The sequence below is a fragment of the Stomoxys calcitrans genome, chromosome 2 (assembly GCF_963082655.1).
Source record: "Stomoxys calcitrans chromosome 2, idStoCalc2.1, whole genome shotgun sequence".
Taxonomy (NCBI): Eukaryota; Metazoa; Arthropoda; class Insecta; order Diptera; family Muscidae; genus Stomoxys; species Stomoxys calcitrans.
Genome location: NC_081553.1, coordinates 115,399,126 through 115,471,214, shown reverse-complemented (window position 1 = coordinate 115,471,214; position 72,089 = coordinate 115,399,126). Strand labels below are relative to the sequence as shown.

The 72,089-nt window shown below is 39.8% G+C and overlaps 1 protein-coding gene across 1 annotated transcript; it reads right to left on the bottom strand.

Annotated features, from left to right (window-relative positions):
* Window positions 1–26,310: 26,310 nt before the first annotated feature.
* On the bottom strand, window positions 26,311–31,822 carry LOC131994738 (uncharacterized). Its single transcript, XM_059361604.1, has 2 exons — window positions 31,270–31,822; window positions 26,311–26,390 (listed from the first exon to the last, which is right to left on the bottom strand). Exons 1-2 carry the CDS (start codon window positions 31,820–31,822, stop codon window positions 26,311–26,313), a joined length of 633 nt encoding a protein of 210 aa, XP_059217587.1.
* Between the last annotated feature and the right edge of the window lie 40,267 nt (window positions 31,823–72,089).

Below are 72,089 nucleotides of genomic sequence, written 5' to 3'. Positions count from 1 at the left end.
TTGTGAATTTTGGCAATTGTGTCTTTTGCAGCTCCACCATTCTAGTGGCATACAATTATGAAACTGCGGAAACGGATATGTTATGGCAGTAAAGTAAATGGACAGACATAACGTACATGTTGAGACTGGCAAATAAACCGTGGGTTTTTGGATGGCAAAATTAAATATCTGCATGCACGCCTTTAAATCGCCATATAACAAATAATGCGCTATAAGTTGTGTTTTTATACCCTCCACCATAAGATGGGGGGTATACTAATTTTGTCATTCTGTTTGTAACTACTCGAAATATTCGTCTGAGACCCCATAAAGTATATATATTCTTGATCGTCGTGAAATTTTATGTCGATCTAGCCATGTCCGTCCGTCCGTCCGTCCGTCCGTCCGTCCGTCCGTCCGTCCGTCCGTCCGTCTGTCTGTCGAAAGCACGCTAACTTCCGAAGGAGTAAAGCTAGCCGCTTGAAATTTTGTACAAATACTTCTTATTAGTGTAGGTCGGTTGGTATTGTAAATGGGCCATATCGGTCCATGTTTTGATATAGCTGCCATATAAACCGATCTTGGGTCTTGACTTCTTGAGCCTCTAGAGTGCGCAATTCTTATCCGATTGGAATGAAATTTTGCACGACGTGTTTTGTTATGATATCCAACAACTGCGCCAAGTATAGTTCAAATCGGTCCATAACCTGATATAGCTGCCATATAAACCGATCTTGGGTCTTGATTTCTTGAGCCTCTAGCGTGCGCAATTCTCATCCGATTGAAATGAACTTTTGCACGACGTGTTTTGTTATGATATCCAACAACTGTGCCAAGTATGGTTCAAATCGGTCCATAACCTGATATAGCTGTCATATAAACAGATCTGAGGATTTGACTTCTTGAGCTTTTAGAGGCCGCAATTCCTATCCGATTTGGCTGAAATTTTGCATGACGTATTTTATTTTTACTTTCAATAACTGTGTCAAATAAGGTTCAAATCGGTTTATAACCTGATATAGCTGCCATATAAACCGATCTGGGATCTTGACTTCTTGACCCCTAGAGGTCGCAATTATTATCCGATATGCCTGAAATTTTGTATGACGGATCCTCTCATGACCATCAACAAACGTGTTTATTATGGTCTGAATCGGTCTATAGCCCGATACAGATCCCATATAAATCGTTCTCTCTATTTTACTTCGTAAGCCCCAATGGGCCCAATTCTTATACGAATTGGCTGAAATTTTACACAGGTCTCCAACATATAATTTAATTGTGGCCCGAACCGAACCATATCTTGATATCGTTTTAATAGCAGAGCAACTCTTTTCTTATATCCTTTTTTGCCTAAGAAGAGATGCCGGGAAAAGAACTCGACAAATGCGATCCACGGTGGAGGGTATATAAGATTCGGCCCGGCCGAACTAAGCACGCTTTTACTTGTTTTCTTTTACTATGGTTTACAGATCGGCTTAGTCAGAGAGAAAATACCATATGTGGTGGAACACCAAAAAGTGTTGGATAATTCTATCAATCAATTTATATATAACAACTTATAGTCCGATTCGGACCATAAATGTATGCGGAACTTTGTAGAAGTCATTGTGTAACATTTTAGTTCATTTGGATAAGAATTGCGCCTTGTAGGGGCTCAAGAAGCAAAATCGGGAGAAATTTTTATATGGGAGCTGTACCAAGCTATTGATCGATTCAGACCATATTAGACACATATGTTGAAGGTCATGAGAGAAGCCGTTGTACAAAATTTCTTCCAAATCTGATGAGAATTGGGCCCTCTAGAGGCTCAAGAAGTCAAGATCCCAGATCGGTTTATATGGCAGCTATATCAGGTTATATACCGATTTGCGCCTTACTTAGCACAGTTATTGGAAGTCAAAACAAACAAAAAAACGAGCAAACTTTCAGTCAAATCGGACGAAGATTGCGCCCTCTAGAGGCTCAAGAAGTCAAGACCCAAGATCGGTTTATATGGCAGCTATATCAAAACATGGACCGATTTGGCCCATTTACAATCCCAACTGACCTACACTAATATAAAGTATTTGTGCAAAATTTCAAGCGGCTAGCATTACTCCTTCGAAAGTTAGCGTGCTTTCGACAGACAGATGGACGGACGGACGGACATGGCCACATGGACTTAAAATGACATGACGATCAAGAATATACATACTTTATGGCGTCTCAGACGCATATTTTTAGGTGTTACAAACAGGATGACAAAATTAGTATAACCCTATCCCATGGTGGAGGGTATAAAAATCAATTTTGTGTTTGTTTGTTTGTGGGTTCCTTATAGACTTAGAAACGGCTGAGCCGATTTTCTTGAAATGTTCGCTGATGGAATAAAGGAATGATCCCCTGGTGAAAATAAATAAATGTTTTTTGATATGTGAGGGGGAGCGGACGCTCCCCCTTACCTTAATTTTCATAAACGTCAGTTCCGGAGATGAGTGGTGCGATTTAAGCGAAATTTTGTGTGCTCTCTTATAGTAACCTACAAACAAAAATTGAGTATTCAAATTTCGGTTTGGGTACCTAGAGGGGCGCCCCACCCCAAAACCTACCAAATATATATATGCACCAATCACGACAATATGGGACTCAAATGAAAGGTATTTAGGATAAGAAAACGTATCTAATATCCAATTATCGGACCAAGTGTTTGGGGGACCACCCCAAGCCCCAAAACACCCCCAAATCGGACATATTTACCGACCATGGGAATATGGGACACAAATAAAAGGTATTTGCGACTAAATTACGAATTTGATATCCAAATTTGGGACAACGTTTCTGGGGTCAACCCTTTTCCCAAAACACCCTCAAACAGGACTTATTTACTGACCATGGCAGTATGGGGTTTAATTAAAATTTTTTTGAGTGTAGAATACAAATCTGATATCCGGGTATGGGACCAAGTGTTTGGGGAGCCGCCCATCCTCGAGAATATACCCCAAAGAAGAAAAATTTACGACCTTATCAATATGGAACTCAAATGAAAGGTCTTTGGAAGTAAAGCCTGAATCTGATATCAATGTTCGGGGAAAGTGTCTATGGGGCCACCCCAACCCCATAACATCACCCAAATAGGAAGTATTTACTGACTATTGCAATATGAGGCTCAAAAAATTTTCAAGGCCAACTCACTGAGTGGCCGCCCACACCCCAAAACACCCCCAAGCCGGTCATGTTTACCGACTATGGAAATATGGGGCTCAAATTAATGGCATTTGGGAGTAGACCACGTACCTGATATCCCCACTGGGGAACAACTATCTAGGGGACGTCCCACCACCATAACAACCCCCAAATAGGACGCATTTGCCCACCAAGACAATTTGGGTCTTAAAGAGAGTGGAACTAAATATTCATAGTTTTTAGGGCCAATACCCCAAACCGGACACATGTGCTGACTTTTGCAATAAGTAGTTTTAATGAGATTAGATAACGAATTTGATACCCAATTTTAAGGCCAACGGGGTTCAAACAAATGATATATAGATATATGAGAATAGAGCACGTTGCTGATATATTTTCAGGGCATGGGAATTTTTCAACCTCCAAAACACCCCAAACTCGGACATATTTACCGACCATATCAATGTGGAGCTTAAATAAAAGGTATTGGGCGGTAGAGCAAAAATTGATACCCACTTTCGGGACCAATTTTCTGGGGGTCTACCCCATTCCCAAAATACCACACAAACAGCAATTTTTTACTGACGATCGCAATATGGGGCTCAAATAAAGCGGGGGGAGTAGAATACAAATTAGATATCCAAATGTAGGACCATGTATTTAGGGCATCACTCCTTCCCCAAAACACACCCCAAAAGGAATGGTATTTGAGATTAGAAAACGAATTTGATAACCTATTTTGGGGCCATGTGTTTGGGGCCATGTGTTTGGGGCCATGTGTTTGGGGCCATGTGTTTGGGGGACGCCTCACGGTGTAAACTCCCCTAAACCAAAGACAATATGGGCTTTAAATAAATGGTTTTAAAAAAAAGCAGGATGCTGATATTTTTCGGAAAAAACCTCAGTGATACGAGAAAAGATTCTTAATGAAACATTCGCTACAGCAAATTTGGCCGTAGCGAGAGCAAGTTTTTAAAATTTAACTTAATTATGAGAAAAGGTTTTTTTATGTTAAGTTTAAGTCAAACCTTTAGCGAAAAGCCCCTTTAATATTTATTGTAATGTGGCCCAGCCTAAGAAATCTCAACCACACACATATTCATACATATCCATATACGCACACTTAAGCTTACCTACGTATTTATGCGTATGAGTTATGCGTGTTTGCATTGAGACCCGGACAAGATAAATGCATTAAACAAAACAAATACGACTACGAATACAAAACCCATGTAAACGTTGATAAAGTAAACAGACACCAAACGAATTCTTCTTGCATGTATTTAGCATTTGCTCCAGTGTTACCGTTTCTTTTTTAATATGAATAACATATGATACGACGGTTGGACCAATTTCATTCTAGGTAATTGGTAACGATCTGCACGCCGCTTGCTCTGCAGTATTGGTATTATCTAAAGAGTGAGGTGGCTTGGTAGGGAGCACATTCTTCTGATTAACGTTTGTTGCCCCGACGCACAGTGGAAAAGAACCGAAAAAAAACTAGTGAAAAATATGGCGATTGGGCCTCAGAATGAGGTCCAAGTAGCAGTAACCCGACTAAAGAACAACAAGACAGCAGGAGCCGATGGTTTACTCGCTGTACTATTTAAGACCGCAGGCGACACGCTGATAACGCGTATGCATTCGCTTATTTGCGCAATCTGGCTAGAAGAACGCATACCCGATGATTGGAACCTTTGAAATTTGGAATGGTTAGAGCTGAGGATGCGTAGATAAGCTTTTACTGAAATTGGGACAAGATATGTCAACTTAAATGAGTGCTAATATGCACTCCCAAAAAGACAATTTTTTTTTAAAAAACCACCTCGAGTTCTCAAATTCCACAACCCAGATCGCATACACCTAAGACCGTAATCGGCTTGTTGTGTGCTCCAAATACTAACAACCAAAAGCGTGCTAAGTTCGGCCATACCGAATGGGAACCCATCACCATGGATTATGCTAAAAAATTTTTATACAAACTAAATTTTGTTGAAAGGCATCTAGGAACAGGGATAATCGAGAGACCGGTTTATATGGGAGATATATCAGGTTGTAGACTTATTTTGTCAGTACTTGACACAGTTGTTTGAAGCCATAACAAAACACTATGTGCAAAGTCAAGAAGTCAAATCGATCTCCCGGTTTGTATAGTAGCTATTGAGTTGCCCAAAAAGTAATTGCGGATTTTTCATGTAGTCGGCGTTGACAAATTTTTTCACAGCTTGTGACTCAATCAGCTGTTACTTTTAGCTTGCTTTAGAAAAAAAGTGTAAAAAAGTATATTTGATTAAAGTTCATTCTAAGTTTTATAAAAAATGCATTGACTTTCTTTTATAAAATCCGCAATTACTTTTTGGGCAACCAATATATCAGGTTATGATCATCGCCCAGTTGTTATTAGTCATAAGAGAATACTACGTGCACAATTTCAGCCAGTTGTTGGAAACCATAACAGAACACTTCATGCAAAATTACAGCCAAATCGGACAAATATTTCGGCTTCCAAGGGCTCAAGAAGTGAAATCGGGATATCGGTTTATATGGGAGCTATATCCAAATTCGGACCGATATGGTCATAATAAAATTTGGGCCCAAGTGCCTAGAGGCCACCCCAACCCCAAAACCCCTTAAAATAGGTTTATTTGACGATCATGACAATATCGGCCTCAAATAAAAGGTATTCGGTAGTAAATTACGAATATGGTCACGAAGTAGGAATAGGCTTTCTAATTTGTTAATAACGAAAGGGGGCGGACCCTCCCCGTTATCCCAAAAAAAACACCACCTATAATCAAAAGTGAACCGATAAGGACAATGTGGTTATGAAATGAAAAGTATGCGGAAGTAGATAACAAATCTGGCATACAAATTCATGTCGAAGTATAGGCGATCACAAAAACGCACAAAATGGTACATTAGCCAATCACGGATATAGGGGACTCGGTTTGTTTGATCCGTATAGACTGAAAAACGGCAAAACCGATTTTCTCGAAATTTTCGCATATTGTATAGGTGGGTCTGGAAGAAAACATAGGCTATATAATTTTTCGGTAACAGAAGTGGGACGGACCCCCCCTTCTTATGCCAAAAACACAACCCAAATACAAAAGTGGACCGATCGAGACAATATTGGTAACAAATGAAAGGTATTGGGGAGTAGAATACGAGTATGGTATTAAAATTTGAGTCTAAGTACCCATTGGGCCGGCCCAACCCCAAAACTCCCCAAACAGACATATTGGACGTTCACTTCAATATGGGGCTCAAATTAAAGGTATTCGGTAGTAGATTTCGAATCTGGCATACAAAATCAGATCGAAGTATAGGGGGTCACGCCACCCCTCAAAAACGCCATTAGACCCATTATGACTATATGATACTTGGCTGAAGCGATTTTCTTAAAATTTTCACAGATTGTGTACGTTTGTCTGGACGGAAACATAGGCTATATAATCGGGTGGAGGCGGACCCTCCCCTTACCCCAAAAACGCCACCCATATCCTAAAGTGGTCCGATGGGCACAACAAGAGTATCATATGAAAGGCATTGGAGACCAGAAAACGAATATGGTATTAAAATTTGGGTCCAAGTACTTAGCGGGCCCCCCAAAACTCATCTAAACAGATATACTCGAAGTTCATATCAATATGGGACTCAAACGAGATGTATTAGGCAGTAGATTACAAATATGGAATATAACATTAGGTCCAAGTAACGGGAGGTCGCCCACCCCCAAATACCACCCAATGGGCATAGTAGCCGGCCATGGCTATATGGGACTCAAATGAAAGGTATTTGGGAGTAGATTACGAATATGGCATTTAAATTTGCGTTCAGTTCTAGATGGCGCTTTTCTTCCTAAAAATACGTTAAATGGGTTATTTGGCCCATTATGGGCATCAAATGAAAGGTATTTGAGAGTAGAAAACGATTTTGGTAAACAATTTTGGAGCCAAGTGTTTTGGGGTACGCCCTAAAGCACCCCCTAAACTGAACTTCATTTCCGTTGGGAATATAGAACGAATTTTATATCTATTTCAGTGGAAAGTGCCAGTGGCAACCCCAGCCCCAAAACACCCTCCAAACGGTTCATATTTACCGGACATGGCAATATGGGGCTCAAATTAAAGGAATTTGGAAGTACAGTACGAATTTGATATCCATATTTGAGTCGAAATGTCTGAGGTGCCATCCCATTACCCTAATTCTTAAAAAAAAACACTAGAAACCGCGCAGGGGGAAACTTCTCACATATCAATGAGTGCTTACCGATTCAAGTATAAACTCAATGATAAGAGACCTTCTTTTAAAGCCGAGTCCGTGCGGCGTTCCGCTGTGCGACAGCTCTTTGGGGAAAATATTTTAATTGGCATGCATGGCATTGTACCTCGCAAATGTTGCCAACCACCGCTTTGTCAGATGTTCTTGCCAGGATTCGAACGCGTTCAGCGTCATAGGTTACAATGGTACGAATTCGATATCCGCGCTCAGGGCGAAGTATTCCCACCCTAAAAAGATATTAGAGAGTTAAAAAAGGCGCAGCGAAGCGGGCTCGGTTCGGCTAGTAGCTCCCATATAAACCGATCACCCGATATGACTTCCTAAGCTCTTACAAGCCGCAATTTTTGTCCGATTTGGCTGAAATTTAGCACATAGTGTTCTAATTTGACTTTCAACATTTGTACTTAGTACGGGTTAAATCTGTGTATAACCTGATATAGATCCCATATAAACAGTTCTCCCGATTTGACTTTGGCTGAAATTTTGTATATGGCGTTCAGTTATAACTTTCAACAATTGTGCCAAGTACGGTTCAAATCGGTCAAGAACATGCTATAGCTCCCATGTAAACCGATCCCCCAATTTGACTTCTTAAGCCTTTACAAGCCGAGATTTGTTACCGATTTGGCTGAAATTTTGCATATAGTGTTCTGTTATGTCTCTCAACAATTGCATCAAGTACGGTCCAATTCGGTCTACATCTAGATATAGCTCCCATATTTTAGCTGAATCCATGGTGGTGGGTTCTTGGCCGAACTTAGCACGCTTTTACTTGTTTTTACATAACATGCTCCCAAGATATAGCTGCCATATAAACCGATCTCTCAATTTGACTTCCTGAGCCTCTGGAGGGCTCAATTATTTCTCGATTTGCTTGAATTTTTGGGGATGCCCATGACAAGTACGGTCCATATTGGTCAATATCTTGATATAGCTCTTATATATTTGCAAAAGTCATTCAAAGAACTTGACAAATCCGACCCGTGGTGGAGGTCCGTTGCCGGCCGAACTTAGCATGCTTTTGCTGAGCAATCAGATTTGGACACTTTTTGCGACATAGTCATTTTAAATTTTGTTTTTAATCCAAATCATGCGTAAAATGAAAATCAAACCACAAATGCTTTCATTATTTGCAAAATACGAAGCAAGTCTCGGTCAAAATTGCAAAAAAAGCACTAAAGTCGAATATCCCTCGAACAAAACAAGATATTGTAGACTCAGCGGACTTTTTTGTAGGGAGTCTTGAGCACTATCGAAAAAAATTTTAGAAATTGAACGACAAACGAAGATTTGGCAACCCCAACAAATTTTCGAAATACCGAGGTGATCATCTTTAGTGCCCTGCCAAAAGGGCCTTAAAATTTTGCACACTATCTTGCTAATACCTCGACTCTATCTCAACCCGTTCTCATACGGCTTTTTGAAGTTGCACCCTTTTCTGACTCAATTGCCGGGCGTATGGACTTTTCATTTGCGGTCTTGTTGCGGAATGTAGCAGGGGGAGCAAAGATTTGCCGACACTTATTTTTATTATGAACTAGCTGACCCGGGCCCGCTCCGCTGCGCCTTCTTTTACTTTATATGGAACAAAAGTTTCCTTGGAATATTTATTATCGACAATTAAAAAGCTTTTAGTGAAATACCATGCTACTAATATAGTATATCGCTTGACTAATTGTTTAACAATATAAGTGCCTTTGTCCGAATGACATATGATCTTTATTAGTAAACTAATTTAAGTTTGGATGTAAGGTGTACTCCATTCTTAAAATACTTTATTTCAGCCCGCTACTCTCATGATATCTGATTTAGGGGTGTTTTCGGGGGTGAGGTGGTCCAACAGGCACTTGGCGCTGAGAAAATATCGGCATCGTGCTCTTCTTTCAAAAACCATTTATTTAAGCACCATATTGCCATTGGTTTAGGGGAGTTTAGACGATGAGGCGTCCTCCAAACACATGGCCCAAAATAGTTTATCAAATTCGTTCTCTAATCTTAAATACCACATATTGGCATGATCGAAAATTTGTTACCCTTTGCGGGGTGTTTTGGGGAAGGGGTTATTCCCTAAATACATGGTCCTACATTTGGATATCAAATTCGTATTCTACTTCCAAATACCTTTATTTGAGCTCCATTTTGCGATGGTCACTAAAAACTTGCTGCTTGTGGGGTATTTTGGGAAATTGGTTGACCCCCAGAAAATTGGCCCCGAAAGTGGGTATCAATTCTTGCTCTACCTTCCAATACCTTTCATTTAATCTCCACATTGACATGGTCGGTAAATATGGCTGATCTAGGGGTGTTTTGGGGATTGGGGTTGTCGCCCAAACACTTAGCACGGAAAATGTATCAGCACGTGCTCTATTCACATATATCTATATATCATTTATTTGAACCCCATATTTTGGGAAAGGGGTTGACCCCCAAAAAAATTGGTGCCGAAAGTGGGTATCAATTCTTGCTCTACCCCACAACGCCTTTCATTTCATCATATTAGTATTTAGTTCCACTCTCTTTACGACCCAAATTGTCTTGGTGAGCCAATACGTCCCATTTGGGGGTTGTTATGGTGGTGGGACGTCCCCTAGAAAGTTGGTCCCTAATGTTGATATCAGTTACGTGGTCTACTCCCAAATACCTTTAATTTGAACCCCATATTTCCATAGTCGGCAAACATGACCGACTTGGGAGGTGTTTTGGGGAATGGGCGGCCACTGAGTGTGTTGGCCTTGAAAATATATATCGGATTCGTTTTCCACTCTAAAAACCCTCTTATTTAGGCCTCATATTGTAATAGTCAGCAAATACTTACTATTTGGGTGGTGTTGTAGGGGTGGGGTGGCCCATAGACATTTTCCCGAAATTGATATCAAATTCGTGCTTTACATCCAAAGACCTTTCATTGGACCCCCTATTGCTATGGTCGTAAATTTGTCCCCTTAGGGGGATGTTCTTGGTGAGAGGCGGCCCCCCAAGCACTTGGTCCCATATTTGGACATCTGATTCGTATTCCACATTCAAATACCTTTTATATAAGCCCCATATTCCCATGGTCAGTAAATAGTCCTCTTTGGGAGGTGTTTTGGGGAGGGGTGAACCCCTCAGAAACTTGGTCCCACATTTGGATATCAGATTCGTGTTTTACTCGCATATACCTTTCATTTAAGTCCCATATTGCTATGGTCGGTAAACATGCCCGACTTAGGGGTGTTTTGGGGGTTGGGATGGTCCCCCTAGCACTTGGTTCGACAAATGGATATCAGTTACCTTTTTATCCTAAATACCTTTCATTTGAATCCCATATTGTCGTGATTGGTCTAAATATATGTTTGGTAGGTTTTAGGGTGGGGCGGCCCCCCTAGGTACCCCATTCGAAATTTGGATACAAATTTTTATTTTTTGGGTACTACATGAGAGCACACAAAATTTCGATTAAATCGCACCACCCATCTCCGAGATCTGGCGTTTCTGAAAATTAGGGTAAGGGGGAGGGTCCGCCCCCCCTTCAGATATCAAAAAATGTGGTACCCTATTTTCACCACGGGATCATTAAGCACCATCTGTGAAAATTTCAAGAAAATCGGTTCAGCCGTTTCTGAGTCTATAAGGAACACACACACATACAAACAAACAAACAAACAATTGATTTTTATATATAGGGTGATTTTTTTGAGGTTAGGATTTTCATGCATTAGTATTTGACAGATCACGTGGGATTTCAGACATGGTGTCAAAGAGAAAGATGCTCAGTATGCTTTGACATTTCATCATGAATAGACTTACTAACGAGCAACGCTTGCAAATCATTGAATTTTATTACCAAAATCAGTGTTCGGTTCGAAATGTGTTCAAATTTTGACAAATTTTGTTCAGCGATGAGGCTCATTTCTGGTTGAATGGCTACGTAAATAAGCAAAATTGCCGCATTTGGAGTGAAGAGCAACCAGAAGCCGTTCAAGAACTGCCCATGCATCCCGAAAAATGCACTGTTTGGTGTGGTTTGTACGCTGGTGGAATCATTGGACCGTATTTTTCCAAAGATGCTGTTGGACGCAACGTTACGGTGAATGAACACATTTCGAACCGAACACTGATTTTGGTAATAAAATTCAATGATTTGCAAGCGTTGCTCGTTAGTAAGTCTATTCATGATGAAATGTCAAAGCATACTGAGCATCTTTCTCTTTGACACCATGTCTGAAATCCCACGTGATCTGTCAAATACTAATGCATGAAAATCCTAACCTCAAAAAAATCACCCTTTATAAGATGAATAGTTTTTGAGGTGGAACCTATACTTGCGCATTAAACGCTTGTCAAGCGTTGTCAAATTGGATGGCTCTTGACCTTCTATCTACTTCGGATATCAAAGCGAGCGTTTATAGCAATATTCTCGTATCTGTCTATTACATCTTTAATCCTTTTCGATTGTACCCTCGCTTGATTGTAACCTTGAAGTGCTGTCCTGTTCATCAAAAGCTGAGGGCTGTAACTGGACCTCATGAGGTCTTATCGGTGGATGTTTGAATACAACCGCAAATGAACCCATTCCAAATTTTGACTTTCTTTGCCCTAGAATCCTCAACTTACACCTATGCTGGTAACACTGATTGGCCTCCTCACTGACCCACACTTGCCGACACAAAACTCATATATGTATGCCCGAGGTAGTTTCAGCTGAACTCTTTGAATGTGTCCATATTCCTACATTGAAATGTGAATTGGTGTGGGTAACCTACGCGCACACACACATCTATACATATGAATGCATAATCTCAACCACGTGCGGTGACTGCTGCTGTAAGTACAAGCGGTTATGTTTGCAATCGCACAATATCAATAAAACGGGGAATTTATAACGAACAAAGGCTTTTGTTAATATCGTGAATAAACTGCACTTAATTTTGGTAACTTGAAAGAACTTTCGAGATTTGAACTTTTACGCATAATTTGATGTTACTTATGTGGATATAATTGTGCATATCAGCATACGAACTGGTAAAGGTCTTAATAATTATGCCAAAGTCTATTAGAATTAAGGTGTATAAATAGGAGGAGTAATATACGCATGTCATATTAGAATGATTTCTGTTGCAACTTCTGTGGGGGAAAGAATTGAAGTACAAATATGGCTGTTTTGGCGATTTTCATCCAAGAAGATAGGATATTTTTTTGTTTTCTGAGGGTGGGCGGATAATGCCAGATCTTGGAGATGGGTGAACTGATGTTTACCCACGAATTCAAAACAATTTTTGAGGAATTTGGAAAGAATGTCCCACCTTCCCGAGGGGATAAGTTAACAGATGGTTGCAATATGGATTTGAAACAAAAAGTATTTGATAGAAAATTACAAACATAATGTCATACCTAACCTAGTCTAACCTAAATTAAATTTGATTTTGCCAAAAATTCGTAAAAAACCCCAATTAATTGACATGATCCTCATCTGTGCTCATGTCCCTATAGAAGACTTAAACAAAAAGACCAAAAACATACAAACAAATGGAGCTAGGAGATTTTTATTACCAAGATGGGAAGGAAGAATATTTTTGGTTAGACGTCCGGCAAATTAAGCAGTCTTTGCCTCAGCTATGAAAATGGTAATTAGAAGCACAAGATTTCGACTTCGTGATATTACAAGGCCTCATACATAGTTGTCAGTTGATCAAGCAGAAAGACACCAGATTGACCATGTTGCGGAAGATGGGAGGTATTCATCCTCCGTATTAGACGTACGATCGATCCATGGATACTATATTGATTCGTATCACAACCATGTTGCATAAAAGGTTCGAACTCCTACAAGTTCTTGAATAGAGCAGCCCTGTCAATACAGCTACTCATTGGCAAAACATTGCCCACTTTGTGGAAAATGCCTAGAATTCAATACTTTGCAACCTTCCCCTTATGGGGGGAGGAAAAACCCATGTCGAAATGTTACAAAAGACCAAAATACGGCATACATCGGTTGGTATGTCACTATATTTAAATATCGTCCGATCTTTACAATATCTGGGTCAGATAACGGTAGGCTAGCAACAACTCACTGATTCAAATTTCAGTGAAATCGGGTAATAATTAAAGCTTTTAAGGGCGTCAGTCCCTTAATCGGCATATCGGTCTATATGACTGCTATATCTAAATATAGTCCGATCTGAACCATATTCAGATCAGATGTCGGTAGGTTTAAAACAAGCAAAAGTGTAATATGTTCGGCCGGGCCGAATCTTATATACCCTCCACCATGGATCGCATTTGTCGAGCTCTTGCCACGGTATCTCTTTTTAGGCAAACAAAGGATAAAAGAAAATAATTGCTATGTTATTGGAAGAATATCAAGTTTTGGTTCATTTCTGACTTTTTTGAAGTGAATATTGGAGGCCATAGTAGAAGTCAATGTGAAAAATTTCAGCCAAATGTAGTAAGAATTGCGCACTTTAGGGGCTGAAGAGGTAAAATAGGGACATCGGTATATAGAGTAGCTGCTTTAGGCTAAAGGGTGATTTTTTTGAGGTTAGGATTTTCATGCATTAGTATTTGACAGATCACGTGGGATTTCAGACATGGTGTCAAAGAGAAAGATGCTCAGTATGCTTTGACATTTCATCATGAATAGACTTACTAACGAGCAACGCTTGCAAATCATTGAATTTTATTACCAAAATCAGTGTTCGGTTCGAAATGTGTTCAAATTTTGACAAATTTTGTTCAGCGATGAGGCTCATTTCTGGTTGAATGGCTACGTAAATAAGCAAAATTGCCGCATTTGGAGTGAAGAGCAACCAGAAGCCGTTCAAGAACTGCCCATGCATCCCGAAAAATGCACTGTTTGGTGTGGTTTGTACGCTGGTGGAATCATTGGCCCATATTTTTAAAAAGATGCTGTTGGACGCAACGTTACGGTGAATGAACACATTTCGAACCGAACACTGATTTTGGTAATAAAATTCAATGATTTGCAAGCGTTGCTCGTTAGTAAGTCTATTCATGATGAAATGTCAAAGCATACTGAGCATCTTTCTCTTTGACAGACATGGTGTCAAAGAAATCCCACGTGATCTGTCAAATACTAATGCATGAAAATCCTAACCTCAAAAAAATCACCCTTTATATCAGGTTATGGACCGATTTGAACCATACTTGGCAAAATTGTTGAATATCATAACAAAACACGTCGCGCAAAATTTCATTCCAATCGGATAAGAATTGCGCTCTCTAGAGGCTCAAGAATTCAAGACACAAGATCGGTTTATATGGCAGCTATATCAAAACATGGACTGATATGGCCCATTTATAATCCCAACCGACCTACACTAATAAGAGGTATTTGTGCAAAATTTCAAGCGGCTAGCTTTACTCCTTCGAAAGTTAGCGTGCTTTCGACAGAGAGACAGACGGACGGACGGACGGACAGACGGACATGGCTAGTTCGACTTAAAATGTCTTGACGATCAAGAATATATATACTTTATAGGGTCTTAGACGAATATTTCTAGGAGTTACAAACAGAATGATGAAATTAGTATACCCCCATCCTATGGTGGAGGATATAATAACTCACTGTTTCAAATTTCAGCGAAATCAGGTACTAAATGCAGCTGTTATGGGCTCAGACACCTAACCGGGAAATCGGTCTATATGGCAGCTGCATCTAAATATAGTCCGATTCGAACCATATTTGGGTCGGAAAAAGAGAGGCTTAAGTCAACTCATTGTTTCAAATTTCATCGAAATCGGAGGGAAAATAAAGCTTTTATGGGCTTCAGAGCCTTTATCGGCAGGTCGGTCTATATGGCAGCTATTGTATATCCAAATATAGTCCGATATGAACCATGGTTAGGTAAGGTTGGGTTAGGTTTAAGTGACAGACTGCCATCAGAATCATTTAGACGTTTTCGTCCATTGTTCCACAGGAACAGAAGAAGGAAGATGCTTTCTAGTTTCTACCATTGAACCATCCATATAAAAAGCCCTATAACTTGCAGATGTCCACATCCGCTAAATCAGACAGATTCTCAACGAAATGAGAACCTAAAGTGGAACTCCCTCTAACTGCTAGTGCGGGACACACACACAGAAGGTGTTCTATAAGCTCTTATTCTTCAATGTCCTCACGGCTTTTGCAAAAGCCGTTGCTGGCAACCTTCAGTCTGTCAGCATGTTTCCCGATTAGAGAGTGAGCTGTCATGACGGACACAATGACTGAGACGTCTCTTCAAGCCAATGACAGCAAAGCAGTAGACCTCTTCAAGTCTAGATAAGGTCACATAGTTTTGGAATATTCACAGCCCCCTCTTTGTGACCATCTATCATTCGTTGCACTTCGGGCCTGGTCCTGAAAACTTAGCTTATAAGTCGCTATAGGCATACCCACAGATTCAAGTATACCAGGAATGTGTAAGGTATTGTAGTTCCTAGTCTCGCAAGCTCGTCTGCTATAGAATTCCCTGGGATATCTCTGTGGCCCGGCACCCAGAACAGTTGAATTTTGAACTGTTCAGCCATCTCGTTGAGAGATCTGCGACAGCCGAGGGCGGTTTTTGTGTTCAGAAATACGTTCTCCAGGGATTTAATGGCTGTCTGGCTGTCTGAGAAGATATTTATGCCAATCGTCGTAATGATATTAAATCTTAGCCATTCCACCACTTCCTTAATTGCAAGGATATCTGCTTGATGCACACTGCAGTGGTCAAGTAAGCTTTCAATCTCGTAGTTTAGTTTGGAACCATTCGTATAGAAGTCTATGTTACTTCTGTTACCAGGAATATCGTAGTTCCACTCAGTTCTATCAGGAATAGTGGTACAGTAATTTTTATCAAAATGCGGCTCAGGTAGGGTGTAATCCACAATGCTCCGGAACATCGGCCATTGTACCAAGGATAACACAGTGTCCGTGGCCGCCACATGACCAATGAGAAAGCTCTCTTAACCTCTCGGGAGTGGTCGCTGCAATTTGGGTCACCACAATGTCCAGAGGCATAAGATGTAGCATTAAACTCAGAGCATCAGATAGTGTCGTTCTGAGTGAGTCTTTGATGCACAAACAATCCATCCTTTGGATCCAGTTTAGTATTGAGCAGTAGGTGGATTTTTGAAGCGCCGTCCACAAGACCGCAATACCATATAACATAATAGGTCTGACAACTGCAGTATATACCCAATGAATGACACGCGCTCCTAGTCCTGGTTGTTATTGCCCTTATGGCAATTTTACTGTCGGTAAAGATGTTCACACTCGACGTATTCGCATTAGCACCACACCACTTCACGCATTCCGTGATCGCTCGGATCTCCGCCTGCAGGACAGTATTATGGTCAGGCAGTCTAAAACAGATCTCAGTCCCTGGGTTCTCAATGTAAACCCCTAGGCCCACTCTGTCCTCTAGCTGTGATCCATCCGAGTAACATGATCTTCCAGATGGCAATACTACGGTTCCGTTAATCCAAGACAGCAGCAGTTCTTCGCACTCGACTTCAAGATTCATCTCAGGTATCTGATCGGAAACCTCTTCCCTTTCTTCCAGGTTTCCTATTGTCGCCTCTATTATGCCACGATGGTATGAGCTGCTCCCATCCTCAATCCATTCTCCCATCGCCTTAAGTCTCATAGCCGCATTGGCTGCCTTACACTTAATTTGTATGTCAATGGGTCGGATATCTAGAATAGTATCCAGTGCCCTAGTGGCTCCGCCGCTCCGCCTATGCCAAGGCAAGAAAGGTTCATACTTCGCCGACTAGTAGAGCTTTTATAATAAATCCTTTTTATAACCTCAACCATAGTATGAGGGTATAATAATTTCTCATTCTGTTTATAACACCTCGTATAAGACCCCATAATGTACATATATTCTTGATCGTCATGACATTTTCAGACGATCTAGCCATGTACATCCGTCTGTCCGCCCGTCCGCCTGTCTGTCGAAAGCACGTCAACTTTCAAAGGAAAAAAGCCAGGAGCTTGAAATTTTACACAAGCACTTCTGATTAGTGTAAGTTGGTTAGCATTTTAAATGAGCCATACCGGTACATAGTTTGATATAGCTGCCATATAAACCGATCTTGGGTCTTGACTTCTTGAGTCTCTAGAGGGCGCACTTCTGGTCCGATTGGACTAAAATTTTGGACGTAGTGTTTTGATATCACTTTCAACAACTGAGCTAAGTATGGTTTAAATCGGTTCATAACCTGATATAGCTGCCATATAAACCGATCTTGGGTCTCAACTTCTTGAGCCTCTAGAGGGCGCAATTCATATCCGATTTGAATTTGAAATTTTTCACGACGTGTTTTATTATGATATCCATTAACTGTACCAAATATGTTTTAAATCGATCCATAACCTTATATAGCTGCCATATTAACCGATCTTGGGTCTTGACTTCTTGAGCCTCTAGAGGGCGCAATTCATATTCGATTTGAATTTGAAATTTTACACGACGTGTTTTGTTATGACTCCCAACAACTGTGTCAAGTATGGTCTAAAACGGTCCATAACCTTATATAGCTGCCATATAAGCCGATCTTGGGTCTTGACTTCTTGAGCCTCTAGAGGGCGCAATTCTTATCCGATTGGAATGAAATTTTTCACGACGTGTTTAATTATGATTCCCAACAAGTGTGTCAAGTATGGTCTAAAACGGTCCATAACCTTATATAGCTGCCATATTAACCGATCTTGGGTCTTGACTTCTTGAGCCTCTAGAGAGCGCAATTCTTATCCGATTGGAATGAAATTTTGCACGACGTGTTTTGTTATGACTCCCAACAACTGCGTCAAATATGGTCTAAAACAGTTCATAATCTGATATAACTTCCATATAGACCGATCTCGGATTTTTTAGCCTCTAGAGGGCGCAATTATTATCCGATTTGGCGGACATTTAGCATGAAAGGTTTTGCTTTGTCGTCCAATAACTGTGCCAAGTATGTTCGAAATCCGTTGATAACCTGATATAGCTCAGATATAAACCGATCTCCCGTTTATACTTCTTGAGCCTCTACAGAGCGCAATTATTATCTGATTTGTCTAAAATTTTGCACAATGACTTCCATTTTGGTCTCAAATAGCCAATCCAAGTATGGTCCTAATCGGTTTATAGCTTGGTATAGCTCCAATAGCATAGCAATTGTTACTCATTATCCTTTGTTTGCCTATAAAGGGATACCAGGCAAAGAACTTGACAAATGCGATCCATGGTGGAGGGTATATAAGATTCGTTCCGGCCAAATTTAGCACGCCTTTACTTGTTTGCTCTGTTATAATCATACATTTCATCACTTTGATCGTCTTTTACATAACATTTAAGACAATGTACTGTTATGTAACACTAAAAACTGTTCAAACAATAAAATTTAATGTGTTTTTAAACTATTTCATTAATTTTTGCACCAAAATTGCGATATAATTTTTTTGGTTTTTGTCTGCAGGCGCCACCACTGTGCATTGTACCATGTTTTTTGCTCCGTTCAAACCAATTAAAGCCGTTGCTTAGTATTCAACATTCCCTAAGTCAGATTACATTATTGTCTATACATTTCCAGACTACATTATGGTGTTAAGAGACTAAAGAAATACATAACATCTTGCAACTCTTGCGTTGCCATCAAAAATCACTGCTATATGATATTCTGCCACGTTAGAGTAATTCCTTATAAATGAAATACCTTCCTAAAAGACAAAAGTGCGTTGGTTATTGTAAAATTAGAGGCACTTTTACTGATTGTTAAAGCCCAACAAGACGTTCATGTACGAGGGTATACATAATTACCCATATTTGTGAGTGAATGCGGGTGGTATGTGTGCATAAGTGTTGTAAATAAAACCTTAGTCCTCTAAGAGGTCCCCAGAGAATAATTTGTTAGCAACGCATAACCCACGACAAAATATTATCCAAAACAACCCAAAAAGGCTGTATGAACGAATTTAAGTACGAGAATACCTTGAATATCATAAGACCATCCATAAACATTACTCGTTGATACCTACACGCAGACAAACAGACACGCGGCTGAAGGTGGTTAACGTCGCGACCAAACCTCGGATACATCCACCATTCATAACAGCTTTCAACAATAATTACGCACACATATGAATAAGAATACATAAATGAGCACTTAAGGTGTTAGTCTGATTCACCCTTAAACAGGTTTCATGTGATTGCATAGGCGTCCTACATTCAGAATGCGAGGTTTGTCTTACAGATAAAGAAATTGATAGATGCGTATCTTAGGGCGAAGTTAGATTGTCTCCATACCAGGTATACCAAATGGTAGCATATTTTCAAATTGAGGATACCTTCAATAATACATAGCCGAATCCAAAGGATGACTGATGTGCTTCACAGCAGCATTGAAAAAGACAGCCGGCTTACATACCGGATTGACCCGTTGGACTTCTTCGTTGACAAGGGCTGCCGCCACAGTATACAAAACACTGTCAAAACAACAACAACATGTAAGAGGACAACATATGATGAATTTAATGCAGTATTTAATGAATTTGGTCAGTGTGGCTAAACGCTGCAACCACTTCCGTGAGTATTTGGAAACTGATTTTTTGAGCTATTATCTTTTTGGTAAAATTGGTTTAAACAGCTTCGCAAGTTTCGTGTTTTGTTTGCGTTTTTCACTGTCGAACATCTTCAATTTGATCTATAAGTTATCGTCTTACAAACGAACAACACAAATTATTGAATTTTATTTTCAAAATGAATGCTATGTTAAATTCGTTAAAATTTCCTAAAATTGTGTTCAGCGACGAAGCTCATTTTTGGCTTAATGGGTGCGTATAATTCTGGCAAACAGATGCTACTTTGGACTAAGTAGGCAGTTTAGAAACAGGGCCATCTCTCGACAGATGAAGATTAAACTAAACAAGCCACTGATTCTACCCGTGCTGTTATATGGTTCTGAAGCTTGGGTACTTGTGAAAGCAGATGAAGCAGTACTTGGAGTATTTGAGAGAAATATTCTTTGTAAAATATTTGGACCAGTTTGCGATAATGGAGAATATAGGCGACATATGAACCACGAACTGTATGAGCTGTATGACGACGATATCATAGTTACACTTATCAAAATACAACGGTTGCGTTGGATAGGTCATGTTGTCAGAATGGATGAAAAAGCTCCAGCAAAGAAGTCTTTTGAAGGCAAACACGGTGGAACATGCAAACCGGGAAAACCAAAAGCCCGATGGAAAGATCAAGTGGTGGGAGACACCTCGAAACTTGGTGTCAGAGATTTTAAAATGAGCGCAGCGCTTGGAATGGCTAGTGGAACAAATATTCTCTCATAGCCAATTAAAGTAAAACAAGTAAAAAGACATTAAGTTCGGCCGTGCCGAACTTTGGATACCCACCACCTCGCGTGTATGTGTAAACCTCCTTTCGCCATAATCTGGTGAAAATTGGATAACTTATGCACCCAAATTCGGCACGGACATTGAGTTGACTTATAAATATAAGTCACTGTTGAATTTTGTATTTCAAATTTCAGCGAAACCGGATAAAAAATACAGCTTTTACGGGCTTCACACCTTTTATCGGCAGATCGCTCTGTATGGAAGCTATATCTAAATATTGTCCAATACAAACCATATTTGGGACGGACGTCGGGTAATAAATAGAGCTTTTATGGGCTTCGGACCCTTTATCGGGTAATAAATAGAGCTTTTATGGGATTCGGACCCTTTATAGGCAGATCGGCCAATGTCGCAGCTATATCTGAAAATAGTGCGATCTGAACCACATTTGGGTCCTATGTTAGGAAGCGTAAAATTACTCACTGTTTCAAATTTCAGAAATCGGTTAAAAAATAAAGCTTTTATGCGCTTCAGACCCTTTATCTGGAGAACGGTCTATATAGCAGCTATATCTAAATATAGTCCGATCTTTACCATATTGGGGTCGAATGATGAGAGGCTTAAAACTGCGCACTATTCCAAATTTCAACGAAATCGGATAAAAAATGAAGATTTATGGCCTTCAGACCCCTTATCGGGAGATCGGTCTATATGACAGCTATATCTGAATATAGTCCGATCTGAACCATATTTGGGTTAGATATCGGGAGGCTTCAAACCCATTGTTTTAAATTTCAGCAAAATCGGGTAATAAATAAAGCTTTCACGGGCTTCAGATCCTTTATCGGGAGATCGGTATATATGGCAGCTATATCTAAATATGGACCGATATAATTCATATTTAGGTCAGATCGGGATCGGGAAGCCTTAAGCTACTCACTGTTTCAAATTTCTGCGAAATCGGATGAAAAGCAAGTTTTTATGGGCATTAGACCCTTTATTGGAAAATCGGTCTATATAGCAGCTAAATCCAAATATGGTCCGATTTGGCCCGTTCAATAACTTAACCAGCGTGCATTAAAAAGACGTATCTCTGCCAAATTTCAGCTCAATATCTCAATTTTTGAAAGCTGTAAAGTGATAACAACAGACGGAGAGAGACACGGACATTGTTAAATATTTCGTTGTGTTACAAACGGAGTGACTAAATGAATATACCCGCTATCCTACGGTGGTGGGTATAAATAGGGTGCGTAAATAAGCGGAATTGTCGAGAGCGTAGTGAAGATCAGCCAGAAGCATTGCAAGAGCTACCATTGCATCCAGAACAAGGTCGAATTTTGGGAACCCACCTCATAGATTCTGCTTAAAATTTATTCAAAATAAATTTAGCATAATTTTAGATTAGGAACTGAACAAGGATGATCGGAACTGAACAAGGATGATCGGAAGATCGGTTTATATGGGAGCTATATCAGGTTATAGACTGATTCGGACCGTACTCAACACAGTTATATGAAGTCGTAACGAAACACCACTAGCAAAATTTAAGCCAAATCGGACAAAAATTGCGGCTTGTATGGGCTCAAAAAGTCAAATCGGTAGATCGGTTTATATGGGATATATATCCGGTTAAAGACCGATTTGTACCTTACTCGGCACAGTTGTTGGAAGTAAAAATAGAACACTACGTGCAATTTTCATCCGATTTGGATGAGATTTCGCACATAGTGTACTCTTATAACTTCTAACAGTTGCGACAAGTACTGTCCAAATCGGTCTATAATCGGTCTCTATTGGGGCTATATCAAAATATAGTCCGTTAAAGCCCATCTTCGAACTTAATCTGCATATTGGCAAAAAAGAATCTGTGTAAAGTTTCAGCTAAATATCTCTCTTTTTATACCCTCCACCATAGGATGGGGGTATACTAATTTCGTCATTCGTTTGTAACTACTCGAAATATTCGTCTGAGGCCCCATAAGGTATATATTCTTGATCGTCGTGACATTATTGTCGATCTGTCCTTCCGTCCGTCTGTCTGTCTGACGAAAGCACTCTAACTTTCGAAGGAGTAAGCTAGCAGCTTGTAATTTTGCACAAATACTTCTTATTAGTGTAGGTCGGTTGGAATTATAAATGGGCCATAGCATTCCATATTTTGATATAGCTGCCCAATAAAGCAATCTTGGGTCTTGACTTGTTGAGCCTCTAGAGGGCGCAATTCTTATCCCATTTGAATTAACTTTTGCATGACGTGCTTTGTTATGATATACAACAACTGTACCAAGTGTGGTTCAAATCGGTCCATAACCTGATATAGCTGCCATATAAACCGATCTTGGGTCTTGACTTCTTGAGACACTAGAGGTCGCAATTCTTATCCGATTGGAATGAAATTTTTGCACGACGGGTTTCGCTATGACTTTCAGCAACTCTGCTAAGTATGATTCAAATCGGTCAAAAGCCTGATATAGCTTCCAAATAAACCGATCTTGGGTCTTGAATTCTTGAGCCTCTAGAGTACGCAATTTTTATCCGATTGGAATGAAATTTTGCACGAAGTGTTTTTATACCCACCACCGAAGGATGGGGGTATATTCATTTTGTCATTTCGTTTGCAACACATCGAAATATCCATTTCCGACCTTATCAAGTATATATATTCTTGATCAGCGTAAAAATCAAAGACGATCTAGACATGTCCGTCCGTCTGTCTGTTGAAATCACGCTATAGTCTTTAAAAATAGAGATATTGAGTTGAAATTTTGCACAGATTCTTTTTTTGTTTATAAGCAGGTTATGTTCGAAGATGGGCTATATCGGACTATATCTTGATATAGCCCCCATATAGACCGATCCGACGATTTAGGGTCTTAGGCCCATAAAAGCCACATTTATTATCCGATTTTGTTGAAATTTAAGGCAGTGAGTTGTGTTAAGCCCTTCAACATCCTTCGTAAATTTGACTCAGATCGGTTCAGATTTGGATATAGCTGCCATATAGACCGATCGTCCGATTTAGGGTCTTAGGCCCATAAAAGCCACATTTATTAACCGATTTCGCTGAAATTTGGGACAGTGAGTTGTGTAAGGCCCATCGACATCCTTCGTTAATTTGGTACATATCAGTCCAAATTTGGATATAGCTGCCATATAGATCGATCCTCCGATTTATGGTGTATGGCCCATAAAAGCCACATTAATTAACCGATTTTGCTGAAATTTGGGACAGTGAGTTGTGTTAGGCCCTTTGACATATTTCTTCAATTTGGTCCAGATTTGGATATAGCTGCCATATAGACCGAATTCTTGATTTATGGTTTTGGGCCCATAAAATGCTCATTTATTGTCCGATGTCGCCGAAATATGGAACAGTGAGATTGGTTGGGCTCTTCGACGTCCTTCTTAAATTTTGCCCAGATCGGTACAGATTTGAATATAGCTCCCATATAGACCGATCTCTGGATTTAAGGTTTAGGGCCCATAAAAGATGAATTTATTGTCCGATTTCGCCGAAATTTGGGACAGTGCTTTGTGTTCGGCTCTTCGACATGTTTATGCAACTTGGCCCAAATCGGCCCAGATTGGGATATAGTTGCCATGTAGACCGATATCTCGATTTAAAGTCTTGGCCCCATAAAAGACGCATTTATAATGCGATTTCACTGAAATTTGACACAGTGACTTATTTTCGTCTTTTCGAAATCCGTGTCGTATATAGTTCAGATCGGTATGAGGTATATGAGTATAAGGTATGAAATTTTCACCGAATTTTGATGAAAGGTGGTTTACATATATACCCGAGATGGTGGGTATCCAAAGTTCGGCCCGGCCGAACTTAACGCCTTTTTACTTGTTTTAATGATATCTTGGATCTTGACTTCTTGAGCCTCTAGAGGTCGTAATTCTAATCCGATTGGAATGAAATTTTGCACGACGTGTTGTGTTATGATATCCAAGATTTGTGTCAAGTATGTTTTAAATCCGCACATAACCTGATATAGCTGTCATATAAACCGATCTTTGGTCTTGAAGGCTTGAGCCTCTAGAGGCTGAAATATTGCATGACGTATTTTATTATGAGATTTAACAATCTGCGCCATATAAGGTTCAAATCGGTTTAGGACCTGATATAGCTGCCATATAAACCGATCTGGGATCTTGAATTCTTGAGCCTCTACGCTAGATAGTCTTAGATTTTTACGGTGATCAAGAATATATTTACTTTATAGGGTCGAAAATGGTTAGATCGATGTGCAAACGGAATGACAAAATGAATATGCCCCCATCTTTCGGTGGTGGGTATAAAAATAATTTCGAATATTTCGAAAACCGGCTTAAGGAAAAATCAGGTTGTTGATCACCAAATCTGTAGTGTAATATTAAAAGATGGACTCCATTAGGAATGCAGACCGCTTAAGATTTCATATTTCATTAATATAATAAAATATACACCTCTTTTGTTAAGAATAAAGAAACATTTAACAGCTCCGATCTGCACTCCACTCAATTTTTTCAGTTATTACCAACGAAGACAATATTTCTGTGGACCTATAGGAATTTATGAGCACCCCTCTTTTTTTGGCAATAGACTCAATCTTGATATTAAAATATTGTTAGCTTCAGCAATAATTAAGAGTTAGCTAGAATGATTCCAATATTAGCTTTTTCGCTTTTTTTCTACCCAGCTAGGCCTTCAAGCAGCAATTTTATTCGTTGAAAGGCATACACGGCATTGGCGGTGGATTCAGAAATTGTTGCATGTGTGGGCGTCATGGTAAATGTTAATATGTATGTATGTAAGTACATGTCTGTGTGTGTATGTGTGACTGGGAGCGTTATTTCACTTTTAGTCATTTTACACCGTACACAAAATTGCTCTTATAGAAATTAATAAATTCAACTTTAGCCTGTACGTAATTTCACACATACACGCATGTGGGTATGTGCATACGTGTACTTGTGTGTGTGTGTGTACCGTTTGAGAGTGAGTGGTGGTGGGTGTATCTTGTTTAGCACTTTGAAAGGATATGCGTTTGTAGGTTTTTAAGGAGGTCGTTATTGTTGCTGTGAATGGCAATTGTGGAGCTGGTGTTGGTGTTTTGGGGGCTGGTGTTGGCGCTTGTGTTGGTGTTAGTGTGATGGGGTTCCTGTACATTTACTCTCACTGTTTTAAGTAATAAACTTAATTGAAAATGTGAAAACGTGTTGAATATTTTTGAATGACAATGTGGCAGTGGCAGCAGCAACAACAAAACCAACACCACCACCACCGCCAATAACAACAACAAAAACAACAACATCAACAATAATAATTATACGAATAATAATGATGACAATAATAATCCCTAAAGTAATTAAGTAAATGTATGTTACACGGTATATGTGTTACGGTAGCCCAAGTGAAGTCTTTTTTACCCGTCCGTCTTGTAGCTGTCTGCCTGATGTCTTAGCCATCTGTTGTTGCTTTTTGTGATACACTGACACTACAACAACAACAACAACAACAACGACATGACGAATACCCATAACAAATGTTTTATGTGATCCGTAAGAGATTGGCACACCGTCAGTTATGACAAGGCAACACCCACAAACGAACGCATGAACGAACCAACTTTTGGACACATGAAACACTGCTCCTTGCGCGTCTCTGAAAACATATAAAAACGCATGAATGTGTATTTTTCCGGCAATTTGTAAACAAACAACGCAAAATTACCTCAAAAACCTCAAATGGTAGTGTGGCCTTGTCTCTACATTTTATGAATACCTTGAGATATTAAAATTGCAAAGGAGCTTGTATGTCATTCTCGCACATAGGTCATAAAATATGTAAGACTGATGTTTCGATTAATACCCTCAAAAGTTGGAAGTCGTAATTGTGCCATAAGATTTTTAAATTAAGTTTTAAAACAAACAGGAAAATATTTTTGGCTGTAATTATCGTTATGACTTGCAGTGAAATGTTTTCGCAACAGAGATCAAAAATATAGAACCATTACGATTGGTGTATATCAATTCTCTTTTAACAATAATTATCCTGATAGGATAATAAAGCACTTAAAATTGGTTTTAATAAGACAGACTTGATATGTTTTATGTTCCATATCATAAGGAAGGGGATACATTAACTAATTAATGCTCATTTATTGAAGAAGTTCTAAGCCATTCGTTAATCTACGGCACCACCATAGCTCAGAGGCTAGCATGTCCAACTTTGACCCTGCACGCCTTAAGTCACAGCGAGAACATCAAGAAGTCAAGATCCAAGGTCGGTTCATATGGCAGCTATATCAAGATATAGACCGATTTGAACCGTACTTAACACAGGTGCTGAAAGTCAACAACTTCATGCAAAATTTTAGCCAAATCGGATCAGAATTGTGCCCTCTAGTGGCTCAAGAAGTCAAGATCCAAGATCGGTATATATGGCAGCTTTATCAGGTTATGAACCGATTTAAACCATACATAGCACAGTTGTTGAACAGTGACTTGTGTTAGACCCTTCGACATCTTTCGTCAATTTGGGTCAGATCGGTACAGATTTGGATATAGCTGTCATATAGACCGATTTCTCGATTTAAGGTTTTAGGTCCATAAGAGACGCATTTATTGTCCGATTTCGCTGAAATTTGGGACAATGAGTTGTCTTAGACCCTTCGACATCAATCTTCAATTTGGCCCAGATCGGTTCAGATTTGGAAGTAGTTGTCATAATGACCGATTACTCGAGATTTCGCATTTATAGTCCTCTTTTGCCGAAATTTGGCGCAGTGAGTTATGTTAGGCTTTTCGACATCCATGTTGTATATGCTTCAGATTAGTCGATATTTGGATATAGCTACCAAAACTACCAATATTTATAACCTAAACCACTATTGTGGTACAGGGTATTAGAAATTAGTGAATTTGTTTATAACACTTAGAAGGAAGAGAGATAGACTCATTGATAAGTATACAGATTGACTCAGAATCACTTTCGGATTCGATTTATCTATGTCCGTCTGCCTGTCTGTCCGTCTGTATGTCCATCTGTCTGCCGTCTGTCAGTCTGTCCATCTGTCTGTCCGGCTGTCTGTCTATCTATCTGTCTGTCCATCTATCTGTCTGTCCGTCTGTCTGTCTGTCCGTCTGTCTGTCCGTCTGTCTGTCCGTCTGTCTGTCCGTCTGTCTGTCCGTCTGTCTGTCCGTCTGTCTGTCCGTCTGTCTGTCCGTCTGTCTGTCTGTCTGTCCGTCTGTCTGTCCGTCTGTCTGTCCGTCTGTCTGTCCGTCTGTCTGTCCGTCTGTCTGTCCGTCTGTCTGTCTGTCTGTCCGTCTGTCTGTCCGTCTGTCTGTCCGTCTGTCTGTCCGTCTGTATGTCCGTTTGTCTGTCCGTCTGTCTGTCCGTCTGTCTGTCCGTCTGTCTGTCCGTCTGTCTGTCCGTCTGTCTGTCCGTCTGTCTGTCCGTCTGTCTGTCCGTCTGTCTGTCGGTCTGTCGGTCTGTCTGTCCGTCTGTCTATCTGTCCGTCTGTCTGTCTGTCCGTCTGTCTGTCCGTCTGTCTGTCGGTCTGTCTGTCGGTCTGTCTGTCCATCTGTATGTCCGTTTGTCTGTCCGACTGTGTGTCCGACTGTCTGTCCGTCTGTCTGTCCGTCTGTCCCTCTGTCTGTCCGTCTGTCTGTCCGTCTGTCTGTTCGTCTGTCTGTCTGTCCGCCTGTCTGTCCGTCTATCTGTCCGTCAGTCTGACCGTCTGTCTGTCTGTCCATGTTAATTTGTATACAAACTACAGGTCGCAATTTTCATCCGATCGTCCTAGAATTTTGTATAGGCATGTTTTTCGGCCTAGAGGCGAAGCCTATTGAAATTGAAAATCGGTTCAGATCTGGATATAACACCCATATATATGTTCGTCCGATTTGCACTAATAATGCAATAAAATGGTAATTTGTGAACCGATTCGAAATTTGGCAAGAAGGTTTTTCTTATGACTCTCGACATTACTGTGAATTTCGTGGAAATCGGTTCAGATTTAGATATAGCTCTCATATACATATATTGCCCGATTTTCACTCCTAGAGTTACTGCAAGCGCATTTATAGACCAATCTTGCCAAAACTTCATACAACGCTTTCCTTGACTACTTCCACAATGTCTATTAAGCTTGCTCGAAATCGGTTCAGATTTAGATATAGCTCCCATACATATGTTTGTCCGATTTGCAGTAATATATCAATCAAATAGTCATTTGTTAACCGATTCTCCCGAAATTTGGCAGGAAGGATTTTCTCATGACTCTCGACATAACTGTCGAATTTCATGAAAATCGTTTCAGATTTATATATAGCTCTCATATATAGATATCGCCCGATTTTAACTGCTTTAATTGCATTTATTAATTGCATTTAATGCATTTATTAACCCATCTTGCCAAAATTTTGTAAAACGCTTTTATCGACGACTGCTACAGTATCTGAGAAGTTTGCTCGAAATCCGTCCAGATTTTGGTATAGCTCCCATATATATGTTTGTCCGATTTTGAGAAATATTGCAATAAAGTGCTCAGTTTTTTACCGATTTTCTCGAATTTTTTCGAAGGCTGTCGCTTTTACTGGTGAATATCATAGAAATCGGCCCAGATTTAGATATAGCTGTCGCCCATTTTCCCTCCAAGAGCCACTGCGAGCGCATTGTTTACCAATCTTGACAAAAAAAAGCTTTCCACGGCGACTACCACATTATCTGAGAAGTTTGCTCGACATCGGCTCAGAATTAGATATAGCTCACATATATATGTTCGCCAGATTTTGGGAAATTTGCAATAATGTTGTCATTTTTCAACCGTAGTCATTGTAGTTTGAACATATTTGGTCGAAATTTGATACGGATTGTTTAATAGTCCATCTGAAAACATCCGCCAAAGTCCATCAAAATTGGTATAGAATTGAAAATAGCTCTCATATTGTACTTTTAGGGTAGGTGTAGGATATTATGCAGTAGGCACCGCCCGACTTTGGCCCTTCCTTACTGGTTTTTTCTAAAAAATTTAAAAATTTTTTGTACTTATTAGACCACTTTATGTCTGCGCCGAATTTGGTCCGAATCGGACCATATTTCGATAAAGCTGCTATGGGGGCATAAATTATGAATTTTTCACCGGATTATGACGAAAGGTGGTTTACATATATACCCAAGGAGGTGGGTATCCAAAATTCGGCCCAGTTTAATGTGGATTGGAAGCTTTAGTATCCCTGCAGTTTTTTTGTCAAAAGTGTGCAAGGGTACTAGTACTCAAAGATCGGGTTTCGGAAACTTAACTCGGCTTAATTTAACTTTCTTATTAAAATGTAAAAAAAGAACTTTTTCCAAAACTTTAAGAAAATATTCTAGTTCTTTTTGTTTTATTTTTTTGGGTTATTAGATTTATCAAATAGCTAAAAGTTTTGTACTTGTGTAGGAAAAAGTTTATGCTCTCATATTTTCTGGCTTTTACATCTATTTTCGATTTAATCTTTCCAAGCATTTATTTCTTATCGAATACTAAAGAAATGTCATCTTCAAATACAATTTAAGATATCAATTTAGTTTCATTTGTACTTATGTAATCGTATAGATAAGTATGTATATATATTTATACATATGATTGTGTGTGTGTTGCTGTGTGTGTTTGAAGGCGTGTGTATGTACATATAAACATGTGTGTATGTTCAATTGTATATGTCAATAATAGAGAGCCTCAGCAGCAATGAAGTTAAAATGTCATTACCATTGTAGCATTCATTCATTGTCCTCAATGCGATTGATCGAAATGAACGAACGTTATTTGAATACGAAATTAATGAGAATGTTTCTTTACATTTGGCGGAAGTAAATTCACGTAATCGCTCTAATTAAGATCAAGGAAATGTTTTTTCAATGGTTTTTTAAAGCACATGTGCTGCTGTGTAAAAAAGGCTTGATGATATCATTGACCAAGGAAAACCCTGATTTATTTAAATATGAAATTTGATGACTTTTAAATTACGAGATATCTGTTTAACAAATGAAGGTCACATGTGATTTAAATGTACACTTCATATCTGCTTTAATGTAACAAGTAAAAAGGTATTAAGTTCGGCCGGGCCGAACTTTGGATACCCACCACCTCGGTTATGTATATAAAACCCCTTTCGAGATCGGTCTGTATGGCAGCTATATCTAAATATAGTCCGATCTGAACCACATTTGGGTCCAATGTTAGAAGGCGTCAAACTACTCAATGTTTAAAATTTCAACGCAATTGGGCAATAAATAAAACTTTTATGGGCGTCAGACCCTTTATCGTCAGATCAGTCTATATGTCAGCTGTAGGTACACACTTTTTAAAATTTTAGCGAAATCGGTTAAAAAACAAGTAAAAATGCGTAAAGTTCGGCCGGGCCGATATTTTCATATACTAGAGAAATGAAATCAGCAGCAAATGATAAATTCAGTGCCTTAGCGGACCAAAAATCAAGTTTTAAAACGACTTTAAAAATGTCTTCTGGAACAATGATTCGGAAAGAAGCTTTGCTACGCCTTTCATGGCACTTAAATTTGTAAACACTCAATTCAACATCAATGTCAATCTTGGGTTTTATATAAAATAACATGCCATCAGTGGAAGTTTCAGCAGCGAACTTCGCTGCAAAAATCGCTTTCTTATTCGGGGCAACTTTAAGTGGTTTAGGAGTCGTAGTTGGTAGTTTGGGTGTAGCCTGTGGAGTGTAAAATGTTGTTGTTCCAGACGGTAAGGCAGAGGCACTAGGAGCACTGGATAAAGCAGCTGTGTTCGATGGAGTCAATAGGCCAGAAGGCGGCAGAGTATTAAGTCTAGTGTAGTCGGCGACTAAACTGGTTGATGGTTGTTGATCCGTTGGAATTTCAATATTAGATGGAACTGCGTTTATATTATTTAGTTCATTATTTATTGTTTCGAATTCACTGCGAGTATTCTTAAAAAATGCATATAACTCAACATTGAATTCTTTGCACTTTGCACAACACCAACGAAGTCCTTTGTCTTCTCTTATGTTATCGGCAGTTCTTGCAGAAAGTTCGACGCACTTCGCATGTAAGTCGTATAACATAACCAGCAAGATACCATAGGTTCTTCGATTTTTATACCTACCACCGAAGGATGGGGGTATATTCATTTTGTCATTCCGTTTGCAACACATCGAAATATCCATTTTCGACCCTATAAAGTATATATATTCTTGATCAGCGTAAAAATCTAAGACGATCTAGATATGTCCGCACGTCTGTCTGTTGAAATCACGCTACAGTCTTCAAAAAAAAGATATTGAGCTGAAACTTTGAACAGATTCTTTTTTTGTCCATAAGCAGGTTAAGTTCGAAGATGGGCTATATCGGACTATATCTTGATATAGCCCCCATATATACCGATCCGTCGATTTAGAATTTTAGGCCCATAAAAGCCACATTTATTACCCGATTTTGTTGAAATTTGGGACAGTGAGTAGAGTAAGGCCCTTCAATATCCCTGGTCAATTTGGATCAGATCGGTCCAGATTTGGATATAGCTGCCATATAGACCGATCTCTCGATTAAAGGTTTTGGGCCCATAAAAGTCGCATTTATTGTCCGATGTGGCCGAAATTGGGGACAGTGTGTTAAATTAAACCCTTCGACATACTTCTGCAATATGGCACAGATCGGTTCAGATTTGGATATAGCTGCCATATAGTCCGATCTCTCGATCTAAGGTTTTGGGGTCATAAAAGGCGCGTTTATTGTCCGATGACGCCGAAATTTGGGACGGTGAGTTGTGCTAGGCCCTTCGATATCCTTTTCCAGATCCGTCTAGATCTGCCATATAGACTGATATCCCGATTTATAGTCATGGTCCCATAAAGTCGCATTTATAATCCGATTTCACTTAAATTTTACACAGTGACTTATGCTAAGCATTTCGACATCCGTTTAGTACATGGTTCAAATCGTTTTAATTTTAGATATAGCTACTTAAAAGACCAATAATTTGTTATACGCAATTGAAAAATGACTTGTACTTATAAGTATTTGGTCCAAATCGGAACATATTTTGATATAGTTGCTATGGGGCATAAGGTGTGCATATTTTACCGGATTTTGACGAAAGGTGTTTTACATATATACCCGAGGTGGTGGGTATTCAAAGTTCGGCCCGGCCGAACTTAACGCCTTTTTACTTCTTTTAATTGGACATTTCGATTTTGCACAGATCATGTTGAGTTATATCGAAATATGATCCGATTTGGAACAAATACTTATAAGTACAGTAGCTACATCTAAAAATAAATAGATCTGAACCATATATGACACGGATGTCAAAAAGACTAACATAAGTCACTGTGTCAAATTTCAGTGAAATCGGATTATAAATGCGCCGTTTTTGGGGCCACGACTTTAAATCGAGATATCGGTCTATATGGCAGCTATATGCAAATCTTGATCGATCTGGACCAGATTGCAGAAATATGTGGAGGGGCTTAACTGAACTCTGTCCTAAATTTCTGCAACATCGGAAAATAAATGCGCCTTTTATGGGCCCAAAACATTAAACGAGAGATCGGTGTATATGGCAGCTATATCCAAATCTGGACCGATCTGAGTGAAATTGAAGAAGGATGTCGAAGGGCCTAACACAACTCACTGTACAAAATTGCGGCGACATCCGGAAATAAATGCGCTTTTTATGGCCCCAAAACCTAAAACCGAGAGATCGGTCTATATGACAGCTATATCCAAATCCAGACCGAACTGCGCCATAATGCAGAAGTATGTTAAGGGGCTTAACGGAACTCACTGTCCCAAATTTCGGCGACATCGGACAATAAATGCGCCTTTTATGCGCCTATGACCCTAAATCGAGGGATCGGTCTATATGGCAGCTATATCCAAATCTATTCCGATCTGAGCCAAATTAACGAAGGATGTCAAAGGGCCTACCACAACTGACTGTCCCAAATTTCAGCAAAATCGGAAAATAAATGCCCCTTTTATGGGCCCAAAATATTAAATCGAGAAATCGTACTCTATGGCAACTATATCCAAATCTGGACCGATCTGAGCCAAATTGACGAAGGATGTCGAAGAGCCTAACGCAACTCAATATCCCAAATTTCAGCAAAATCGGATAATAAATGTGACTTTTATGGGCCTAAGACCCTAAATCGGAGGATCGGTCTATATGGTAGATATATCCAAATCTGGGCCGATCTGAGCCAAATTGACGAAGGGTGTCGAAGAGCCTAACACAACTTACTGTTCCAAATTTCAGCTATATCGGGTAATAAATGTGGCTTTTATGGGCCTAAGACCCCAAATCGGAGGATCGGTCTATATGGCAGATGTATCCAAATCTGCACCGATCTAAGCCAAATTGAAGAAGAATGTCGAAGGGCCTAACACAACACACTGTCCCAAATTTCAGCAAAATCGGATAATAAATGTGGCTTTTATGAGCCTAAGACCCTTAATCGGCCAATCGGTCTATATGGGGGCTATATCAAGATATGGTTCGATATAGCCCATCTTCGAACTTAACCTGCTTATGGATCAAAAAAGAATCGGTGCAAAGTTTCAGCTTTATATCTCTATTTTTAAAGACTGTAGCGTGATTTCAACATACAGACGGAGAGACCGACGGACATGTCTAGATCGTCTTAGATTTTTACGCTGATCCAGAATATATACACTTTAAAGGGTCGGAAATGGATATTTCGATGTGTTCCAAACGGAATGACAAAATGAATATACCCCCATCCTTCGGTGGTGGGCATAAAGATGTATTTCTTATCCATTTCACCCAAATTATCCACATATCAACTGGAGGTCAATTTGTGTACATGCGGAAGCCACCGTGGAGTAGATGTTAGTATGTCGGCCTTTGATGCCGAACGCCTTGGTTCGAATCCCTACCTGAACATTTCTGAGTTATCCTGCCATGTTAAAACTTCTCTTCTAAGTGGTGCCACTATGTGGCACGTCCATAGGACTCGGCATACAAAAGGAAGCCTTATTTCATTAAGCTTCAAACTTTCATCGAAAGTTTCATAGGAAATTTAGAATTAAGTAATGTATCCAAGGTTTGGCCACCCTAAAATACTTCCTACTTTTTGGCTGACTTCACTTGTTTTCAGCTGAAGGCACCCTTATATACTCTCAGAGAAAACAAGTAAAAGCGTGCTAAGTTCGGCCGGGCCGAATCTTATATACCCTCCACCATGGATCGCATTTGTCGAGTTCTTTTCCCGGCTCTCTTCTTAGGCCAAAAAAAAAGGATATAAGAAAAGATTTGCTCTGCGATTAAAGCGATATTAAGATATGGTCCGGTTTGGACCACAATTAAATTATATTTATGTTGGAGACCTATGTAAAATGTCAGCCAATTCGAATAAGAATTGCGCTCTTTGTGGGCTCAAGAAGTAAAATAGAGAGAACGATTTATATGGGAGCTGTATCGGGCAATAGACCGATTCAGACCATAATAAACACGTATGTTAATGGTCATAAGAGAATCCGTCGTACAAAATTTCAGGCAAATCGGATAATAATTGCGACCTCTGGAGGCTCAAGAAGTCAAGATCCCTAATCGGTTTATATGACAGGTAGGTTATCAGGTTATGGACCGATTTGAGCCATACTTGGCACAGTTGTTTCATTCCAATCGAATAAGAATTGCACACTCTAGAGGCTCAAGAAGTCAAGACCCAAGATCGGTTTATATGGCAGCTATATCAAAACATGGACCGATATGGCCCATTTACAATACCAACCGACCTACACTAATAAGAAGTATTTGTGCAAAATGTCAAGCGGCTAGCTTTACTCCTTCGGAAGTTAGCGTGCTTTCGACAGACAGACGGACGGACGGACGGACGGACGGACGGACGGACGGACGGACGGACGGACGGACGGACGGACGGACGGACAGACGGACGGACATGGCTAGATCGACATAAAATGTCACGACGATCAAGAATATATGTACTTTATGGGGTCTCAGACGAATATTTCGAGTAGTTACAAACAGAATGACGAAATTAGTATACCCCCCATCTTATGGTGGAGGGTATAAAAAAAACTTGTATGTATGTGCTCTGAAATATACGAAAATAATAAACTTTTTCAATTGTAACAGTTAAAATCATTTCACATGCCAACTAAACAAAACTCATCTCCAGCCTGCCATAGGTGATGTCACACAAAAAGGCGTTACCAACAAAATGAAGAACTAAGATAAAGATATAACATCATCAGCAACAGAAACAGAAACAGTGTCAGCGACAGTGACAGAAATGGGCACCAACAGCTTGGCTAGAGCAAGTTTGGTACTGGCAAATATAACGACAATGACTATGGCAAAAAACAAAAAAAAAAAAAAAAAAAAAATAAAAGGAAGCAGGCCTTCGTAAGTTAATGTTTTAATCTCAATCTAAACGATTTTATCTCGTTCAAATTGATTTTAGTTTTGGCATTAGCCATGCCTCTCATTGCTGGCTGGGTAACAATAAACGTAACATAAATATTTATTTCCCCAACCGCTTACTTCCTGCAGAAACTGTATAAATACCGGAAGTCGACAAAGAGCGTCCCTTTTTTTAGGAAGTACTCGTAATTATAGAGATGTGTGATTGTGAGTGAGTAAAAGTATTCGAGAGAGTTGCCAAATGCAATTGGTTGACAAAAGTGGGAAAATAAATTTTATTCGTACTGAACTTCCAAATCCCTTTAATTTGAGCTCCATATTGCCATGGCCGGTAAATACGAACCGTTTGGAGGGTGTTTTGGGGCTAGGGCGGCCACCGGCACATTGCACTGAAAATAGATATCAAATTCGTTCCGTATTTCCAAGGAAATGAAATTCAGTTTAGGGGGTGCTTAAGGGCGTACCCCAAAACACTTGGCTCCAAAATTGGATATCAAATTCGTTTTTTACTCTCAAATACCTTCCATTGAAGTCCCATATTGTCATAATGGGTCAAATAACCCATTTGACATAACTTTGGGAGGAAAAGCGCCACCTAGACTTGAACGCAAAGTTAAATGTCATATTCGTAATCTACTCCCTAATACCTTTCATTTGAGTCGCATATAGCCATGGTCGCCTAATGTGCCTATTCGGGGGTATTTGGGGTGGGCGACCTCAAATTACTTGGACCTAATGTTTTATGCCATATTTGTAATCTACTGCCTAATACTTTCATGGACTTCTAATATATCTGATTAGAGGAGTTTTGGGGTTGGGGGGCCGCTGGGTACTTGGACCCAAATTTTTAATACGATATTCGTTTTCGGGTCTACAATACCTTCTATTTGATACCCTTATTGTGCCCATCGGACCACTTTCGGATATGGGTTTCGGTCCGCCTTTACCCGATATCTAAAAATTATATAGCATATGTTTGCTTCCTAACAAACGTATACAATCTATAAAGATTTTAAGAAAATCGGTTCAGCTAAGTATCATATAATCATAATGGGTCTAAAGGCGTTTTTGAGGGGTGGCGTGACCCTCTATACTTCGATCTCATTTTTTATGCCAGATTCAAAATCTACTCCCGAATACCTTTGTCATTTGAGCCCCATATTGAAATGAACGTTCAATAGGTCTGTTCGGAGGAGTTTTGGGGTTAGGGCGGCCCGATGGGTTTAGACTTAAATTTTTATACTATATTCGTATTCTAATCTCCAACACCTTTCATTTGATAACTAAATTGTCCCGATTGGTCCACTTTTAATTGTGGGTTGTGTTTTTGGTATAAGGGGGAGGGTCCGTCACCCTTCCGATTCCGAAAATTATATAGCCAATGTTTCTTTCCAGACCAACCCTCGCAATGTGCGAAAAATTCGAGAAAATCGGTACAAATAAGCCGAGTCCCATTTATCCTTGATTGGCTAAGGTGCCCATATTGTTCGTTGTTGTGAGGGTGGGGTGACCCCCTATACTTCAACATGAATTTGTATGCCAGATTCTTTATCTACTCCCGCATACTTTTCATTTGATAACCACATTGTTCCTATCGGTCCACTTCAGATTTTGGGTGGTGTTTTTGGGGTAACGGTGGAGGGACCGCCCCCTTCCGATATCAAGAAATTATAAAGCCTATTCCTACTTCCTGACCATATTCATAATCTACTCCCGAATACCTTTCATTTGAGTCCCATATTGTCATGATCATCAAATTAACCTATTTCAAGGGGTTTTGGGGCTGGGGCGGCCCCCCAGGTACTTGGACCCAACTTTTATAATGAAATTCGAACTCTACTTTTGAATATCTTTCATTTGAATTCCATATTGTCCCGATCGGTCCACTTTTATTTTTGGGTAGTACTTTAAGGGTAAGGGGGAGTGTCCGCCCCCCTCCAGATATCAAAAAATTATACAGCCTATGTTTCCTTCCAGACCAACCTACATAATCTGTGAAAATTTCAAGGTAATCGGTTCCGTTTTTGAGTCTATACGCAACAAACAAACAAACAAACATAAATTCAATTTTATATATAAGATATCCGATAACTAGCTCACGGACCCTTCAGATGTTAATCTGAACTTACCCTCAATGAGGATCTTTTCCCTGCGGAAGTGCTTCCACCAGCAACTTTGCTAGTGACATATTAAGGGAAGCCAGAGTCTATTTAAATTTATTAAATCAGGGCTGGTATATCTCTAATGCTTAGCGGTGGGAGAAGATAAGCAATTGGACCGGTATTGGGAGGCCAATGGGCTGATGTTTTTGTGCACTTACTCAAATGTATGGAATAACGTGTGTGAATCTGCCTCCCATTGATTTAGACTAATATTTGCAAAGCGCTATGTCTTAACTTCTACGTAGCATTAAGTCTTAGATCCAGGTATTTTAGTCCAACATTTTAGAACCATGCCGTCATTCACCTGTAGCCCTTGAGTAAGTTCAACATCAAATCGTTTTGACATTAGAGGAAACTTCTTCCCGTGAAGCGGCATAGATCTATCTGTCAAACCGGACCATGGACAGGGTTCAAATTCTCCACCCCTGTTGCGTAAGGCTCATCGTCTGTATCAGACAGGAGTTCATCCTCTTAAAGCTCGTTTAATCTCGCAACGATGAGTTTCCTCAAGTATCCAAGCACCGTGGAAAAACAGTGCTCCCAACCTTCCTCATTTCGCTGGATGCTTCGCAGTGGGTGATTGCTCCTCAAAGGCTTCCCATCCTGCTGCTCTCGAAGTGCCCTTTTTCCGCTCAGCCACAACTGATGATAATTCATCTAAAAGACCCTTTCACAGGGTTCTATCAGGTTCGAATCTTTTCCCTCCTCTTTTTATCGAGGTAGGGGTCTTAGCTGATTCCACTAATTCGTCTGGCTTTTGCGATGTGGACGACAGTTTTTTAGACAAGTCGTCACTAACAATTGCTTACACGTCTCCTGAATCTGCAATTCCACCGCTTCCATACACCTTTAGGCCCACCTTGTTCAATCAGTAGGACATAAATACTTTAGATTTGTTGCGGTCTTCAGGGCAGCCATTTCCCAGCAACTTAGTAAAGATTGGGATCGCCAGTCCTTAGTCTCCCAAGTATGAATTCTTGATCTGAAGAATTCTTTGCTACCCTTGGGTGTGCCATTGGCTGAGAAGAGATATCGTTCTTCATGACCAAACCAAGCTTCTCTAGGCCAAATTTCAGCAATCTACTTTGGCAACCGTAATAATGCCTGATCTTTGATCCCATAAACATATAAGAATGAATCGACCCCTTAACCAGTCAGCAATTTGGAAGAGGTCTTGGCAATTTCCTAAGAATGTGGGAATATACCGATGTAAGTCCATCGACTATAACACTCCATATGTTGCTATGAATTCAGGCCCTCTCTTTTCCCTAGATAAAAATCTCCATAACCAAGCTGTATTAAGCGACACAAGCAAAAGATCTGTCTAAACTTACCAAGTTTTTATTTGTTTTAATTCATGGTAAATTATCAAGCAGACAAATCGAAGAAAGTGCCAAAACAACACAGAGAAACGAAACCATCTGGCATCAATGTTTTAAGGAATTCACAAAAGATTAAATGAGATATTGACAGCCTCCCCTTTTACAAAGCCTGGCACACCAAAAGCAACTGAGACAGAAAGTGGTCGTTACAACTGTGTGTGAATTATGATAGTGACTTGACTCAATTGAAGTGCTAAACTTTTTATTTTCGCCATATTTTGGATCATGGCCAAATATAATAACACAAAGGGTAATTTGTTTTTGTACTCTAAAGTACTCGCTTAAAAATGGCAGTAACTATTGTTGGTCATGTAACAAAAATTTACCTTACATGCAGTAGTGAAAAAAACCGACGTTAATTTACTTTTTTAAATAAAGACATGAACTAATATTTTTCTACTCGAAAAAAGTTACACTGTACCACAGTTACGGTACAGTGTAACTTTGAGCATTTATTTGCAATGTTAAGAAGGAGAAGAGGCTAAGCCATTTTCAAGTATACCGATTGAGTAAGAATCACTTCCGAAATATCCAGGTCCGTCTATATGTCTGTCCGTCTGTCTGTTCTTGTATCCATGCGATCTTGTTACAGTTCGCATTTGTTGTTCGATTATCGCAAAACTTTGCACAATGGCAAATGCTACTGACTTTGGAAAAAATTAGTTCAGATCTATGAGTATTTTGTGCAAAGCAAGATTTTCTTTAAAAATTGGAACAACTTCCAACACCATTTGGATGCTTTTTCGCTTCTAAACATAATGATGACAAAGAGAACGTTGGTCATCTAAAAAGCGGCTACAACCGTTCATTTGGCTTTTCGTTCAGCTTTTTTTGCTTGAAGCACAAAGTAAAATGACTTCTAGTGTAATACTTAAAATAAAAAAAGTATACATTCCCCTTTTTGGTTTAAAATCCGTCCTATTTTGTAAGCCAAATTCTTATAGTTAACAAAAAAAAATAAATTATTGCTAAATATTTACAATTAATGGTTTTAATTAAAATTAGTTCATTATGTCCATAAATTAAACATGAGAAAATCCCCAATACCCTTATGAATGTGAGAACGTAGATGTACATATTGATAAGGGGGAATATACGTGATTTTAGCTTTATGTACCAGCTTTGAGCTGTTCTAAAGAGGTACGAAACAAACTACCTATGTGCCCAAGCAGTGGTGGAAAGAAAGGACGAATTAGGGCCTTGTGGTTTATAAACTCATTTTCTTCAAACGTTGGCAGTTAAAAGCGACCCAAACCATTCACAGCCATTTTCATACATTCGCCATTCCGTTTGTAACACCTCCAAATATTCGTCTAAGATCCCGTACAGTTGATATATTCTCGATCGTCATGACATTTTAAGGCGATCGGGCCATGTACGTACGTCCGTCCGTATGTCTCTCGAAAGCACACTAACTTTCGAAAGAGTAAAGCTAAGCGCTTGGAATTTTGCACAAATACTTCTTATTTGGAACAACAAGTAGAAAGGCGTTAAGTTCGGTCGGGCCGATCTTTGGATACCCACCACCTCGGGTATATATGTAAACCACCTTTCGTCAAAATCCAGCGAAAAATGCATACCTTACCATAGCAACTACAATATATCGAAATATGTTCCGATTTGGACCAAATACTAATAAATACAAGTCAGTGTTCTATTGTGCATAACAAAACATTGATCTTTTTAGTGGTTATATCAAAAAATAAACCGATCTGAACCATACACGACAAGGATGGCGAAAAGCCTAACATAAGTCACTGTGTCAAATTTCAGTGAAATCGAATTATAAATGCGCCTTTTATGGGGCCAAGGCTTTAAATCCAGACATCGGTCAATGTGACAGCTATATTCAAATCTGGTCCGATTTATGCCAAGTTTCAGAAAAATGTCGAAGAACCTAACACAACTCACTGTCCCAAAATTTCTTCGAAATCGGACAATAATTGCGCCTTTTATGGCCCCAAAACCCTAAATCGAGAAATGGGTCTATATGGCAGCTATATCCAAATCTGGACCGATCTGAGCCAAATAAAAGAAGAATGTCGAAGGGCTTAACACAACTCACTGTCACGGTGACATCGGACAATAAATGCGCATTTTATGCGCATAAAACCTTAAATCGAGAGATCGGTCTATATGGCAGCTATATGCAAATCTGGATCGATCTAGGCCAAATTGCAGAAATGTATCGAGGGGCTTAATATAACTCACTGTCTTACATTTCGGCGATATCGGACAATAAATGCACCTTTTATGGGCCCAAAACCTTATATCGAGAGATCGGTCTATATGGCAGCTATATGCAAATCTTGATCCATCTAGTCTTAATTGCTAAAATGTATCGAGGGGCCTAATTTAACTCACTGTCCCAAACTTCGGCGACATTGGACAATAAAAGCGCCTTTTATGGGCCCAAAACCTTAAATCGAGAAATCGGTCGATATGGCAGCTATATTCAAATCTGGACCGATCTGGACCAAATTGAAGAAGGATGTCGAAGGGTCTAACTCAACTCACTGTCCCAAATTTCAGCAAAATCTGATAATAAATGTGCCTTTATGGGCCTTAGACCCTAAATCGGCGGATCGGGCTATACAGCACCTATATCCAAATCTGGACCAATCTGGGCCAAATTGAAAAAAAAAAGTTGAAGGGCTCAACACAACTCACTGTCCCAAATTTCAGCAAAATCTGATAATAAATGTGCCTTTATGGGTCTAAAACTCTAAACCGGCGGATCGGTCTATATTAGGGCTATATCAAGATGTAGTCCGATATAGACCATCTTCGAACTTAACCTGCTAATGGACAAGAAAGTATTCTGTGCAAAGTTTTAGCCCAATATCTCTATATACAATACTCGCGTTCCTCTTATTTGAGCCTCATATCGCAATAGTCAGCAAATACTTCCTATTTGGGTGGTGTTATGGGAGTGGGTGGCCCCATAGACACTTTTCCCGAATATTGATATGCGATTCGTTCTTTACTTCCAAAGGCCTTTCATTAGAGCCTCATATTGCTATGGTCGTAAATTTGTCCGATTTCGGAGTGTTCTGGACGTTGGGGTGGACCCCCAGAAACTTGGTCCCACATTTGGATATCAGATTCGTATTTTACTCGCAAATACCTTGGCGCTTGACACAAGCGACTTTACTCAAAATCCAAGTTTTTTTTTTAATTGCTGCCTACGTCAAATACTTCGAATTTTCTGGTCAAACAGAACTTCAAATGAAGAATTGCATATAAGAATAAACACTACCCCTGTCGGTGTAGAAATCCCGAAGAGAAAATGGACTTGGTTGGGTCATATCCTATATGATATGACCCAATCCTACGCCGACAGCGCGATGGCATTGCGAGAAATGTCCTAGTCTGGAACCCATAAGGACAGCGAAGTAGAGGAACGTCCAAGAAACTTAAATCCAGATTCGTTGACAAAAGAGAGTTGGAAGCAACCCATACATCATGGAATCAAGCCAAGGCTTTGGCGGACGATAGAGTTAGATGGAGAAAGCTTTTTGATGCACACTGATCATTTTGCTATTGGTCATATTTTATAGTAACATATTTAATATATTCCAATTGTAAATAAAGGGCATACATATATACACACAAGGTGTACACGGCCCGCTCTGCTGCGCCGTCATTAGCACCCCGCAAAATATAAGTTTCTTACTTACTATCATATGCATCCTTCCATTACAATTTGTTTATCTACTATCAAATACCTATTATTGAACCCCATATATCCATGATTGACGAATATTCACATTTTTATACCCTCCACCATATGATGGGGGTATACTAATTTCGTCATTCTGTTTGTAACTACTCGAAATATTCGTCTGAGACCCCATAAAGTATATGCATTCTCGATCGTCGTGACATTTTATGTCGATCTAGCCATGTCCGTCCGTCCGTCTTTTTAATTTTTAATTTTAATTTTATTTTTTTTAAGATAGGTGTCGCTTATTTCTCCCAGAAATGAGTTTTACTGCGAACTTAGATCGCAAAAATAATAACAAGCCCTTTACGCATTTTGGAAAGCAATTTTATTGCTTCCATAAGGCCTTAAATTGGAAGCCTTCCTTAGTGCATCCTTTGTGCCCGTACCAACTACATATATACGCGTACATACATCCAGCACTACAGGGTTCGTTTGTAAAGGCATTTAATGCCTCGATTATAAAGCGTTTTCCAACGCTGTTCCACTATAAATACTTTTTCCGTTTTTGTTTGTTCGTTTCGGGGTTTCTCTCTCATCGTTTGGGTTCTTATGAAATCGATGTGTATCCTTCAGCACTGCAGCACACTTAAAAATCAGAAAGAAAAGAAAAAACTTTTTCTTTTATGTTGCTTTTAACCCTCATTGCTGCTGCTGCTGCTTGCGTTTTTTTTTTTCGTTCTCCTCAAATGCTGTTTCAGTTGCACACTCGAAGAAACAAAAGCCTTTGCATGGATGTACCAATTCAACTATCTTGGCTTTTACGTTACACCAAAAGCATTTCGGCTGTAATTTGTGATGACAATATTGTTTAAACCAAATTGATGGATTAATACTATACTGTACATGTATTTTGAAGGTCATGGGAGAAGCCGTTGTACAAAATTTCTGTCAAATCGGATGAGAATTGCGCCCTCTAGAGGCTCAAGAAGTCAAGATCCCAGATCGGTTTATATGGCAGCCATATCAGGTTATGTACCGATTTGCGCCATAAGCACAGTTGTTGCAAATGAAAAATATTCAGGAGAAGACTACGTTTCTGGCATACAAAATCAGATCGCAGTATAGGGAGCCAATTCAAAAAAATCAAAAAAAAAAAAAAAAAACAAGCAAAAGCGTGCTAAGTTTGGAAGGCGCGAATCTTATGTACCCTCAACCATTGATCGAATTTGTCGACTTCTTTTCTCAATATTTCTTTTTAGGCAAATAAAGGATAAAAGAAAATAATTAGGGAGATAATAAATAGGGAGAACAGTTTATATGGGAGATGTATCAGGCTATATTTGACACAAATGACACGTTGAAGGCCATGAGAAAAGCCGTTGTACAAAATGTCAGCCAAATTGGATAATAATTGCGCCCTCAAGAAGTCAAGATCCAAGATCAGTTTATATGGCAGCTATAACAGGTTATGGACCGATTTAAACCATAGGTAGCAGAGTTGTTGAAAGTCATAGCGAAACATGTGGTACAAAATTTCAGCCAAATCGGATAGGAATTGCGCACTCTAGAGGCTCAAGAAGTCAAGACCCCATGTCGGTTTATATGACAGCTATATCAGCTTATATACCGATTTCAAACATACTTAGCACAGTTGTTGAATGTCATAGTGAAACACGTCGTGCAAAATTTCAGACAAATCGGATAGGAGCTGCGCGCTCTAGATGCTCCAGAAGTCAAGACCCTGGATCGGTTTATATGACAGCTATATCAAAACGTGGTCCGATAAGGCCCGTTTACAATCCCAACTGACCTACGCTGATAAGAAATATTTGTGAAAAATTTCAAGAGTCTAGCTTTACTCCTTCGAAAGTTTGCGAGCTTTCGACAGACAAACGGACGGACGGGCATGGCGGGATCGACTTTAAATGTCATGGCGATCAATAATATATATACTTTATGGGGTCTTAGGCGAATATTTCGAGGAATTACAAACAGAATGACAAATTATTATACCCCCATCCTATGGTGGAGGGTATAAAAAGAATCCAGTTTTGGGACCAAGTGTTGCAAGCCCTTTTATGCATGGCAAAGTACCTCACATATGTTGCCAACATAAGGAGGTGCTTATGTCGCCAACACTTAAATTTTTTTAAAATGTTCTCGCCAGAATTTAAACCTACGCGTTTAGTTTCATAGTTGGACCTCCTTACCTCTGCGCTTCAATGAAACGAATTCGAATTCATATCAACATTCGGGGTGAAATGTACCCATCTTGAGTCTACACAAAAACAGGACTTGTACATGACGAAAAAAGCAAATTTTGCCCATGAACATTCCAATAAGCAACAGGGACAAACTACTCACATATCAATGAGTACTGTCCGATTCAAGTTTAAGCTCAATGATAAAGAGCCTCCTTTTTATAGCCGAGTCCGAAAGGCAGGGCGACACTTCTCTCTCTCTCTCTCTCTCTTTGGAGAGAAGTTTTTACATGGCATAGTACCTTACAAATGTTGCTAGCATTATGAAGGGAATATCACAGCTGAATTATTTTTTTTTATGGTCTCGCCAGGATTCGAACCCAGGCGTTCAGCGTCATAGGCGGACATGCTAACCTCTGCGCTACGGTAGCCTCCATGATCAGTTATATATGAGGGTTATTATTTGCGACATTTTAAATAGGAGGAAAATTGAGGCTTTTGGTCGCTTAAGAAGTCAAATCGGCTGATGGGGGCTAAAACTATTTATGAACTTATCTGATTTTATGTGAATATTAAGAGTCATAAAGTTGATAACCATACCAAATATCAACCAAAACGGAAAAATTGGGGCTTCTGAGAAAGAGATTCAAGATCAAATCGAAAAATCATTTTATAGGGGAGCTACACAATCCAAATCTGAACTTATTTAGCCCATATGAAATGTCCGATGGCCTTCACCAATAAGAACTATCTGCGCATAAATGCAAGTAGACATCTTCAACCGTTCGTGATTTCGACAGACGGACGGATGAACAGATATGACTAGATTGACTTAAAATGTCTAAACGTTAAGAATAAACTTGCATACATAATTCATGGAATCTCAGAGCAGTATTTCGAGGTGTTACAAATGGAAAGACTTGTTGGGTTTAGCAATGGGTATAATGACCTTCAAGTGACTTCCAACATTTTTCCTGTCAGCGTGTAGGTGGCAAATTTTTTTATACCCTGCAACACAACTGCAGTACAGGGTATTATAACTACACTTATATACTACAGGTATACCGATCGAGTCAGAATCACTTTCTGATTTGATTCAGCCATGTCCGTCTGTCCGTCTGTCTGTCCGTCTGTCTGTCCGTCTGTCTGTCCGTCTGTCTGTCCGTCTGTCTTTCCGTCTGTCTGTCCGTCTGTTTGTCCGTCTGTCTGTCCATCTGCCTGTCTATCTGTCCGTCTGTCTGTCCATCTGTCTGTCCGTCTGTCTGTCCATCTGTCTATCCGTCTGTCTGTCCATCTGTCTATCCGTCTTTCTGTCCGTCTGTCTGTCCATCTGTCTATCCGTCTTTCTGTCCATCTGTCTATCCGTCTTTCTGTCCGTCTGTCTGTCCGTCTGTCTGTCCGTCTGTCTGTCCGTCTGTCTGTCCGTCTGTCTGTCCGTCTGTCTGTCCGTCTGTCTGTCCGTCTGTCTGTCCGTCTGTCTGTCCGTCTGTCTGTCCGTCTGTCTGTCCGTCTGTCCGTCTGTCTGTCCGTCTGTCTGTCCGTCTGTCTGTCCGTCTGTCTGTCCATCTGTCTGTCCGTCCGTTTGTCCACCTGTCTGTCTGTCCGTTTGTCCACCTGTACAAACTACAGGTCAACTACAGGTTTTCATCCGATCGTCTTCAAATTTGGAACGGGCATGTTTTTCGGCCTAGAGACGAAGCCTATTGAAACTTGAAAAAATCGGTTCAGGTTTGGATATAGCTCCCATATATATGTTCGTCCGATTTGCAGTAATAATGCAATAAAATCGAATTTTCTTGCGACTCTCGATATTATTGGTGAATTTCATGGAAATCGGTTCATATTTAGGTATAGCTTTCATGTATATATATTGCCCGATTTTAACTTCTAGAGTCATAGCACGCGCATTTACTGACCAATCTTGCCAAAATTTTGGGCAACGGTTCCCTCAACAACTGCCACAACTTTTGAGAATTTTACTCGAAATCGGTTCAGATTTAGATATAGCTCATATATATATTCGACCGATTTTGAGAAATATTGCAATATAGTGCTAATTTTTTAACCGATTCTCTCGAAATTTGGCAAAAAGTATTTTCTCCTGACTCTCGACAGTGCTGACGATATTCATGGAAATCGGTTCAGATTTAGAAATAGCCCTCATGTATATGTATCGCCCGATTTTAACTTCTAGAGTCACAGCAAGCGCTTTTATCGACCAATCTTGCCAAAATTTTGCACAATGCTTTCGACGGCGACTACCACAGTTTCTGAGAAGTTTTCCCGAAATCGGTTCAGATTTAGATATAGCTCCCCTATATAAGTTCGTCCGATTTTGAGAAATAATTCAATAAAATTCTCATTTGTTAACCGATTCTCTCGAAATTTGGCAGAAAGGATTTTCTCCTGACTTTCGACATTACTGGTAAATTTCATGGAAATCGGTTCAGATTTAGATATAGCTGTCATATATGTATATCGCCCGATTTTCACCCCTAGAGCCACTGCAACCACATTTATTGACCAATCTTGCACAACGCTTTTCTCAACGACTTCCATAATATCTGAGAAGTTTGCTCGAAATCGGTTCAGAGTTAGAAATAGCTCCCATATATATGTTCGTCAGATTTTGGGTAATTTGCATTAATGTTGTCATTTGTCAACCGTAGTTGTAACAGAACATATTTGCTCGAAATTTGATACGGATTGTTTAATAACCCATCTGAAAACTTCCGCCGAGGTCCATCAAAATTGGATATAGCTCACACATTGTACTTAAAGTGTTGGTGTAGGGTATTATACAGTCGGCACCTCCCAACTTTTGCCCTTCCTTACTCGTTTTTATTTTGCCTTTTTTGACCGCATATTTGACGATTATTAAAAGCCTTTACGAACTCTGAGTTTCAAAATTGTATCGACGTTGCTACACCGAGCTTTATCGTTGATGTTTTGAATCCTTTTCCTTTTTGTTTTGGATTTTTATTCGAGTGTTTGTGTTTATTATACCTGTCCTGGTTGTATTAGGTACTTGAGAGTATATAGAACACAACGCTTATATACAAGTACCGATAAAAACGTGTATATAAACAAAAACAATAACACAACTACGTTTAAATCATCGATTGAAGCGTTCATAATATTTCCATTTGGCTGAGTCTCAATTAAAACTTTGCTTCGTTGCAATGCAAATCGTTTAAAGGCTTAAATATTGTTCCAAAAAAACAAAAAAAGAGTTGAAGAAAAACACCAAGAAAATAATAATAATAATAAACAAAATCTCTAAGTGATTTCTTTTAAGCACACACACACACACACACACACACACATACATGCTCATATACCTTGCATACTATATCAATGCCATAAGCAAAAATGTTGCTTGCATTTACGGTGAACAGCAATCTTTTAAATACTTGCTTGCCCCTGTATATTTTATGAAGAACACTTTGTGATGTTCCTTTTGTACTCTTAAATATGCTGGAAAAGCACAAAAACATGGTGATGGGTATTCGAAATGCTTGTCCTTCATGTTTTTGTTTTTCTTTTTTTTTTGCGTTTAGAAAGTTTACGATTGGACTTTATACAAAACCTTCGTACACACATACATACAAGAATCATGCAAGTATTAAATAAACAATTTTAAATATTTTTAGTTCTGCTGAGGTTAAAACAATTTTGAGTGGAATTTTCGGCAGAAAATATATAAGCCCGTAACCATTTACCAATGTAAAATTAAGGAATCGAAACACTAAGTTTGTATCGCAGTAAAATTTAATGTAATTTAGCTATCTCAATTTTTATACCCTCCACCATAGGATGGGGGGTATACGAATTTCGTCATTCTATCCATCTTGGATACATAGGTACCCACCACCTCGAGTACATAGGTAAGCCACCGGAGAAAATTGAATACCTTATGTCTTATGATTATGAATGCCCCACTTTGGGGACAAGACTTTAAACCGAGATATCGGTCTATATGGCAGCTATATGCAAATCTTCATCGATCTAGACCAAATTGCAGATATGTGTGGAGGGGCTTAACTTAACTCTCTGTCCAATATTTCGGCAACATCGGACAATAAATGCGCCTTTTATGGGCCCAGAACATTAAATCGAGAGATCGGTCTATATGGCAGCTATATCCAAATCTGGACCGATCTGGGCCTAATTGACGAAGGATGTCGAAGGGCCTAACACAACTCACTGTCCCAAATTTTATGGCCCCAAAACCTAAAACCGAGAAATCGATCTAATGGCAGCTATCTCCAAATCTGGACCGATCTGTGCCATAATGCAGAAGTATGTCAAGGGGCTTAACTTAACTCACTGTTCCAAATTTCGGCGACATCGGACAATAAATGCGTCTTTTATGGGCCTGTCTGTCCCAAATTTCACCTAAATCGGATAATAAATGTAGCTTTTATGGGCCTAAGACCCTAAATCGGAGGATCGGTCTTTACGGCAGCTATATTCAAATTTGAACCGATCTGAGCCAAATTGACGAAGGATGTCGAAGGGCCTATGACAACTCACTGTCCCAAATTTCAGCAAAATCTGATAATAAATGTGGCTTCTATGGGCCTAAAACCCGAAATCGGAGGATCGGTATATATGGCAGCTATATCCAAATCTGTACCTATCTGGGCCAAATTGGCGAAGGATGTCGAAGGGCCTAACGCACCTCACGGTCCCAAATTTCAGCAAAATCGGATAATAAATGTGGCTTTTATTGGCCTAAGACCCTAAATTGGCGGATCGGTCTATATGAGGGCTATATCAAGACATAGTCCGATATAGCCCATCTTCGAACTTAACCTGCTTATGGACAAAAAAAGAATTTGTGCAAAGATGCAGCTCAATATCTCTATTTTTTAAGACTGCGATTTCAACAGACAGACGGACGGACATTTCTAGATTGTCTTAGATTTTTACGCTGATCAAGAATATATATACTTTATAGGGTCGGAAATGGATATTTCGATGTGTTGCAAACGGAATGACAAAATGAATATACCCCCATCCTTCGGTGGTGAGTATAAAAATGGAGATATTGAGCTGAAACTTTGCACAGATTCATTTTTGTCCATAAACAGATTATGTTCGAAGATGGGATATATAGGACTATATCTTGATATAGCCCACATGACCGATTTAGGGTCTAAGACCCATAAAAGCCACATTTCTTTTCCGATTTTGCTGAAATTCCGGACAGTGAGTTGTGTTAGGCCCTTCGACATCGTTCTTCAATTTAGCCCAAATCGGTTCAATTTGGATATAGTTGTCATATATTGTAGACGGGTCTCTCGATTTATGGTTTTGCGCCCATAAAAGGCCCATTTATTGTCCAAAGCCCATTTATTCGCCAAATTTTGGGACAGTGAGTTGTGTGAGCCGCTTCGAAAATTTTCTGCAACTTGACTTAAATCGGTTCAGATTTGGATATAGCTGCCATATAGACCGATATCTCGATTTAAAGTCATGGCCCCATAAAAGGCGCATTTATAATCCGATTTCATTGAAATTTGACTCAATGACTTATGTTAGGCTTTGCGACATCCGTGTCGTATATGGTTTAGATCGGTTTATTTATAGATATAGCTACTAAAAAGACCAATATTTTGTTATATACAATCGATCAAAGACTTTTGCCTATAAGTATTTGGTCCAAATCGGAACATATTTCGATATAGCTGCTATGGGACATAAGGTATGCAATTCTCGCCGGATTTTGACAAAAGGTGGTTTACATATATACCCGAGGTGGTGGGTAACCAAAGAGAACACATGCTACTCGCCTATGCGGACGACATCGACATAATAGGTCGGTCACCGGAAGTACTAACAGCAGCCTTTGAAAGAATCGAAAGGGAGTCAGTGAAATCGGTCTGGCTGTAAATAAAGATAAGACGAAATGGATAGTATCAACTCCCAACCAATCAGAGAAAGAAAATGGAGAAATTTGGGAACCACAAATTTGAGATAGTCAGCGACTTTATCTACCTCGGCGCCCCCGCAACCGAAACGAATGACACCAGTTTTGAGATAAAGCAAAGTATAAAACTGTCAAAAAGATTCTACTTTGGACTTTGTAGGCAGTTTAGAAACAAGGCTACATCTCGACAGACGAAGTAGACAATATACAATACACTGATACTACCCATATTGTTATGTGGTTCTGAGGCATAGGTACTTGTGAAAACAGATGAGGCAGTGTTTCCTAAGAAGAGATGCCAGGAAATGAACACGACAAATGCGATCCATGGTGGTGGGTATCCAATATTCGACCCGGACGAATTCAGCACGCTTTTGCATGTGTTTGTTCAATATTGCAAAAAAATATAATTTTGCCGATAGTATCGATAAGAAAAATATCAAGCGATATTCAGACAAAAAAAGAAAATATCGATAGTGCCATTGATATTTTGCCAGCTCCACTACTAACTGGTATCGCTAAGGTCTTGCAGATGGCATACGACTGGGCTAGACCTAGGGGTATCAATGTTCACCCATAGAGGACTGAAACGCGTGTTCACGAGGAAGATGAAGATCGGCCAATTTGACGCACCACTTTTCCTCAATAGAACAATTTCGATATCTAACAAAGTCAAATACTTAGGATTGAGATGGACAGGAAACTGAATTGGAAGTGTCAAATTTAGGAGAGTACCGAGGAAGCTCACAGATGTTAGGCACTATGTAGACGGGCCGTAGTCTCGAAGTTGGGTCTGAATCCGAGGATAATCCACTGGCTGTACTGGAGCGTGATAAGACTTACGTCTCAGTAGTTTAATGAACTGTGATGGAGAAAAAGTGCGACGTAAGGATAATACAACGGGTTCAGAGAACATAGTGTCTTGGCTTAAACGCAGCGAAGAGGATCATGCCCCTAGGGTGCTGTAGTCTAGAAATCCGACATACAGATTAAGTGTGAGACAACCACTGCGGCTATGAGAGAATGGATAGAGGCTAGGAGCAGGTTAAACCATCGATAGGAACGACAGGAAACCTGGAAGGAGTGGAAAAGGTTTCCGATCGGATACCTAAGCGATACTTGAGGTCGAGTGCGAGGCACTTCTGCCAGTGGCACAGTCTTGGTTTGACGGAACTCTGGTATTGCCACTTGGAAGATCATACTGCAGATAGAACAAAGCTAGAGAACAGAGTACGCATAGGGGTCAACATTAAGAACTCAGGGACTGAGATCTGCTTTCGTCTGCCTGACTAAAATACGATCATGTAGACGGACATTCGGCCGATAGCGGAATATGTGAGGTGTTGTGGTGTTAACGCTAAGACGTATAGTGTGAACATCTTTAGGGACAGTAAACTGGGCATCGGGGCAATAACAACCAGGACGGTAAGGTCACGCACAGTCTTGGAGTGAAGAAGGAGATAAACGCCTTTTCTGAGAATGGCACGATCCGCATCGTTTGGGTGCTGGGCCATTGCGGAGTAAGGGGAATGAAAGAGCAGACGATTTGGCATTGAAGGCCAGATTACTGTCGTCAAAAAATTTTTCCGAGAATGGCACGATCCGCATCGTTTGGGTGCTGGACCATTGCGGAGTAAGGGGAATGAAAGAGCAGACGATTTGGCAGTGGAGGCCAGAGGACTGTCGTCAATAAATTTGATTAACCCGATGTCTTTCGGGTCGACTCAGTCCGATTTAAGGGCTTAGGTATGAACGCTCTGGAATAGTGAAACGGTTGGTACGACGACGAAAATCCTATGGGGAGATCCTGACCGTGAGAAGACGATGCTATTACTCAAATGAAATAAGAAGGAGGTCAGTATAGCTTTCGGTATCATAAGAGGACTCATAGGACTACGAGCTCACTTATACAAAATCGGTGCGGCAAGTGATAGCATGTATAGGGCACATGTATACGATGAGACGTTGGAGCATTTCCTATGTCATTACCCGGCTTTAGCGGCTAAAGCTTAGTGATGGTGTCAACTTAGGGGTGTGATATTGATAAAACTTAGGTATTTTGTAAGCAGCATATAATTTCTGACTTAGATTTTCTTTTTCAAGGTTACTTTTTATTATTTAGGGCGCACAAAAATGCGATTACTGGCTTAGGTGTATGTCCATAGTGGCTTGTGGCGGATTAATATCCGCACCAATCTTTCAACCTAACCTTACTAGTATGTATCGACAAAGTTTTTCAAGTATGTTTTTCAAAGTCCCGGGCCGCTAAAAGCAGATACTGATGTGTCTACAGGAGTTCCTATGTTGAGTACCGTGGCACGAAGGCCTGTGGAAACCTTTCCCTTGTTTTGGTTATGGATGTGTATCCTTGCCTCTCGCAAAATATTCGTGGACTCAAAAAACCCTACAATATACGAAGTTCATGTGAGACAAAGGGTCGAAGCATAACATGGACCGTCTATTGTCAATAGAGAAGATGCTGCTGTGCAAATTTACATATCTCGGTAAGTCATTAGAAATGGTGAAATCTACTGCAAATGGCATGACATCCGAGGACGTCGTGGAAGAAGAGACTGTATACACTTTAGGTTCTCGTTTCTTTGAGAACTTGTCTGATTTTGCGGATGTGAACATTCGCAAGTTATTGGATTTTCTGTTTGAGGCAGTGTTGCTGCGGGGTTGTGTGGCTAATAGACATTAATTTCGCACAAAAGTATTATCCGCTTCCGCTATGATAGACCACTGTACACATGTTGCAATTAACGATATCTGCAGAAACTATGATATCAGAGACAAAGGGTTCAACTTTGGGAAATTAGTTTTTTTAACACTTTTCTGAGTTAACGGTTGTGAATATCCACTAATAGTTTCAAAGCACTCTGGCTGGTTAAATAAAATATTTACCTTTTCTTATTCCCATGGTATCACAATGGACTAAAATGTCAAAGTGAGTCTGATAGCAAACTAAATCCTAATCTAAACTTTTGCAACGAAAAAAAGCAAGGTTTTGAATCGTAGACTACATTGACTCAATTGATTATAACACAGTATTACATTTTTAAAGTTATGGTTGCATATTCAAAGCCTTAATTGGAAGCTAACATTTCATCTTTTATCATATCCGTTCTATGATGTAATGTAACAGCAAGGGAAAATCCAATTCATATTTGTAAATACAGATTTGCTCTTGCTTCTTCTTTGGTAAATGCAAAAGCTGTTCGTTATTTTTGCGGAAATTATATTCATGTGGTTGCGATAATTAAACGAACAAGTATCTTCTAATTTTCTTTCCTCCTTTACCAATTCCAAACTGAAAACTTTCTTAGCTTCCAATCATTTGTACTTAGAAGTTTTGGAAAAGCAAGCAAACGTTCACCCTGCATACTCTCGTTTGTTAGAAGGAGTCGAAGGGATTAAGATCGTTAATACAATAATATAATAATTTTTAATTCTTACCTTCATAAAATGGGATATACTAAGCAAATAAGTCATAAGAAAGGATTAATAAGGTGAAATAATTTGGCCGAGTTTAATCCTATATAGTCCCTGCCGTGAAATACACCTAACAATTTTTGGATGGTTTCGAGTGAAAATTCGATAACATCATTGGGCTTTGATCTTAAATCGGAACGAATTCAAAACAAATCATTTCCACTGCTTTTCGATTTTAAGAAATTTCGAAGAGCCTTACACAACTTATTGTCCCAAATTTCGGCGAAATCGGACAATAAATGCGTCTTTATGGGCCCAAAATCTTAAATCGAGAGATCGGTCTATATGGCAGCTATATTCAAATCTGGACCGATCAAAGAAAAATTGAAGAGGGATGTCGAAAGGCCTAACACAATCCACTGTCCCAGATTTCGATGACGTCGGACAATGAATGCGCTTTTTATAAGCCCAAAATTTTAAATCGAGAGATCGGTCTATATGGCAGCTGTATCCAAATCTGGACCGATCTAGGCCAAATTGAAGAAGGATGGCAAGTGGCCTAAAACAACTCACTGCCCCAAATTTCAGCAAAATCGGATAATAAATGTGGATTTTATGGGCGTAAGGCCCTAAATCGGCGGATCGGTCTATATGGCAGCTATATCCAAATCTGGACCGATCTGAGCCAAATTAAAGAAGAATGACGAAGGGCCTAACGCAACTTACTGTCGCAAATTTTGATAAAATCGGACAATAAATGTGGCTTTTATGGGCCCAAAACATTAAATAGAGAGATTGGTCTATATGGCAGCAATATCCAAATCTGGACCGATCTGGCTCAAATTGAAGAAGGATGTCGAGGGGCCTAACACAACTCACTGTCCCAGATTTTAGCAAAATATGATAATAAATGTGGCTTTTATGGGCTTAAGGACCTAAATCGGCGGATCGGTCTATATCGCAGCTATATCCAAATCTGGACCGACCTGAGCCAAATTAAAGAAGGATGTCGAAGGGCCTAATACAACTCACTGTCCAGAATTTCACCAAAATCGAATAATAAATATGGATTTTATGGGCCTAAGACCCAAAATCGTTGGATCGGTCTATATGGGGGCTACATCAAGATATAGTTCGATATAGCCCATCTTCGAACATAACCTGCTTATGGACAAAAAACGAATCTGTGCAAAGTTTCAGCTCAACATCTCTATTTTTAAAGACTGTAGCTTGATTTCAACAGATAGACGGACGGACATAGGTAGATCGTCTTAGATTTTTACGCTGATCAAGAATATATATAATTTATAGGGTCGGAAATGGATATTTCGATGTGTTGCAAACGGAATGAAAAAATGAATAAACCGCCATCCTGCGGTGGTGGATATGAAAATAATTTAGTAGTGGTTATCCCCTTCTAATGCTGGCGACATTTGTGGACTATGATATTAGAAAAGTTGGTAAGGCAGGAATGTAAAAACTCCTCCTTAAAAGAGGTGTCGCACTGCGGCACCCCGTTCAGACTTGGCTATAAAAAGGAGGCCCCCTATTATTGTGCTTAAACTTGAATCGGACAGCATCCATTGATATGTGAGAAGTTTATCCCTGTTCCTAAAATGGAATGTTCATGTTTATTTCCATAAGCCAAGGAGGCAGTCTATCGGACACAGCTTGTAATTCAACCGGTAATACATCATCAAAACCTGGCGATTTATAGGAGTCGAAACATTTAATCACCCAAAGGATTTTCGACTGAAACAGAATTTCCCTAATAACCTCCGAAGAATGCATACCAGTGACAACCTCTTATGACGCCACAATTTCCGTTGGAGTGTTTCCCAAGAAATGTGTTTTAACGACTGGTTCTAGTGTTTCCCATCTAGACATTGTCCATACATTCTTTGATTTCTGAATTTATCGTACCGTAATAGGTTTCGAAGATAGAATTTTCCTTAGATTAGAAGCCTCAGTTGTATTCTGCACGGAGTTGCAGAGCTCCACCCAGGATTTATTGTGAGCTTTTTCAGCTTGCCGTTGTTAAACCCAACACCGAAGGATGGTGAAATATCTATTTCCGACCCTTTAATGTATATATATTCTTGATCAGCGTAAAAATCTAAGACGATCTAGACATGTCCGTCCGTCTGTCTGTTGAAATCACTCTACAGTCTTTAAAAATACAGGTATTGAGCTGAAACTTTGCGCAGATTCTTTTTTTGTCTATAAGCAGGTTAAGTTCGAAGATGAGCTATATCGGACTATATCTTGAATTAGCCGTATAGACCGATCCGCCGATTTAGCTTCTTAGGCCCGTAAAAGCCACACTTATTATCCGATTTTGCTGAAATTTGAGGCAGTGAGTTGTGCTAGGCTCTTCGACGTCCTTCTTCAATTTGTACCAGATCGGTCCAGATTTGGATATAGCTGTCATATAGACCGATTTCTCGATTTAAGGTTTTGGGCCCAAAAAAGCCACATTTATTATCCGATTTTGCAAAAATCTGGGACAGTGAGTTGTATTAGGCCCTTCGACGTCCTTCTTCAATTTGGCCCAGATTGGTCCAAATTTGGATATAGCTCTCATACAGACCGATTTCTCGATTTAAGATTTTGGGCTCAAAAAAGCCACATTTATTATGCAATTTTCTGAAAATTGGGACATTGGGTTCTAATGGGCGCTTCGACATCCTTCTTTAATTTGGCCCAGATCGGTCCAGATTTGGATACAGCTGCCATATAGACCGATCCTCCGATTTAGGGTCTTAGGCTCATTAAAGCCACATTTATTATCCGATGTTGATGAAATTTGGGACGGTGAGTTGTGTTAGGCCCTTTGACATCCTTCGTCAATTTGGCCCTGATCGATTCAGATTTGGATATAGCTGCCATATAGACCTATTTCTCGATTTAATGTTTTGGGCCCATAAAAGGCGCATTTATTGTCCGATATCGCCGATATTTGGGACAGTGAGTTGAGTTAAGCCCCTTGAAATATTTCTGTAATATGGCACAGATCGGTCCAGATTTGGATATAGCTGCCATATGGACCTATCCGCTGATTTAGGGTTTTGGGCCCATAAAAAGTGGATTTATTCTCCGATGTCGCTGAAATTTGAGACAGTGAGTGGTGTTAGGCTCTTCGAAGTCCTTCTTCTATTTGGCCCAGATTGGTCCAGATTTGAATATAGCTGCCATATAGACCGATCTCTCGATTTAAGGTATTGGGCCCATAAAAGGCGTATTTAGTGTCCGATGTAGCCGAAATTTGGGACAGTGCTTTGTGTTAGGCTCTTCGACATTTTTCAGCAACTTGGCCTAAGTCGGTCCAAATTTGCATATAGCTGCCATATAGACCGATATCTTGATTTAAAGTCTTGGCCCCATAAAAGGCGCATTTATAATCCGATTTCACTGAAATTTGACACAGTCTTATGTTTGGCTTTTCGACATCCCTGTCGTATGTGGTTCAGATCGGTTTATTTTTAGATATAGCAACTGTACTTATTGGTATTTGGTCCAAATCGGAACATGTGTCGATATAACTGCTATGAGACATAAGGTATGCAATTTTTACCGGATTTTGATGAAAGGTGGTTTACATATATACCCGAAGTGGTGGGTATCCAAAGTTCGGCCGGCCGAACCTAACCCCTTTTAACTTGTTTTTACTTTGCTCAGACTTATAGACGATGCAATCGTGGGCACCACACGATTGGGGCTTTCGCTCTAATGAAGAGTATTCTGCAGCCATTCCTTATGCTAATAAGTTCTGGGGTGATCGGAGAAGCTGTGGTTATTCTTCCACTCAAATCCGCCGATACAAAGGTAGCATCTACAAACTCCTGTCTGTTCCTTGTTCCTAAAGATTTTTCCTTCCCATATTTGGTGATGTGCATTCGCATCACTTTCCACAATGAGGCTCTATTTGTCTGCAGAAGCGGCTTTAAACAGCAACTTAAGGCTTGAAGGCGGCATCTCTGATACGAGTGCTATTAGTAGGGAAGTCTTCCAGTGATGAGACTTATTTATGACAAGGCTGGCTTCTACTGGCTCTTCAGTGCAGAGTGACGGGAAGAGAACAAGAACATTTGAACTACTCTTTGTAAGAACACAGGCCGTGTCTCCCATTCCTGTATACTTGCGTAGTTTAAATTCAGGAATTTTAAGTCTACGAATCAATCCTTTACATACCCATGGATAAGAACTACGTAAAATGCTTCTGCCATCCGAAAGATCTTTATTGGCGCCAAAGAAGTGTAAGTAAAATGTGTTTTCGACCACATCTAATATTGAAATTTGGAATGTTTCCGCGAAACTATGCATAAGTAGTGGTATTTAAAGTAACACTAAATCTCTGAACACATTGCGGTTAGAAAGTTTCCCTTTGTAAACGGTTTTAACACTACGTCTTCCCGTCAGTAGTCCTTAATTTGTTCTTGTGTTGCACAAACTGCACATGCTATGGAATTTGAAAAGACAATGATGGCAGGCACAATCCATTTAGATCTGGTTGCTTGCGGCATTTAAAGCCAAAGGGTAAGATTCACGTGATTACTTAAAACCCAAAATAAAAATTGCAGAATGTAATTTTTATTAAAAAAAAAATAATTATAAGTTACAAGAATTTTTGTAAAAATATGTTGCTGACTTTAATATGAACTTATTAGTAATCAGCAATTTGAGAATGAATACATACATACGTCGACATATGTATTACGTATGTGTATTAGACTGTCCAAGTTATAAAGGAGAAACATTTGTTTTGCAAGTAGAAAAACGCATACCATTAAATTTTCCTCTTGTGAACCTAGTAAGCAAGAAAAACAAGGAAATAGGTATTAACTTTGGCCGGGCCGAACTTTGGATACCCACCACCTCGGGTATACATGTAAACCACCTTTCATCATAATCCGGTGAAAAAATGAATAATTTATGACCCCATAGCAGCTTTACCGCAATATGGTCCGATTAGGACCACATTTGACACGGATATTGATTGGTCTAATAAATACAAATCATTGTTTAATTTTGCAGAACAAAATATTGGTCCTTTTGGTAGTCATATTCAAATATAGACCGATCTCAACCACATAAGATATGGATGTCAAAAAGCCTAACATATGTCCCTGTGTCAAATTTCAGCGAAATCGGATTATAAATGTGACTTTTATGGGGCCAAGACTTTAAATCGATAGATCGGTCTATATTGTAGCTATATCTAAATCTGAAACGATCTGGGCCAAATTGATGCTGGCTGTCAAAGGGCCTAACGCAACTCATTGTCGCAAAATTTCGGCGAAATCGGACAATAAATGCGCCTTTGGGACCAAGACCATAAATCGAGAGATCGGTCTATATGGCAGCTATATCTACATCTGAACCGATCTGAGTCAAATTGAAGAAGAATGTTAGGGGGCCTATGGCAACTCATTGTCGCAAATTTCGGCGAAATCGGACAATAAATCCATTAAGGAATAGTGGAGAAGCTTCTTCCATATCAACGATTGATATTCGATACAACTTTAAGCTCAAAGATAAAGTGTCACCTTCTTTATTTCCGAATTCGAACGGCTTGCTGCATAGCGACACCACTTAGTAGAGTAGTTTACACTGCTGATTACCTATGGAAAATACCACACAAGCACTGCCAACACTAGGAGGGGAAAGCCCCAGCTGAAATTTTTTTCTCTACTAGATTCGAGCCCAGGCGTATAACATCTAGGTTGGATATGCTAACCAAGGAGCTAAAGTGACCCCAGAGATAGCTTTCATTATTGATCGCCATTTGCAATAATCGCTTATCAATGTAATAGACCCGGCGACCCTTTAACTCATACAAACACACACAGTAAAGATCAGTATCACAACACGTTAAACATCTCTTGAAACTTTCAATTTTAAGAAAAGTGGAGCGCATAAATAATTTCTGTCTCTGTCATGTGTGTGAAAATGCCAAACGATGTTTGCCCAGTAAAGTGATATCAACGAAAATTTACAAAATAAACATGCAAAGAACATAAAGTACACACATACAGATGTATATACACTGAAAAAATTAATTCAATGTACGTTTCTCATCAGCAAATGGCATAGGTTTCATTGGCTAGTGTTAATTGGAACACTAGATGATGCCCCGATGTCCATTAAGGCCATCGTGTGATAATATCTAATGTAATTAGTAGTCAATGCTTTGCATCGTCCTGTCTTTGAAGACATTATTCACCAATCACAAGCCAAATTTATGCGAAATCTGGAAGCAATGGGTCCGTCTGAAAATGAAAATAAATTTTTAAAATCATAATAATCATAAAATTTGTAGACAGTGAGTTGTTTAAAGACTCCCTTTCTCCGACCCAAATATGGTCCCGATCGGACCATATTTAGACATAGTTGCCAAATAAACCGATTTTCCCATTTAGGGAAACTGTGACTTGTATAAGAGTTCTCGGTACCGGAACCAAATATGATCCAGACCGGCACATATTTCGATATAACTTAGGGTACAGTTGTGGAGTTAAAATAAAGTAAGATGATAAATATATCCAAGGTGGTGAGTAACGCGTTTCTACTTGTTTCAAGTTTGGAAACAAAAAAAAAAAAAGAAGTAGCATGGAGGAGGTATGCATTGACATCGATCCTTAGACCAGTACCGGTGGACCCGGTCCTTAGAGACTGGATAAACCATATGCTAAGGAACTGGTGAATCAATAGTATGCCCCATGACATAAATATAAGGGAAAAGTGGCACAAGGCACGCCACAGGGTTTATTTTTTTCGCCACTCCTATGGGTGACCACCATAACTGACATATTACGGATGCTAACAGAGGAGGGATTTGAACCCATCAGCTACGCAGACGATGTTATAACACTTGTAAGGGATAAGGAACCGAGCCAGCAATGCAGAAGTTCCGAAAGGGTCTTGCATATGGCATATGTCTGGGGTAGACACAGAGAGAGACCTCTTAGCCCAGAGAAGACTGAAATATAGCGCACAACAATCCGTTCACTGGCTTAGGTGGATGTCTATAGTGGCTTAGAGTGAATCAATATACGCATTATCTTTTCAACCTAACCTAAGCTAACCTTCTCTAGCACGATAATAAAGAGATCCCACGATAAGATGTCTTCCTGTCTTAAACCTATTGAATGGTTCGGAGAGGTTATTTCCTATTTTAACTGAGAAACGTGCATCAACAAGTGTCAATCTGTAAGGTCGTATCAGTTTTGCAGAGATACCAAACTCAGACATGGCTTGAAATACCTTTGTAGTCAACGAAAAGGTGGTAGGTGTTGATTTGTAATTCTCGGGTCGGATTTGGCGCAGTGTAACTATCTGGTCTATGGTGGATTTACCTGGTCTAAAGCCCATCTGACAGGGACCAATTATTTCGTTGAATTTAGATTTTAATCTTTCACAATGTACACTCGAAAAAATTTAGTATGCGGTGAGGAGAAGACTTATGTATTCCTATGTAATTGCCACATACTGTCTTTTTCTCTTTAGTGCGTATGGGACATAATATGCTGAGATTCCAATCATCGGGTATGCATCCTTCTAACTAGATTACGAAGAAGATCTGATGGCTTCGCCTTATTAGCGTGTCGCTTCCGGTCTTAAACAGTTCAGATGGCAACCCATCGGCTCCTCCCCTATTGTCAGTCGGGTAACTGCCAAGTGGACCTCGTTCTGGTACACATTCTATACCATCATCAAGGATTGGTTCTGTGGTGTACTCATGACCCCCATCATCCTCTGCACGCTATCTGTATCAGTTACCAGATTTTCTTATTTGGCTCTGCAAGATAATATGCCTGTACCCGATGGCTTTGGTATTTAATTCTTTCGTAGAATTTTCGGGCTTCATTCTGGCTCCTGAACTTCTCCAATCGCTCACACTGACGTCTTTCTATATCCTTTTTCTTTGTGCTGAAAAGACGTTTCTCTTCTCCCCTTTTCTCCTGATACCTCTCCTTCGCCTGACGCGTTACTGCTGATTGTTAAGTTGCCCTGTATGCCGCATTCTTGCCTTCGGTAACTTTTTGACACACCTGGTCGTATGATTGGGTCCTCGGTGGAAGCTTTTCGTACCCAAATACGTATGTTGCGGCTTTTCCATCGGGAGGGCAGTGGTTTGCTATTGCACTGATATACTTTCGGAGCAGGGAGTGGATTTTTCAAGCAATTGAATCCGTAGTATGCTGTTGTCATCTTTTGATTTTGTAGCTTTCCGAAGACTAGACAGGTTCGAATTTTTGCTTCAACAAGGTAATGATCCGAACCGATGTTCGCCCCTCGAATCGATCGCAATAGATCTACACGCTGATTGAATACCTTCCATCTATTACAACCTGATCTATTTGGTTTCTCGAATTTTAATCGGATGGCAGCCATGTGGTCGTGCCGATCTTTCGATGTTGCAATCTGATGCTGCTACCATGTTGTTTGCCGTGGCGAAGTCTATTGGCCTAAATCCAATATCCAAGTTTCTTTCGTGTAGGCAAAATTTTTCGACTGTTGGGCCAAAGCTATTTTCCTTCCCTTTTTATACCCACCATCATAGGATGGGGCTATACAAGTCAAGTCATTCCATTTGTGACACCTCGAAATACTCGTCTAAGACCCCATGAAATATATATGTTCTTGATCGTCTCGACATTCTGAGTCGATCTAGCCATGTCCGTCCGTCCGTCTGTCGAAATCACGATAGGCGTCGAACGCGTAAAGCTAACCGCTGGAAATTCTTCACAGATACTTAATATTGAAGTTGGTCGCTTGGGATTGAAAATGGGCAATATGGATTCAGATTTAGATATAGCTCCCATTTAAACCGATCTGCCGATTTGATTTCTTGAGCCCCTGGAAGCCGAAATTTTTCTCCGATTTGGCTGAAATTTTGCATATAGTGCTTTGTTATGACTTCAACAATTGTGCTTAGTACGGCGAAAATCAGTCCATGACCTGATATAGCTCCCATATAAACCGATCTCCCGATTTGACTTCTTGAGCCCTTACAAGCCGCAATTTTTTCAGATTTGGCTGAAATTTTGCATGCGATGTTCTATTGTGACTTCAAACAACTGCGGCACATACGGTCCAAATCAGTCTATAAGCTGATGTAGCTCTCATGTAAAAAGATCATTCGATCATCGATGTTCTTTTCCTAGAAGCTTCAATTTTTGCTGGTTTGACAGAAGTTTGGTATGTAGAACTAAATTATGCCCTTCAATTAAATTTATTTTGTATACATTTTTAGCTGAATACATGGTATAAAGTTCCCAAGATTCGGCCCGGCCGTACTTAGCATTCTTTTACTTATTATACCTACCACCCCTCCATCTTAGGAAGGGGGTGTACTAACTTCGCCATTCCGTTTGTAACACATCGAAATATTGGTCTAACAACCCAAAAATATATGAATTCTTCATCGCCAGAACATTTTAGTTCGATTTAGCCATGTCCGTCCGTCTTACAGTTTGTCTGTGGAAGTACGCTAACTTTCGAAGGACTAAAGCTAAGCTCTTGAAATTTTGCACAAATACTTCCTATCAGTGTAGGTCAGATGGTGTTGTAAATGGGCTATATCGATAAATGTTTTGATATAGCTTCCATATTGACTTCTTGAGCCTCTAGATGGCGCAATTCTTATCGAATTTGGCTTTGTTAACTATGATCAAAATCGGTTCATAACTTGATATAGCCTGATAAACCGATCTGCGATCTTGGATTTTTGAGCCTCTAAAGATCACAATTATTATCCCATTTGGCTAAATTTTGGCATGAAGTCTTTTCTTTTGGCTTCCAAGTACTATGCCAAGTATGGTCTCAAACGGTCCATAATCTGATATAGCTCCCATAAAAACTCATCTCCCGATATTACCTCTTGAACCCCTATAGGGTGGTATTCTTATCCGATTTGGCTGACATTTTGCACAAGTCCAAACATGTTTGCCAAGTATGGTCTGAACCAGTCTTCTCTTTGTAGATACTCGTAGAAAACATTCTTGGTCTGTTCGTCCTTGTCTTCCTTGGGGGCAAAAATTGCAAATTTTGCCCATGAACATTCCACTAAGGAATAAGGGCTAACTTCTCACATTTCAATGAGTGCAGACCGATTCAAGTTTTAAGCTTAATGAAAAGGGGCCTCCTTTTAATAGCCGATCCGAACGGCTTACCGACGTGCGACACCTCTTCAGAGAGAAGTTTTACATGGCATGGTACCTCACAAATGTTGCCAGCATTACGAGGGGAAACCAATGTTGAAAATTTGGTCAGATGTCAAGATACAAATCCAGACATTCAGCGTCATAGGCGGCCATGCTAGCCTCTGCGCTACGGAGGTCTCCTTCCGTCAGGGCATGGGCGCAAATAAGGTTGATGTTAAAGAATTTAGTTTTTATGCGAATTTTGGCCTTTAGCCTCTCAACCTCCTCTGTGGACCAGTCTGCGAGTAACCACAGATCCACTGCTAAATTCATACGCAGTTTCGTGGCAGCCATAATTAAGGGCCTCGCTCCGTCCGTCCGTCCGTCTGTCTGTCGAAAGAAGCTAACTTCCAAAGGAGTAAAGCTAGCCGCTTGAAATTTTGCACAAATACTTCTTATAAGCGTAGGTCGGTTGGTATTGTAAATGGGTCCATGTTTTGATATAGCTGCCATATAAACCGATCTGGGGTCTTGATTTCTTGAGCCTCTAGAGTGCGCAATTATTATCCGATTGGAATGAAATTTTGCACGACGTGTTTTGTTACGATATTCAACAACTGTGCCAAGTATGGTTCAAATCGGTCCATAACCTGATATAGCTGTCATATAAACCGATCTTGGGTCTTGACTTCTTGAGCCTCTAGAGTGCGCAATTCTTATCCGATTAAAATGAAATTTTGCACGAGGTGTTTCGTTATGATATCCAACAACTGTGCCAAGTATGGTTCAAATCGGTCCATAACCTGATATACCTGTCGTATAAACCGATCTTGAGTCTTGACTTCTTGAGCTTCTAGAGTGCGCAATTGTTATCCGATTGGAATGAAATTTTGCACGACGTGTTTTGTTATGATATCCAACAACTGTGTAAAGTATGGTTCAAATAGGTCCATAACCTGATATAGCTGTCATATAAACCGATATGGGGTCTTGACTTCTTGAGCCTCTAGAGGGCCCAATTCTTATTCGATTTTAATGAATTTTTGCACGTAGCATTTTTTGTATGATATCCAACAACTGTGCAAAGTATGATTCAAATCGGTTCTGATATAATAATAGTAATCTGATATAGCTGTCATATAAACAGATCTGGGGACTTGACTTCTTGAGCTTCTAGAGAGCGCAATTCCTATCCGATTGAGCTGAAATTTTGCATGACGTATTTTACTCTTACTTTCAACAACTGTGTCAAATAAGGTTCAAATCGGTTCATAACCTGATATAGCTGCCATATAAACCGATCTGGGATGTTGATTTCTTGAGCCGCTAGAGGTCGCAATTATTTTCCGATTTGCCTGAAATTTGTACGACGGATCCTCTCATGACCATCAACATACGTGTTTATTATGATCTAAATCGGTCTATAGCCCGATACAGCTCCCATATAAATCGATCTCTCTATTTTACTTCTCGAGCTCCCAAAGGGCGCAATTCTTTTTGGAATTGGCTGACATTTTACACAGGTCTCCAACACATAATTTAATTGTGGTCCAAACCGGATCATATCTTGATATCGCTCTAATAGCAGAGCAAATCTTTTCTTATATCCATTTTTGCCTAAGAAGAGACGCCGCGAAAAGAACTCGACAAATGGGCTTCATGGTGGAGGGTATATAAGATTCGGCCCGGCTGAACTTACCACGTTTTTACTTGTTTTTTTGATTCTATCCCACAGTGCAACGCTTGTTTATTGTTGCGTTATATTGGAACGTCATTTTTACCAGTGTACCCTCTGCCTACATGGTGTCTAAAGTCTGTGAAGTACTAAGATGGCCAAGGCCCTTCGAATTACTGCCTGGCAGACAGATTCCAAAGCCTTTTTATTTGGTATATGTAGTAGGCTATTTCCAATTGTCATTCACAGGCTACTTATGGTGGCCCTCAATACTTTGTTAATTTTAATTTTAACTTTATTTTAAGTGTATTCTCATATCTACGTATGTATGTATGTATGTTTGGATGTATGAGTGTATGTTATCCACTATGAGTTTATTTACAAACATAGTTACCGCAGTATCGTTATGTGTACATAGACCAAATATCTGTGCGAGAACAGGCCGACCTCCTCACATCCAACCATCAATCCAACCTTCCAGTTTTTCGTGTACTCCGAGTATGTCCTGGTTATTTGCACACAAACGTGCCAACTAAGCGACAACGACTTGCAGCCATCTATGGCTGGGGAACACACGGACTGGCTCAAGCGGCGCGTTGCTATGCGAATCTTAAAAGTTGACAAAAAAATCTTTGCATTTTACTTAAGTGACAATATGTGCTTACAGTTTAACTGGCGTGTCATACTTTATTTACATTCACATCATTGCAAACGGTGTTACTTACAAGGAGGTATCCTGTAACACCAGACCGGATATAGACTCATTCACACACAAAGGCACTCTCACCTAGCCTTTGGTAGTAGAGCAAACGCGTTGTGTGAGTGCGTTGGCTTTCCGGCCATGTTCGTTTGATAGTCCATGAGTGTGGGTGGCCGATCGAGAGGTAATGCTTGCCAAAAAAAAAGACGTGGCAAACCAAAAAATAAGAAACCTTCCAGCATGTAAGCCATGACTTTTTCACTGTTCAGCTATTTCGTGTATAATGGCCCAAAGCAAAGCAACATTAAAATGAAGGTTTTAAATTACCTGTGGTATTCGTGAAATTTGTTGCCAAAGCTATTGTCGACTAGTTTAGAGTTTGTGTGTGTTTTGTTACTTCTAGCATGGCATTAAGGCACGTGTCAAATTCGCCCGCAATTCTAGCCGGAACAAAAAACGAGAAAGATATTTCCATAACACTTAATGTTTATAAACCAAGTCGTGATTTAACCCACCCAAAACACACAAAACAAAAAATTCTTAAGTATTAAGATTTCAATTACCACTTTCAAACATCTTAGATTTCTTGATTAGTTAGAATGATAAAAAAGTTTTTTTTTTACCTTTTTCTCATTAAACGAATAATTTTAAGGTCAAGTGTAATAGACCGTGGTCCCAAGGGAATATAACAAGGACAAAGTTTTAAGTGGTAAAAGTTGTAAATCATCGCTGAAATCTTTTATATCAAATTGCACAAAACTAAAAGCCGAATAGGAAGTGTTGAAAAAAATTGGCAAAAATGGTGATCAAAAACTATATTGCCATCGATAGGTCAGCTTCAGGCCAAACAAGTAAGAGCGTGCTAAGTTCGGCCCGGCCGAATCTTATATACCCTCCACCATGGATCGCATTTGTCGAGAATGTAGTGCTTATTGATATTTGTCATAAATCTTTGGATGTCAAATAGGGTGGGAAAAACATTAGCCGGAAGTCGATTCCAAATACGAACGTTTCGGGCGAAATAAGGATTTTGTCTATAATGCATTGAGCGATCCGCTGGCCAATCAATTACAAACGGGCGTGAGTTCCTGGAATGTCTAGTATCTCTGACATACATCCTTACATCAGGAATAGGAAGACGAATATCAGACGAACACACACCATGAAAGTTCGGATAGAACAGCGCCAAACAACCCACATTGCGACGATGATGAAGGGAGGCAATACAGTTGGATACACCACTGTCCCCGATCAACGCCATCGCTCTCCTCTGTACACGGTCCAGTAACTCCAGGGATGATTTTGAAGCCAATACATGTAGCCAATACATGTGAGTTGTACTCCATTTGTGTAAATGTTAAGAAGTTCAGACGGAGTGAAGTAATTCTTCCACTGTTTAAGCAAGCCTACACACTTGAATGCTTCTTTCGACACTTCGAATACATGTTTAGCCCAACGGACATCACTTTGTATTTTCATGCCCAGAATATCAAGAGCTTCTGATTGTTTAACATCTACACCGTTGATACACAACGATGATCGTAATGGGTCAGCGAATCGTTTGTGTGACAACAAGCAGCACTTAGCCTTCCGTGCATTAAAATCTACTCGATTCATTCGACTCCACTCAGTTATGGCCAGCAAATCCTGGCAGAGTGTATCGTCCATAACCCGCCTCTTGTCCTCAATCTCTCGAAGACTTGGCCTATGGTCGAATGTGTACGAATGACAGAGATTACTGTCATCCGCAAATGAGTAGACCGGATGCCATGTCTGACCCAACAGATCGTTGATGAAAATTAGAAAAAGAGAAGGAGAAAAAGAAAGAACTGAGCTCTGGGGTACACCTGCGGTCAATTTGCGCTTATTGGAAGTGGTATCAAAACACCACGTGCAAAATTTCAGTCAAATCGGACGAGAATTGCGCCCTCTAGAAGCTCAAGAAGACAGCTATATCAAAACATGGATCGATTTGGCCCATTAACAATCCCAATCGACCTGCACTTATAGAAAGTATTTGTGTAAAATTTAAAGCGCCTAGCTTTACTCCTTCGAAAGTTAGCGTGCTTTCGACAGACCGACAGACGGACGGACGGACAGACAGACGGACATGGTTATATTGACTTTAAACAAGTAAAAATGCGTTAAGTTCGGCCGGGGCAAACTTTGGATATCCACCACCTCGGGTAGGTAAATCTGGTGAAAATGCATACCTTATGCCCCATAGCAGCTATATCGAAATATGATCCGATTTGGACCAAATACTAATAGGTACAAGTATATTGTTCAATTGTGTATAACAAAAATATTGGTCTTTTTAGTAGCTATATCTAAAAATGAACCGATCTGAACCATATACAACATGGATGTCGAAAAGCCTAACATAAGTCAATGTGTCAAATTTCAGTTAAATCGGATTAAAAATGCGCCTTTTATGGGCTTAAGCCCCTAAATCGGAGGATCGGTCTATCTCGGTCGGAGATAAATCGGATCGGTCAAATCTGGACCGATCTGGGCCAAATTGACGAAGGATGTCGACGGGCCTAACATAACTTACTGTCAATAATTTCAGCAAAATCGGATAATAAATTTGGCTATTTTGGGCCTAAGACCCTAAATCGGAGGATCGGTCTATATGGCAGCTATATCCAAATCTGGACCGATCTGAGGCATAATGCAGAAGTATGTCAAGGGGATTAACTTAACTCACTGTCCCAAATTTCGGCGACATCGGACAATAAATGCACCTTTTATGGGCCTAAGACCCTAAATCGGAGGATCGGTCTATATGGCAGCTATATCCAAATCTGGACCGATCTGGCCAAATTGACGAAGGATGTCGAAAGGCTTAAGGCAACTCACAGTCCCAAATTTTAGCACAATCGGATAGTAAAAGGCCTCTTATGGGGCGAAGACTTTAAATCGAGAGATCGGTCTATATGGCAGCTATATCCAAAACTGGACCGATCTGGGCCAAATTAAAGAAATATGTCAAAGGGCCTAACGCAACTCACTGTCCCAAATTTCGGCGATATCGGACAATAAATGCGTCTTTTATGGGTCCAAACCCTTAAAGAGAGAGATCGGTCTATATGGCAGCTGTATCCAAATCTGGATTGATCTGGGCCAAATTGAAGAAGAATGTCGAGGGGCAAAAATTTCTGCGACATCGGACAATAAATGCGCTTCTTATGGGCCCAAAACCTTAAATCGAGAGATCGGTCTATATGGCAGCTATATCCAAATCTGGGCCAAATTAAAGTTGGATCTCAAGAGGCCTGACACAACTCACTGTCCCAAATTTTAGCAAAATCGGACAATAAATGCCCCTTTTATGGGCGCAAGACCATAAATCGAGAGATCAGTCTATATGGCAGCTATATCCAAATCTGCACCGATCTGGGCCAAATTGAAGAATGATGTCGAGAGGCCTAACACAACTCACTGTGTCAAATTTCAGCAAAATCTCATAATAAATGTGGCTTTTATTGGCCTAAGACCCTAAATCGACGGATCGGTCTATATGGCAGCTATATCCAAATCTGCACCGATGTGGGCCAAATTGAAGAAGGGTGTCGAAGCTCCTAACACAACTCATTGTCACAAATTTCAGCAAAATCGGATAATAAATGTGGCTTTTATGGGCCTAAGACCCCAAATCGGCGGATCGGTCTATATGGGGGCTATATGAAGATTGTCCAATATAGCCCATCTAAGAAATTAATTTGCTTATGGACAAATAAGGAAGCTGTGCAAAATTTCAGCTCAATATCTCTATTTGTAAAGGCTGTAGCGTGATTTCAACAGACAGATGGACAGACGTATGGACATGGCTAGATCGTCTTATATTTTTACGCTGATCAAGAATATATATACTTTACAGGGTCGGAAATGGATATTTCGATGTGTTGCAAACGGAATGACAAAATGAATATACCCCCATCCTTCAATGGTGGGTATAACGACATGGCGATCAAGAATATATATACTTTATGGGGTCTCAGACGCATATTTCGAGGTGTTTCAAACAGTATGACGAAATTATTGGGTTGCCCAAAAAGTAATTGCGGATTTTTCATATAGTCGGCGTTGACAAATTTTTTCACAGCTTGTGACTCTGTAATTGCATTCTTTCTTCTGTCAGTTATCAGCTGTTACTTTTAACTTGCTTTAGAAAAAAAGTGTAAAAAAAGTATATTTGATTAAAGTTCATTCTAAGTTTTATTAAAAATGCATTTACTTTCTTTTAAAAAATCCGCAATTACTTTTTGGGCAACCAATAGTTTACCCCCATCCCACCATAGGGTATAAAAAATTAGAAATATCCTGCCAGTCCTGCCAATATTGCTTTCACATGATGCAAATATGGCAATTGAGTTGCCATTTGAATTATTTTGTTTAGTGTGATCAAAATTGTAAGTGCTGCAACCGATTTGGTTTTTTCCTTGCCTTCTGCTACAAAGAGTATTTAAAAGCTTTTCTCAACTTTTAGTAGGCCCAAAACTATTCCCTTTACGATGATTAAACACTTTTTTTTTACTCAAAAAACCATCCCATCCCTAAAGGATTGCTTAAAAAAACGACATCTCAATGTTTGTTAAACTAAGATATTTTTGGGTCTA

What these genes read in the sequence shown, in the direction of transcription:
- LOC131994738 (XM_059361604.1), bottom strand. Translation starts at nt 31,822, where the DNA reads ATGTTATACGACTTACATGCGAAGTGCGTCGAACTTTCTGCAAGAACT. An exon ending in ATTTAAGTGCCATGAAAGGC is followed by an intron (nt 26,391 to 31,269) that starts GTAGCAAAGCTT and finishes ATATGTTTTCAG; the next exon opens with AGACGCGCAAGGAGCAGTGT.